The sequence below is a fragment of the Erythranthe guttata genome, chromosome 12 (genome assembly GCF_056151865.1).
Source record: "Erythranthe guttata isolate IM_541 chromosome 12, IM_541, whole genome shotgun sequence".
NCBI classification, from domain to species: Eukaryota; Viridiplantae; Streptophyta; class Magnoliopsida; order Lamiales; family Phrymaceae; genus Erythranthe; species Erythranthe guttata.
Genome location: NC_142544.1, coordinates 6616782 through 6688870, shown reverse-complemented (window position 1 = coordinate 6688870; position 72089 = coordinate 6616782). Strand labels below are relative to the sequence as shown.

Sequence of the window (72089 nt, the reverse complement as noted above, 5' to 3'; positions counted from 1 at the left end):
TACTAGCGCACTTTTTTTTACGGAGCGTTAAATGTGGGTCCCACTTTTAGGGAGAGAGTAAATTGAGTAGGTGACATGTGGACCCCATTGTTTAAGGAGTGTTTTTTGGTGTGAGTACTATAGATGCTCTAAAGACTCTCTAAAATCACAAGTGCCCCCTCATTGCCACATCTTTTGGAAATTTTTCTTAGGATTTGCATTGGAGATAATTTTTTAACAAAAATCTCTAAGTATCCTATGTGGCACTCTAAGTATTAGCGATTGAGTTTAGCATTGGAGAAGCTCTTAGACTGGATGGGATTCATTGCACCTAATAGTACAATATTTTGTTTGGTTTTTGGACTAAATGTGGATAAGTTGGCCCACCATTATAATCACCCAATTGAATTATTATTTGACAACTTATCACCAAAATAATACCATCACCTGGTACCGTGTGCAATACTAAAATTTCCCTTATAACTTGCAATAATTACAAAATTATTAGACATAAATAGCCATTTTCTTCTTAATCCCCCTTCGCGTCTCGAGCCCTAATCTTGCCAGGTGAGAAGAACTTCGTTCAAGAAGTGATATGTTTCTATAAGAAACATTTGTTGATAAGGTGGGCACTCTCATGAAATGTTATTTACTTGTAAAATTCAATTCTTGTACTCTATTTTGATTCTTGAAATCGACTTTTGTGATTTCAACGGAAAATAGAGGTGCCCATCACTTGATTTTTCATAGGTTGCTTTTTTTTTCTTTAATTTATTTTTTCATAAATGTTTTTCTTTATGTGATGAAGTTACTTCGCATTTCTGTTTCGTGATGCAATTCATTTGAGAGAAACAATGTGCTTTCGGACGTAAAATTTCTTATGAAGAATTGTTAAGGGTGATTGTATTTTGGATGCTAGTGTCTGTCGTATAGGGGATGGCTGAAGTTGTTAATATGTGATTATTTTTTATATACCTAATTGGGCCGACTCAATGGGCCCGCGATTCATCTGTTATTTGGGCCCACTACACGAAAGCCAAAAGCACCTTCACATAAGGTTTGGGCCCAACGAAGTAAACCCAACACAATCAACGACATATAAATAGAGGTTTTTACTCATTTGTAAAGGTACGTTCCATTATTCAATATTATCCTAGAGCTCATATTCTCTCTATTATCTCCACAATCCGTACAACTGACTTGAGCGTCGGAGGCGTTTCCACCATATCAACACTAGGCTTATTTCACGTGTGTTAACTTCGCAGGGACCTCATGAACCATCTAATTGACAAGCTAATGATCCGCTTTGCTCTCCCTACTTGTTTACCACACTATCCAGGTAATTTAATATTTAACATCACCATTTTGGCGATGTCTGTGGGAATGCATACCAGATCATGTAGCCTGCAAGATCCTCCAGAGTCATCCATAAAGAGAGAATATGACACAGCTAGCAACCTCCCAATCCGCGGAGGTTCTGGCTTGCCACCTCCTCCCCGTGCTCCGGAGCTCCCTCGCGATGTCCAAGTGAATCCCCCTCGGGATCCACCACTCACCGATCCGACACTCCCTGCTCCCCAAGCGGTTCAGATAACCGAGGAAGCACTCCAACGTATGATAGTAGAAGCCTCTACTCGCGCCGCCGCATAGGTGTTGGCCCAATACATAGCCACAATGGGAGAAAATGCTCCCCCGCGGTACCAGCACATGTTTCACCCTCGGTGCCACCAATGGCACAGCAACCGGTCCAGAATAACGACCACCGAATAAGTGTGTCCTCATCTACTTTGGACCCACGGTCCTGAATGCAGCTATCCACCAATCATAGGTGGACACAACCCTGACAGCAACGCCAGCGCTCACCCCAACGGGGTAATGTGTCTGCACAGAGAGCTCATCTCCTTAATGAAGGAGAAGACGAGATAAACAGTAGAGTGTCTCGACAAAACTCTTTCCCCCAAATGAACAACCCAATTGGCGGAAGAGCTCCAGTCCCAGCAAGACGCAGTCCTTTCACCGTGGACATCCTCAACGAGGTATTCCCTGAAGGAGTGATAATATCAGGCTTAGCTCAGTTCGAAGGAACCACCGACCCTCAAGAACACATATAGAAATTTCATGCCATGGCAGATTTGTATGGCCCGACAGATGCAATAATGTGCAAGATGTTCCCCACCACTCTCTCCAAGAGGTCCATGAATTGGTTCAACTTTTTACCTACAGGATCGATCGACACCTTCTCTCGACTATCGCAATGCTTCACCAACCAATTTGCCATCAATACGCAATACGCCAAAACCCAGCACACATTTTCTCTATCGTACAGAGAGACAACGAAGCACTCCGTAACTACATCAGGCGTTTTGTGGATGGTGTACATGAAGTTCCCAACGTAGGACAAGACATGCTCTCAGGGATCATGCAACAAAACTTGAAGTCGGGTAGGTTCAAAGAGTCTATCGCCGGAAGGCCTCCTGGCAACCTAGATGAGTTGTTCAATCGAGCTGAGAAGTACATACACATAGGAAGCCTCCACCCATGCCCCTCCCAAGAGAAAGAGGGAAGATAATCGCCAGGACATTAGGAGACGGTATGATCGACGTCCTCCACCCCCACATCAAGGCCAACCATCTTTTTTCCTATAATAGATTCCCTCCACTCAACACTCGCCTCACTGAAATCCTTCACTTAATAGAGCAAAAAGGTTTGGCAGAGCATCCACGGCCCATGCACCCTAATGATTAACGGGAGAAATCCAATCGACACTGCCGTTTTCATAAGGACAAAGGGCACAACACCGAGGAGTGCGTGAAACTTAAAATCAACAGCAGCGACGGGACGAGGGCGGTCATCGACGTGACAAAGACAAAAATGACAATCAACTCAATCGAAGGGTCATTGCTATTATTTCAGGAGGACCGGGAGGCGGTGACTCACACAATACAAGGCGCAACCTTGCCCGGTCGGCACGTATGAGTCAGGAACATGCATCTCCCTCCGCCTCTGTATATCAGATAAGAAGACCCGACACTAGCATCGTCTTCAATTCATCGGACTTAGAGGGTCCAATTGAGGCTCGCAACGATGTCTAGTGATCACGGCCTCAGTGGCCAACTTTTTAGTCAAGAAGATACTAGTCGACAACGGGAGCTCGGCCGACATCATGTACACTCACACGTTCAAGCAGCTGGGGATCGAAAACGCCAGATTATGCTCCATGAGTACTCCACTGAAAGGATTCACATGAGAAGATGTATACTCAAACGGTGAAGTAGAACTTCCCATATCAATTGGAGATAGGCCATGCCGAGTGATGGTGAAATTTCTGATAGTTAATGCACCATCTCCATACAACATCATCTTGGGAAGACCTATGATACAGGTTTTGGAGGGAGTTCCATCCTCCTTTCACCAGAAATTGAAGTTCCCTACTCCCTATGGGATGGGAGAGGTACTTGGGGATAGAAGACTCGCGCGAGAATGCTACGCGAGAGCCCTACGTGAACCATTTCAAGAAGCCTAAGCCATCCGGAAGGGGAGACGACACCCAAAAACCCGACAAAAGAAAATGGGTCAACCGGGTCATCGAGACCGATAGAGAAATTCTCATCAGCGTACCAGGCGACATCATCAAGCTAGTGGCCGTCGAAGAGCTTAAGCTCAAAGATCTCACACCTGGAGATAATTCCAAGCTCCTACGCATCGGATCTGATTTAGATCCAGAGATGGAACATCAGCTAACCAACTTCCTGCGACACAATGGAGACGTGTTCGCTTGGAAAACCCAAGATTTGTCGGGAATTCCCCCTAAGGTGGCTCTACACCGACTCAACGTCAACAAAAGGTTGAAAACGGTCAAGCAACGGAAGCGGACATTTGGTCCTAAATGCAACAAGCACATCAAAGCGGAAGTTGCAAAACCCCTAGAAGCACATCTCAAATGCATCAATCCAACTACAGCAAACTACGTACTTCGAGAAGTACCAAGATATTTGCGAAAATCATTTGAGTGGTAGAACATTGGCTCTCAAACTATTGAGACAAGGTTACCACTGGCCAAAGATGCATGAAGACGCGAAGAAATTAGTACAGAGGTGTAAACCGTGCCAAGAGCATGCCAACATCCCTCACATGTCTGCGGCGTTAATGCAACCGATTGATAGCCCCATCCATTTTGGTCGATGGGGAGTAGATTTAGTCGGCGCCTTCCCACCCGCCACCGGAGGGCGCAAGTTCCTCATTGTAGCCGTGGATTACTTCACCAAATGGGTGGAGGCCGAACCCTTAGCGCGCATCCGAGAAGAAGAAGTCATTCAATTCCTGAGGAAGAGTATCGTATGCCATTTCAGAATCCCACGTTCCATTATTTCAGAGAATGAGATCCAATTTTGTGGCGACAGAGTGAAAAATTGGTGCCTTGGCTTAGACATCAAACAATTCTTCACATCCGTAGCCAACCCACAAGCAAACGGCCAAACTGAGGTCACGAATCGCACCATACTCCAACACCTCAAAACAAGGCTTGGAAGTGCCAAGGGGAAGTGGGTGGAAGAATTTGCAAAGCCCTATGGGCATATAGAACAACCCCACGAGTAGCAACCGGAGAATCGCCCTTTAACTTGGCTTTCGGAGCATAGGCTATCGCACCCGTTAAATCAGTGAACCATCTTGGCGAGTCACCAACTATAATCTCGAAGCCAACCAAGAAGCTATGCGAGGTAGCTTCGACCTTGTAGATGAGCTATGAGAGATTCGAGCGTCCGAAAAGAAATTTACGAAACGCGCATGGCCAAGGCCTATAACTCTAAGGTCGGCCCTCGATCTTTCCAAGTGGGAGACCTAGTCTACGAAAAGCTGAAGCCTCTCCCCTCATTGGTAAACTCGACCCCAAATGGGAAGAACCATATAAAATAACACAAGTGGTCAACACTGGAGCATACCGCCTCGAGAACCTTAACGGACACCCGATACCCAGAACCTGGAATAAAGGGAACCTCAAAAGGTTCTACGCTTGAGGTATGTATGCCTCCACGTTACTTCAAAATATTTTCAGTTAGCATCCGCATTTTACTCATACAAAAGTCACTTAAAAACAACTATCGTTGCAGACTTCGCGACCTTCCATGCACTCGTTTGGAAAAAAATGACTCTAACCACTCGAAAAGTTCCTACTCCATAATGAGGTGCTTGAAACGTCCCACCCAAACACAGGAGGGGGGGGGGGGGGGGGGGGGGAGGGGGGCTGTTAATATTACCTACCTCAACATTCCATAACCACCTTTCATCATCTTCTTACAGATTAAGAATCAATTACAAGGGGATGTTTTCCGCCCATCACTTGCCCAAAGAGAGAAGATACTCCATGTTAAAGTAGGTGAACAAAAGCCCACTTGTGGTTGTGGTCTTTCCATTTATTCTTGTAATAAATAAATATTTTTCGTATTAATGAAAAAACACCTTGGCATTCTATATCTTTGTCCCTTTGTCACAAACATAGATATAGTCCTTACAGTTATTACAGGTACTAGTAATTGATCTTTAGGATCGTGAGATATTTACTTTAGTATTATAACTGTTAAACGTGTTCCTAGTCGAAGGTTACGCCACCAATGAGGATATCGGCCTTTCCCATTAAGAGACTAGCACTTAGTGCATGCGTACAGCATCTCATTAGTAAACGGTATTGTGATATCGACATGCATAAGTGGGTGCTGGTAAGTTGACGAGTTCACTGAAATTCCTCACCCTAGAAATCTCTAAGTGGTTCTCAATAATCCAGTAAAGATATCTATGCTATAGTTGTACACCATTAGTCCTTTTGACCTAGACATCATCGCGACATCACTAGAGGTCCTGTTGTATCGTGACATGTCCCTAAGTTCCACCGAGGACCACTCCAAGGGCCAGTGTTCGTGCAGTCCAAAATCTAGTGGGTGGTCTGTGCATTGTAGTCGGGGATTCGATCGCTAGAATAGTCTTGGATGTCCCGTGTGTTCTCATAGTTTGTACTATCTAAGTCTCTGGCCTGAGCTGACTAAGTGATGATTAGAGAATTCGATTCTCTAAGTCATGCACGTACCGATTACAACACTTAGAACGACCACACAGTCATTTAACTACTAAGGAGGTCTCGATGAACCAATGCCTCTAGTTCAATCGGGACATATGAATCAACGGGATCGTACTGTACGTTAACTATATCAAAAGGTTCTTGCAGGCACTTCATTTGTATCTAGGGAATCATGATGCGTAGTTGCTAGACGCCAATCTTGATTCGTTGGGTGATTAAGGTGAAACGATCTTCATCTTAATCGTAACTCTAAGGGACGAGGTTTGACCAAAAAGGGTTGTGGGCCCACAGCTACCTTTCACCTGAACCATCGAGGGTCACACTGCTCGTGCACATGAGATCTTTGGATAAACGGTCAGAGAAAAAAATGTTTTATCTTTGCATGATTGGAAGTCCATATGATTGTGTCCAACATTCGTAATTTGGAATTATGAATGAGAATAAGAAAAGGAAAAGAATAGGCGAACATGTTAGTAGACTTTCTAAATCGGGAAGTTTCCAAATTTAGAAAGTGCACTGAATTAGGGTCTCCACTTTTAGAAAGTTGGAAATCGAGCATTGGCACTCGTAATGACGAGGACATTATAATGATTCCGATAATGTAATCGTTGCAATTTTTTTATCATTGAATTGAGAGAAACGAGCGAGTAAAAAACTAACGAACTTAAGTTGTTAGGCCTGGTCAAACTTAAGCCTTTTAGGGATTTTATACAAGACATTATAAATACTTGATTTATTGGTCTTGCACACACACAAGACATCTCAGAAACCCTAGCCGCTCGCCCCTTTCTCTCTCAACCTAGCTCACTCACGGCTGCCGCCGTCGCCGCCGTTCCACCGCCGGAAATCGGCCTCCCTTGGCCGATTATTGTGGTAGTTCTTTTTCTTCTTTTCTTTTCTTCCGTCTATTCTAACTATTGCGTGTCTAGTGCCACGTTTTAAAGTATATGAGGTTAAATCCGAGAGGAGGAAGATTGAAGAATCGAAGAACTGAGGAGCAGCCCTGAGCCGACGACGCACGCGCTCCCACGCGCCGCCCGAAAACAGCGCGTGATCTTTACGCGCCGCCGTAGCTTGCACCGCCGCCGTGCGCCGCTGCTTCGCCGTCGCCACTCCCGGATTGCACGGATTCTTTTCCGTGGCAATCTTGCTTCGTTTCGTGCGCCAACCTCATGCTTCAAGAGGTAATTCTCGAATCCGGTATTCGTTGGGTTTTAATTTAATTAGATTAAATTATCAATGTTCGTTTTCGTAGTAATTTTCGTGAATTTGTATGTTCACATGAAATTCATGATTTACTGCGAGCAAGTTAAATGATTTACCGCGAGCATACTAATTGATTTACTGTCGATTAAATTAATTCGCATGATTGTCGTTTTTAATTTCGCTGCAAGCGCAAAGGTACGCAATTAATTGTTTAATTATTGTCGGGCATGTGATTATGTGATTTAAATTTGTTTAATTCGTATAAAATTTTTGTTTTCCGCTGCATACACGTGTCTGATTCCCAACTGTGTTATCAGAGCTCGTTGTGCAATTAATTGCGTTTTTATACACTATACTTATTTTCATGCATGCTCGATTTACTAAAGTTGTGCTTGTTGTATTATTTAATTGGGTATTTTCGAAAGTTTATATATTTTAAAATATTGTTTAGAATTTTTCAGCTTTAAAATTGTTTAAAATTGGAAAATCGGATATGAAATTTAATTAAAATTGTCAGTTATTAATTTGTTCGGATCGAACCGCTCGAACCGGCCGGTTCGATGGTTCTACTCGATCAAATTGACCGAATCCACGTGGATTCGGGTCGGTCAGACCGGTTCCCGGTCCGACTGATCCGGCCCACTGATTTGGGTCAACTGGACAGGTTAGAACCGGACCGTTTCGGTCCGAACCGGTTAGACCGGTCGCGCCGAACTGGTTCACTGAAAATAAAAATATTTGAGATTTCAAAAATTAAACTTAAAACAAATTGATTTTACTTTATGGAAAATTATTTTCAATTATCCCAATTAGATAATCGAATCAACAATCATATATTTTAGTAAATAGGTGTTAGATTAGTTAATTAATTTAAATTGTTAAATTAATTTTAGTTAATAGAACACACATATAATATTGATTATACTTCAACTTAATTACTTGTAGCTCAACATTATTTGATTGATTTATGCTAGTTGAGGTCCTGTAATTATTTTGAAAACCCGATATTTAATTAATGTAATTAACTATATAGTTAGGTCGTATGTTCCTCTTAGGACAATATGCGTTTCCATATACCTTTAGAGAAAATAGATGTAGGAATCACATAGACCAATCCGAACCTTATGATGAGATAAAACTTTTTATAAAAATCCCTCATTCTTAATCTAATAACGAATTATTTCAAGCTATAAAGAAAAACCAATTTGTTGAATTTTTCTTTCCTTCTGCCAACGATTGAATTATGTGTACCCCTTTACTGTAGTGCAGTAAGCCGTGTTTGCGGGGAGTGCTATGGTAAAGTAAGATGTAATTCAATTGACATAACGATGAAGGTAGCCACAAAAAAAAGTTATGCTAGATTAACGTGGTCGGCTAGATTAACTAGGGACTGCATTAGTTTGGCATAATTAAGTTCTATGAGCATCTTTGATTGGTAGGTTAGACTTGACACACGGAGATTTTGAATTCGCGAGATTAACTTAGGTCATTATCAAGTGTGAGGAAAATTAATTTAGGGTCATATAAAGGATATGATTGATTGTGATCTACGTTTGGGCAATATAATCGGGCTAGATTAACTACGGGTTATATTTGTCTATTGGACCTAAAGCCCATTAAAGAAAATTTGGTTTTCTCGTTTGTCTACTAGAGGGAAGTGGAACTCGATAAAATTAGTGGGAGAACAATTAAATAACATAAGTCCAAACATTTAATTGTAAAATTCATTTAACACGAATCTCTAATAATCATGTTCTCTAAACCTCTCAGATAACCATGTCTAAGAATCCCATAATGTCAAAAGTTGACATTATGGCCCTAATTTGCTAACCGTTGAGGGGCGTCTCTATGTCCTTAATGAGAGACCTTCTGCCACTATACCCGACACTGCGACCGATGCTGAAAAGGAAACTTATGAAGCATGGAAGAAAGACGACACTTATTCTAGGTGCTATATGATAGCCGCCATGGAGCCCGCGCTTGTGAGGAAATATGAGTCTCACAAACATGCTTTCGATATCAAGTCTCATCTCGATAGCATGGATAGTGAGAATATTAGGGCATCGAGGTACGCTGTTACAAAAGAGTTGATCACTGCGAGATTGCGCGAAGGGACTTTGGTCCACGAGCACTGTCTCAAAATGATCACTCTCCTTGAAAAGCTAGTGAATCTTGATGGCACCCTCCCTGCCGAGCTCTCGTTGGATTTGATCTTGTTGTCTCTTCCTAGTTCCTATGAATCGTTCGTATTGAACTTCAACATGAACAAACTATATCCTCCCTTGGATGTGTTAATGAACATGTTGGTCAGTTTCGAGTCCACCATTAAGAAAGAGAAGTCTGTTCTTGTTGCTGCTACTTCTGGAAAGAAGAGTTCTTCCCAAAAGAAAAGAAAGGAAAGAGTTCCCTTTCCAAACAACAAGCTCGAAGTGGGTGAAGGTAGCAGAGGCCCCAAGGCAAAGGCTAGCAAACAAGTTGATGATGCTTGCCATCATTGTGGAAAGAAAGGACATTGGTTCCGCAACTGCAAGGCTTACCTAAAGCAGAAACGTTCTAAAATATTATTTTAAAATATAATTCTTTCAAATAAACTCATCCCCATGTCTTTATTCTAAAATACCCTCCATAAAATAATTCTTATCAATTCCATCAATTATGCTGTAACTTCCTTAATATTACACATTGACCCCGGATTCAAACAAATATATCACATTAACTCCCATTTTAATAAATTTTTGAATTTTTTTTTTCAGAATTTTTTTTTTCCGCCGGATTCCGACGTTGACTGCCGGAGATAGCTGGTTTCCGGTGTTTACTCTTTCTTTTTTGTTTTTTTTAATTTTCTGAAGAAAAAAAATCGGCCAGTCTCCGGCGTTGACTTTTTTTTCGTTATTTTTTTGAAATTTTTTTTTCTTAGAAAAAAATATTTTAATCAATGTTACTGTCTTGGCTGCTAAATTACTATCTTAGACAGTAATATTACTGTTTGGGACAGTAATATTATGAATATTATTTTCCTAAACACTGACATAACTAATATTATTGTCACAAACATTAATATTATTGCATAAGACAGTAATATTACGGCCGGAGACAGTAATATTACAGTCGAAAAGAGCAAAAATGCAGGCCAAGACGATAAAATTAATTAATACACTAATATTATTGTCTCTGACAGTTAAATTACTGTTGGAGACATAAATTTAGCAGCCAAGACATTAATATTAATTAAAATAATTTTTTTAAGAAAAAACCAAATTTCAAAAATAAAAGAAAAAGGAAAAGTCAATGAATAGTTAAATTACTGTCTCCGACAGTTAAATAACTGCTGGAGACAGTAATTTAGCAACCAAGACAGTAATATTAATTAAAATATTTTTTTAAGAAAAAAAAAGGTCAATTAATAGTTAAATGACTGTCTCCGACAGTTAAATAATTATTGGAGACAATAATTTAGCAACGAAGACAATAATATTAATAAAAATATTTATAAAAAAAATCAATTAACAATTAAATTACTGTCTCCGACAGTTAAATAACTGATGGAGACAGTGATTTAGCAGCCAAGACAGTAGTATTAATTAAAATATTTAACAGTTAAATTACTTTCTCCGACAGTTAAATAACTGCTGGAGACAGTAGTTTAGCAGCTAAGACAGTAATATTAATTAAAAAACACAAAATAAAAAAAATCAAAAAAATCAACGCCGGAGACCCGGCGTTCAACGGCGGTAGACCTACTGGAAAAAAATTTTTATATATATATATATATATATATATATATATATATATATATATATATATATATATATATATATTTGAAGTAGGATGAGTTGGAAGAGCAGAGTGGATCACTGACTCACGAGCTTGATGACCTTGAGATACCTGCGATCATAGAGAACACATGAACTAGGCCCGGGGTTGATCCGACGGAAACCCCTCCGACGCTCAAGTCAGATGTGCTGATAGTATAAATGGTCCAGATAATACATGTTGTATTACTGCTCAGTTAATAGGACGTACATTAATGAATGAGTTACAACCTTTATTTATACCTCATTGATTGGGCTGAAGTTTAATTAGGTGAGATTGTCGGGCCAAAACCTTATTTGAAGGTGACTGGGCCTCGGTAGTAGTGGTCTTCAACATTTGGCAGGTGGCCCAGTAGGTAAAAGAATTGCAGGCCCATTGGGTTGGTCTTCTTCTCCGCCGCTCCTGCTTCTGTCTTCTTCCTCCCGTGTACTGCATTGACTCTGTTATGGCTAGAGATCAAAGAGCACGTTACATGTCTGACTTTGACTCTCCAGTACAGCTTTCACCGACTCTATTTGACTTATGTATCTATAAATACTGGCATGGAGGCTGGAAGAGGATAAGATACAGATTGAACCCTAGACTCGACCCAAATCTCTCAGTTCTTTCTATTTGTGAGTTCTGAAATTGGGGTTTTGGTGAGTGGGTAAGCTTGAGTGCTTGATTTGTTCTTTTCTTTGTGGAATTTTGGGTGAAACTAGGGTTTGTGTTGAGAGAGAAAGGAGATTTGTTATTCTTGTGGTACTCTGGTGGTGTATTGTGGAAAGTGTGAATTTCTGGTGTGAAAAATTGGAAGACTAAGCTGATATTCTTACTATATTTATCTTTCAACTTTATTCACCTTTATTACTATCATTCTGTTTTACTTGTGCATATATATATATATATATATATATATATATATATATATATATATATATATATATATATATATATATATATATATATATATATGTTCTTCTTAGTAGTAATTAATACTGCTTAAGGGAAACAAATATATATATCTAGGTTTATATGGAGCTTGGCATTATAATACCCTATAGTGGTATCAGAGCTATGGCTATAGCTTAGCACTACTTAATGCGGAGTATCAAAACCTAACATGGTTTTGCCAAGGTAACACCTCTTAACTTTAGTCTTCTTACATGTACTTTCACCTGTGGAGTTTGGGAGCCCTATGTGGCTATTGAGTTGGCCCTGTTTGGCTTGGCGGCCCTGTGTGGCATTATCTGGCCTTACTTGATTTCTTTTACTTCCGCAATTAGTCTTAGTTTGGATTTCTCTCAGCAACCCTTTTCTTGTCCGGACCACTTCAGTGTGGCAGGAATCTGGAGGGGGGGGGGGGGGGGGCAATCTAACAATTATTAGTTAATTTAATCCTCTGTCTGAGTGTTACTCTGTGACTCTGTGTGATTCTGTGTATTTTCTGTGCCTTTATCTGTGTGATATCATGAATGCTTATCCCTTGGCTCCTTTTGATGGAAAAGAGGATTTCCCTATTTGGCAACAGAAAATAAAAGGTGTTTTAGTCCAACAATTGTTTTTTAAAGTTGTTACTTTAGCATATGAAGATACCACTACTACAGTTAAGAAAGCAGAATTTGATGAACTTGCCTAATCTTTGATTATCTTGAACTTGAGTGATTATGTGATTAGAAAACTAGGAAAACAAGATAATGCTAAAGCCTTATGGGTTAAATTCGAAGAACTTTATACTGAAACCTCCTTGCCCAAAAAAATGTTTTTGTTAGAAAAAATCTTTAGATTCAAACTGGATTTAAACAAAAACATTGATCAAAACCTTGACATTTTTACAAAACTAGTTCAGGATATTAAGGTAACAGGAGACAAAAATATTGATGATTACTCTCCTATTGTTTTGTTAAATGCTATCCCTGATACTTACAGTGATGTAAAGTCTGCCATTAAGTATGGTAGAGATAAGATTTCTTTGGATACTGTGATAAATGGTTTAAAAAGCAAAGAACTGGATTTAAAAACTACCAAGAGTAGTAAATCTTTTGGTGAAATCAATTTTGTGAAAAGGAAGCCTAAAAACCAGTTTCAAAATAATTTTGAAAAATAAATTTCAAAACACGGCTTCTTCAAGTAACCAAAACCAGTCTTTACAAAAACCTAAAAAGGGCAAGGGGTGGAATTAGCTTAAAGCCAAAGGCAGAAAATGTTACAACTGTGGAAAAAGTGGTCATTATGCTAATTAATGTTCTGAGCCTAAAAAGGAACGAACTAATGAACAAGCTAATGTTGTGACTGATAATCTTGGTGATGTGTTCATGATTGGTGATGTGATGCATGATATGTGAACTCTGTGATCTCTTCTTTGTGTGATAATGATTGGATTTTTGACCTTGCATGCACCCATCAAATGACACCTCATAGACATATGTTTCTTCTTATGTGAAACTTGAAAATGGTAATGTGTCTATGGCTGATAATAGTGAAAGAACTATAGTTGGAATTGAAACTATTTGCCTAAAATTTGAATCTGGTTTTGAATTAATTCTTAAAAATGTTAGGCATGTTCCTAAACTAAGCAGTAATCTGTTATCTGTTGCTATTCTTGAAGATAGTGGTTTGCATGGTAATTAGGGAGATGGTTGTTAGAGAATCACGATGCATGATAAATTTGTTTCCAAAGCTGTTAGAATGCAAAACCTCTATGTGTGTTCTGCTGAACCTGTTTTGCATGCCAATATTGTTAATCATGACATGTCTATTATGTGGCATAAGAAGTTAGGTCATATGAGTGGTAAAGGTCTTGAAATTCTGCATAAGAATAATTATCTTAGTGATGATTGTGTGACTAATCTGCCTATATGTGACTCATGTATCCTTGGAAAACAAACTAAAGTTAAATTTCTTGTTTCCCCATTCCCTACTTCCTCTAAATGTTCAGACATACTTGAATATGTGCATGCTGATGTGTGGGGCCCCGCCCCAGTTCCTTCTCATGGTGGTAATAGATATTTTATCTCTATTGTTGATGATTGTTCTAGGAAAGTCTGTGTGTTTTTACTCAAGAATAAATCTGATGTGTGTGAAAGATTTAAAAATTGGAAAATCTTGATTGAAAACCAAACTGGAAAGAAAATCAAAACTTTGAGAACTGATAATGGAACTGAATTCTGTAATGCTGAATTTGATACTTTGTATTCTGAATCTAGCATTAAGAGACATAAAATTGTTGTTTATACACCCCAAAAAAATGGAATTGCAGAAAGAATGAACATAACTTTACTTGATAGAGTTAGATCTATGTTAAATTGTTCTGGCTTGAAAACACCTTTTTGGGGTGAGGCTGTTCTTACAGCTGCTTATTTGATAAATAGGTTTCCTTTTGTGCCCTTGAGTGCGGAACTGGCTGAATCTAAATGGTGTGGTAAACCTGTTGATTTATCAAATTTGAAAGTTTTTTGGCTGTTCTGTGTTTGTTCATCAAAAACTTGATAAACTTGACCCCAGATTTGTGAAATGTGTTTTCTTAGGATACCCTGAAGGGGTTAAGGGTTATAGGTGTTGTTTGTATGGTGATCAGGGTTTTAAAACTGTGATTAACAGAAATATTGTGTTTAATGAAAATGATAACTCTGAAGAGGAATTTGTTAAAAATGATATACCTGAAAACACTGTTTTTGATCAAACTGATAATCTTGATGTGCCCTTTGTGAATGATCTTGGTGATTACCAACTTGCTTGGGACAGAGATAGAAGAAACATTATTAGGCCTCATCATTTGAATGATTACCAACTTGCTTCACATGTGTTTCATTTGTTTGATTCTCTAGATGGTAATGAACCTAAGTCTTATATGGAAGCTTTGAATTCTAATGAGTCTGTTGATTGGTTAAATGCTATGAATGATGAAATGAAGTCCTTGCATGTTAACCATGCTTGGATTTATGTGCCTAAACCTCCTACATGCTCTTTAGTTGACTGTAAGTGGTTGTTTAAGGTCAAACATGAGTCTGACTCTGTTAGATACAAAGCTAGGCTAGTGGCTGAGGGGTTTACCCAAAAGGAAGGTATTGATTACACTAAAATATTTGCTCCTATTGTGAAATTCACTACAGTTAGAATCATGCTTGCTTTAATTGCTCACTTTGACTGGGAATTAAAACAAATGGATGTAAAAACTGCTTTTCTGCATGGTGAATTAGATGAGCAAATATATATGTGCTAGCCTGAGGGTTTTATTGACAAACAATATCCTGATTATGTATGTCTATTAAAGAAATCTTCGTATGGACTGAAACAGTCACCTAGGCAATGGAACAAGAAGTTTGATTCTTGCATGATGTCTTTAAAATTTAAAAGAAGCTCATATGATCCATGCTTGTATTTTAAAGAATCTGCAAAAATTCCTGTGTTCTTGCTTATTTATGTATATGACATGCTTCTTGCTAGTCCTTGCATTCAAACTGTTAATCATGTGATTAAATGCCTTAGTGATGATTTTGATATGAAACTTCTTTGTGATTCAAAAAGAATTCTTGGTATGGATATAATCAGAGATAGACCTGGCTGTTCTTTATTCTTGAATCAATCCTCCTATATTGAAAAAATCCTTGATAAATTTTCTATGTTGTCTGCGAAACCTGTATTCTGTTCCCCTTGCTTCACATTTTTTGCTAAGTAAGGAATAGCCTCCCAAGACTGAACCTGAAATTTCTGAAATGATAAATGTGCCATATGCCAATCCCATTGGTTCTATTATGTATTTGATGGTCAGTACCAGACCTGACATTGCATATTTTGTGAGTTGCTTGAGTAGATATATGTCTAATCCAGGTTTACCCCATTGGGAGGTATTAAAATGGCTGCTTAGATATTTGAAAGGTTTTGTTAATACTGGTTTTATGTTTTCTAAAGGCAAAGCTGAAATTGAACTATGTGGCTATGTGGACTCAAATTTTGCTAATGATTGGGACAATGTTAAGTGTATATTTTTACACTTTATCGTATCTTTTTAGTTGAGCTTTTGGTGTGATTTAACGATAATTGGTGCTTAAAAAGTTAATTTATCGTATTTTAGGTACAAATTGAAGAATTGGAAAAGTTTGGGGTCAAAACTGCAATTTTGGAGAAAATATGGGCCAGAAGTGAAATAATCAAAAATATGAAGAAATTGGCACGGGACGGCCGTCCCAAATTTACACTTAAAAATGGGACAACCGTGCCAACAGCTGAACTGGGGCAGAAGGTTTCGGCGATTCTCGCGCGGCCGTATGAGAATTGCACTGATTTTCGCGCGACCGCGCCAAAACACGCTGAAGACAATTTTGGACTTTTCATCACACAAGGAAACCTAAAATCATCTACCAAGTTGGGACATCTATTTAAGCCCAAACCAAGCACGAATTAAAGGACTTTTACACAACTTTAGAGACAACCTTGGAGCGAGAGGAGCGAGAGAACGAAGAATCGAAGACGGAGAATTGACAAATCTTCATCACAATTCTTCTTTTATCTATCTTTTCTTAATCTATGTCTTTTTATATTTTTATTATGTTTTTCGTAGAGAACATGAGTAGCTAAGTTTTTAATCGAGGATTTTGTTGGAACCCTATGTGGGGATGGTGAACCCATTTTCTTGAGATTATGCAACTATGATTTTATGATTATTTCCTATACTTGTTATGATCTGCATGAACTTGATCAATTTATGTGCTTTATCTGTGATTATTGGGATTGACTCGACAGAGCTATTTTGATAATTAGACGGTAAGTATAAGAACCTTCGAGTAGTTTTCACCGAATGAGTGTGTCAATTGCATGTGGTGTCGTAGACATACAGATATCACCTTAGGTAGCCATTTACGAGACTTGTTAGTTAATGATTTATTCATAATTTGTTTGCATAGACATATAGTGAACCGTTTATGAATAATAGACTCATAATACACGCGACAGCGGGTTATGAGTAAATTAGTGTCTCGGGTTAATAATCATGAATCATATATTTCATAATTGAGGGGTTTTGGGTGAGCAATTATTGCATAGGGGAAGATAAAATCCTAGGTCCGTCTTTACTGATATTTTCTCGTGTTTATATGCGTTCTTAATTAGTTTAATTGTTTGATTGATTTTATTTGACAAACTTGCGTAGGCTGGATAACAATCATAGTTTTTAGAATTTGGTACTTAGGATTAGATAATTTGAGTATTCCCTGTGGGATCGACATCCGACTCTCAGTCCACTTTTACTACTTGTTTGCGATACGTGCACTTGCGTGTTAGGTATTTAGCACCCAACAAGTTTTTGGCGCTGTTGCCGGGGAATACGGCTAAATTATTTATTTATCCTAATATTAAATTTGAGCAATTTTTCTTACTTCAGCCATTTTATTTATTTTACTTAATTATTTTATTTGCTTATTTTATTTCTATTATTTTGTTTTAGGTACTTTTTATGCGAAGAGGACACGACACGAACCTGATACCTCTTGATCCGGAAATTGAGCGAACGTTTAGGCAAGCCAGGAGAAATAAACGGTTAGCTCAAAACACTCCCGCAACAATGTAAGAAGAGATTAATCGTAGGGGAGATGACCAAGGGCGCATACCGAATGCGGTTGGGGAAATCGTCAATGAGCAAGAGCAACACTAGCTAATTAATCCACCACCGCGTCAACGAGCACTGCATGAGTACACCGTTCCAACACTCAATGGGTTCCAATCGAGCATCCTGCAGCCCCCCATTGAAGCCAACAATTTCGAGATTCGAGCGGGACTCCTCACTATGCTCCAAAACAATGGGTTATTCAGCGGATTAGCTCATGAAGATCCACACCTCCACTTGGTCAACTTTCTCGAAACGTGTGACTCGCACAAGATGAACGGAGTATCACCCGAAGCACTGCAACTCCGCCTGTTCAAGCATTCTTTACAAGGTGCAGCCCGGGAATGGCTACAAACTCGAGCGCCGCACTCCATCTCGTCTTGGCCCCAGCTAGCACAACTCTTCATGAACACATACAACTCCCCAACAAAAACTGAGAGAATCCGGAGAGAAATTCAAAACTTCATACAAGAAGTCGGTGAAGCGTTATTCGAGACGTGGGAGCGGTTCAAACAGTTAGTAAGGAGGTGCCCGAATCACGGACTGCAAGAGTGGCGCCAACTGCAAATATTTTACGATGGATTGCAAGACAACTCGAGAACCGTGCTCGACTTTGGAGCTGGAGGTATGTTCATGATTTTAACCTACGACGAAGCATACGAACTCTTGGAGCGAATCGCTAGAAATAAATACATGCGGGCATCGGACCGGTCGAATAGCGGAGCAGTCAAGACGGGGGGAATTTTGGAATTGGACGGGGTCACCGCAATCACTGCGCAATTAGAAAAGCTATCAAAACAAGTTGCAGCATTGCAAACACAGCAAGTCAATGCAGTCCAAGTTCCCGACCAGTGCGTAGAAGAAACGGAGTCTCTGAATTATGTGCATGACACCAACCGACAACAGAGGAACCTGTACTCCAACACGTATAACCCGGGATGGAAAGATCACCCTAACTTTGGGTGGGGAGGAAATCAGCAAGGGCACAGGCAAGCACCACCTCAAGGTCAACCGCCTAATTATTCACGACCAGCTCCCGGATTCCAAAATCCGCCTCAAGCTCCACCTCAAGGTGGAGACCTCGCGAATATCTTGGCCCAATTTATGACGTCTACCCAAGCATCCATCCGAAATTTGGAAACACAGATGGGTCAACTTGCAACCCAGCTAACCGCGAGGCCATCGGGAGCACTGCCGTCGAATACGGAAGATCCTCGAAAGAGCAACATCGAGCAGTGCAATGCTGTAAGTTTAAGGAATGGGAGACAATTGGAGGAAGCCCCACGAAAAGATAAGCGAAGTACGGTAATCGAGAAGACGAGTGTGATTGGGGAAAAAGAAGCAACTCACGAAGAATCACTATCATCAACAGTGAAATCACGAGCCCCTCCAATTCCATACCCTCAAACGTTTCTAAAGAAGAAGCTTGATGCCGAATACCAAGGGTTTTTGGACAAGTTGTAGGAGATTCACATAAACATCCCTTTTATCGAAGCCCTTCAGAAGATGCCAGAGTGGGTGAAATTCCTCAAGGATCTCGTGACAAAGAGGAAAAAATTGCAAGGGAACGAGATGATCCAACTCACGGAACAATACAGTGCAATTCTTACACGGCCCCTTCCACAAAAACTTGGCGACCCAGGTAAGTTTACTATTCCTTGTACTATAGGGGGTAAAAGTTTTATATCGCTCATTGATTTAGGCGCTAGCATTAATCTTATGCCTTATTCTACTTATAAAAATCTTGGGTTAGGTGAGATTGAACCGACGGCTATAACTCTTCAATTAGCCGATAGGTCTTTAGTTTACCCAAAAGGTATTTTAGAGAATGTGCTAGTAAAAGTGAACAAATTTATTTTCCCTGTGGATTTCGTTATACCTGATATAGATGAAGATAGAGAGATACCTCTTATTTTAGGAATGCCGTTTTTAGCCACATCGAAAACTCTAATTGATTGTGCTAGTGGTGATCTTACAATGACGGTGCATGATCAAACGATCAAATTTAACGTTTTTAGTGCTAATAAAAATCCATGTGATAATGATGATTGTTCTGCTATTGATCTTATGGATTTTACAAATCATGAAAATTTTGACGTTTTGATCTTGGACCATGGGAAAGTATCTTTGAGTGCAGGAGATGATGGCGGAAACGGGAGTCGGAAGGAGCGAGTTTATTTTGTGAACTCAATTTCAACTCTTCCGAGAGATAGTCTAAAGAGTTGGGGTTTTAAAGACGATGTTGGCAAGCCTCATGACATCAAGAAGAATAAGCGAACCAGTCGAAAGAAGAATTGGATCAACCCATTTATTCAAGACTACCTCCAAAAGGAAGTACGGAGATGGGTTCAAAAGCTAAGGAATTGAAGAGCAGGAACAAAGTCTGGCTGAAGACTATAAACTTAGCGCTTCTCGGGAGGCAACCCGAGATTTTCGTTTTATTTATTTATTCATTTATTTATTTATTTTTTCTTGTTTTATTTTATTTATTTATTTTATAAGCATGCGAGCTAACAACTTAAGCATATTTTTAATTTTCAGGTCAAGAAATTGCAGCTCTTGAGTTCACACTTCCGCACCAAAAAAGGCTTGAATCCCGCACGGCCGTGTGAAAAATCGGGGAAGCTACTGTCCGATTTTGTCTTGGGGCGCGGACACGCGATAAAAACGCTATAATCTCACACGGCCGTGCGAGAAACAGACAGCTACTGCCCAATTTTAGCAATTCGCACGGCCGTGCGGAAAACAGTTCAAAACTGACACGGCCGTGCCAGATGGATAGAAGCACAATAAAAGGCGAAAATTTCAGTAGCCCAGACGTGGCCAAGACGACTAATTGAGGTGTATTCTATCCTTAAACTTCGTGCTAATTACATTGAGGGCAATGTAAATTTTAAGTTTGGTGGTGGAAAAATGCATGCTTTTATGTGAAAAATTACTTGCTTTAATTTTTTAGTTTGCATGCCTTAGTTTTTTTATTTGAGTTATTTTATTTTATTTATTTCTTCTGAAAAATAAAATGTTTGAGATAAATGCTTCGATGAATCATGATGATGAAAGATGGTCGATGTTTAATGATGAAATTGCTTGCTTTATCTTGATTTTGATCGAATTTTGGTGAGCTTTTGATTCAAAGTGTCGTAAGAATGAGTCATTGTTAGGAATCTTGAATTATGCGTTGCTTTGGTTGAAATTTTTGTGTTTTAAAATTTGAGTTAATTTATGTTATATCATATGCTATTCGGTTTTAGAACTTGTCTTATGAATTTACAAAGTGAAATATTAAATTGTTGAGCAATTTGGGAAGTGATTTGGGCCATCTTTGAACCGTTTGAGCCTTTCAAGCCTACCTTTAAATTTTTAGCCAATGTGTATAAGGTAGAATAAGTGGAGATTTTTGAAAAATTAACCCCCCTTGGAGTTCGGTCGAATTTTTTTTATAAGGTCCTTCTTCTTGGAAAGAAAAAAGACAAATATATATGCTTCCATATAAAAAAAAAGAAAAAAAAAAGAGAGAAAAAGAAGAAGAAGAGACTAGAAGGGGAAGTAAGGACTAGTTGTTGAATTGTTTTGAAAGCTCGATTCATTGTCTTAAGAGCAAAAGTGGAGACTTTTGAACTCTTAAGAATCGAGTTATTAAAGTCCTTAGAGGTGAATTAAATGTTTCAAACGCATATCTTTCAGAATTTGGCGTAATCACCTCAATGCAAGAAGCATAGCCACCTATACCCATATCTCCTACCTCGAACCAAAAATCCCAACATTTGAAAGCCAAAAAGTCCCAATGATCCCAATAGCTCAATTATTTGATACTAGCCGAGTAAAGAAATTTGGTGAGTCTTTGGAGTTGACTATTATTATGTGAGTATAAATTTTCTCCATTTTTAATGTACAAATATGGGATACTTGAAGCGATAACATGGTTTGTGGTTTTTAGCAATGGTGAGTGAATACGTATCTTTGAATTACGAGCTTGTAATTTTTTGAGAATTGTCATGATAATTGCAAGTTCTGAAAAAAATGAAATTTGACCATTAATCTATGTGATGAGAGGCAGTTGTTGAGAGTTTTGCTGTGAAAGTTGCTAGTTTTTGCTTGAGGACAAACAAAAAGTCAATTTTGGGGGTGTGTTAAGTGTATATTTTTACACTTTATCGTATCTTTTTATTTGAGCTTTTGGTGTGATTTAACGATAATTGGTGCTTAAAAAATTGATTTATCGTATTTTAGGTACAAATTGAAGAATTGGAAAAGTTTGGGGTCAAAACTGCAATTTTGGAGAAAATATGGGCCAAAAGTGAAATAATCAAAAATCTGAAGAAATTGGCACGGGACGGCCGTCCCAAATTTACACTTAAAAATGGGACGGCCGTGCCAACAGCAGAACTAGGGCAGAAGGTTTCGGCGATTCTCGCGCGTCCGTGTGAGAATTGCACTGATTTTCGCGCGGCCGCGCCAAAACACGCTGAAGACAATTTTGAACTTTTCATCACACAAGGAAACCTAAAATCATCTACCAAGTTGGGACATCTATTTAAGCCCAAACCAAGCACGAATTAAAGGACTTTTACACAACTTTAGAGACGACCTTGGAGCGAGAGGAGCGAGAGAACGAAGAATCGAAGACGGAGAATTGACAAATCTTCATCACAATTCTTCTTTTATCTATCTTTTCTTAATCTATGTGTTTTTATATTTTTATTATGTTTTTCGTAGAGAACATGAGTAGCTAAGTTTTTAATCGAGGATTTTGTTGGAACCCTATGTGGGGATGGTGAACCCGTTTTCTTGAGATTATGCAATTATGATTTTATGATTATTTCCTATACTTGTTATGATCGTTAGTGCATGAACTTGATCAATTTATGTGCTTTATCTGTGATTATTGGGATTGACTCGACAGAGCTATTTTGATAATTAGACGGTAAGTATAAGAACCTTCGAGTAGTTTTCACCGAATGAGTGTGTCAATTGCATGTGGTGTCGTAGACATACAGATATCACCTTAGGTAGCCATTTACGAGACTTGTTAGTTAATGCTTTATTCATAATTGGTTTGCATAGACATATAGTGAACGTTTAGGAATAATAGACTTATAATACACGCGACAACGGGTTATGAGTAAATTAGTGTCTCGGGTTTATAATCATGAATCATTTATTTCATAATTGAGGGGTTTTGGGTGAGCAATTCTCGCATTGGGGGGAGATAAAATCCTAGGTCCGTTTTTATTGATATTTTCTCGTGTTTATTTGCGTTCTTAATTAGTTTAATTGTTTGATTGATTTTATTTGACAAACTTGCGTAGGCTAGATAAAAATCATAGTTGTTAGAATTTGGTACTTAGGATTAGATAATTTGAGTATTCCCTGTGGGATCGACATCCGACTCTCACGAGTCCACTTTTACTACTTGTTTGCGATACGTGCACTTGCGTGTTAGGTATTTAGCTCCTAACAGACAACATAAAATCTTCTACCTATTATTTATCTACCTTAAATGGTGCTTGTGTTAGTTGGAAATCTCAACTCCAAAACATTGTTGCTCTCGTTACTAATGAATCTTAATATATAGCTGCTATTGGAGCTATAAAAGAGGCCATCTGGCTTAAGGGGTTGTTATTGGAGATTGTTGTTATTAACACTAGAGTGGAAGTGTTTCTGATAGTCAATTTGGGACTCAACTGTGCAAAAACCCTGTTTTCATGATAGAACTGAACATATTGATGTGAAGTTCCATTTCATTCGTGATGTAGTTGAAAAAGACTTTATTGACCTTGGGAAAATTTCATCTGAGTTCAATCCAGCTGACATGGGAACAAAATCTCTGCCTTCTGAAAAATTATGTTCTTGTTTGAAAAACATGAATATTTTTTCCAAAACTTGACTTGATGTGTGCTTGTTTATAGTCTGTGTGACTTTATACTTGTGCTTTCTGTGTGATTGCTAGTTTAATCTATTTTGTGTGAATTAGATTATGCTTTCTATGTGATTGCATTACTGCATATTACTTTAAATGCATATGAGTTATATCTTGAGTGAACACAACATGATATACTTGTATGAACTGTGTGTTTCTACTTGTGTGTCAAAAATCAGCAATGATGACGTCCAAAATTTAAAAGAAATTTTCACTAATGATACACATTTGGTTCAAGGTGGAGAATTGTTGGTTTTTGGCCCAAATATGTATTGGGCCATAAAGCCCAATTACTCTATCTTGTATACACCACCATTGAGTTAAGCCCAAGTGTGAATAAGTGAGCACAAATCCATATCTGAGCCAAATCCATCCGTTGGATTCCTGGCTGAATCTGGACCATTTATTCCCTCACTTAAATACTCTCTTCTCTCTCTTCTTTACCCTCGTTCTGAAACCCTAGTTTGTTCCGCTTCTTCTCCGCCGCTCCTGCTTCTGTCTTTTTCCTCTCTTGTAGCATGGCTGAAGGTCAAAGAGCATGGTACATGGCTGACTTTGACTCTCCTTTACAGCCTTCACCAGCTCTATTTGACTTATGTATCTATAAATACTGGCACGGAGGTTGGAAGAGGATAAGATACATATTGAGCCCTAGACTCGACCTAAATCTCTCAGTTGTTTCTATTTGTGAGTTCTGAAATTGGGGTTTTGATGAGTGGGTAAGCTTGAGTGCTTGATCTTTTCTTTCCTTTGTGGAATTTTGGGTAAAACTAGGGTTTGTGTTTAGAGAGAAAAAATATATGTTCTACTTGTGGTATTTTGGTGGTGTATTGTGGAAAGTGTGAATCTCTGGTGTCAAAAATTGGAAGACTGAGCTGATATTCTTACTATCTTTATCTTTCAATTTTATTCACCTTTATTTCTATCTTTCTGTTTTACCTGTGCATATATATATATATATCTAGGTTTATATGGAGCTTGGCACTATGATACCCTACAGAAAATTTGTTGGAAGAGCCTATTTCAGCATGAGGTTTTTGTATTTGTTGTGTCAGAATAAATAAAATATATATGTGTTGTTTATTAAGATAAACTTTGTGTTTAGACCCTGGCGTTCTGTATATATTCTTTGGATAGTTTTAATTTAGAATATTATGCAATATTTAATTTTAATTTATACATGATCATAAAATAACTAATTAGAAAATCGATGATAGTTTATTTCATAATATTTTGTAGATTCGGACTCTTCGTCTTTTGAGCATCTTGTTGTGCATATTATGCAAAGTTATCCTTTTCACATTCTTAATGTGGAGAGGAAATACGAGGGAGGAGATTGTGAGTTGGATTTGCTTTGGAGCATCCATATCGGTGTTCGGGGCCATATTTTGGATCATCTTCAAATAAATACAAAAAGTAAATTAAATATGATTTATAAAAAAAATGAAGAAGAGAAGAATCAAACAAAATAAAAAGATTTTAATATTAATTGTTCATAGATCTTGAAAAAAAATAGCAGATCTGGTTTTCTTTTTTGGATAAGAAATAGTAGATCTAGTTTGAGCCCTCCTACAACCAGAAAAAGAGGAGAAACTAAAACAATACTGTAGAAATCAATTCATCAAACGAATGTAAAAAGAGATTTAAAACGAATTTAAAACAAACAAACCCTCACCCATCATGTATTTGGCATCATCTAGTCCACTCGATTAGGACGGATGGTTCAAGGTGGCGATTGACGGTCGAGCACGGCGAAAAGGGGCGGCGGCGCAAGGCAGGGGGGAGCAACGGTGGCGCAAAGAGGTAGGGGGAGGAGCAGCGGCGGTGGCTGGAGACGGTGGTGGAGGAGAAACAGCGGTGGGCTGGATATAGAGAGAGTGTGAACGATGATTTGTGGATGTGGGTGAAGAGAGAGAATGTTAGGGTTAGGTACTTTAAGTTGTCCAGGGGGATCTCACTAATTAAGATCAGAATTTGGATTTTTGACTAGGGCGGACAAATTCCTTGGACCTCCTCATATATATTTTCAAAACAAGGGGAGTATCACTCATTTACCCAAAGAAATATAAACAAAAATAATAATAATATTGTCGTTGACTCTAATTATACTATCAACGGCAGTACAATTACATAAATGTATTGTCAACGGCAGTACAATTATTTTAATGTACTGTCAGTGACAGTATAATTACGTTAATTTACTGTCATTGACAGTAGGTTAATGGTAGCACAATTACAGTCAACGTTTAGCGGCGGACGTAAAAAAAACCGAAAAAATAAACTTCAGAAACCGGCTGCAGAAATAAAAAAATCAAAAAGTCAACGCTGGGAACCGCGGCAGAAAATATAATTTCTGAAATAAAAAAGTTTTGATAAAAAAAAAAATCAAAATTGGATTTTTGTGGTTAAAATTGATTAAATTGGGGTTACAATTAAGAATTTGGTGTAAACGGTTGGGGGTAATTTTGTAATATACATTAATTTTTCCATTATTTATAATATATATTAAAGGGATGGCTTTATAGGGGAAAGACATATAAACCCTAAACCTAGAATAATAAAGATGATTGGTCAGGGACTTATGCACAAAAACCCCTAAAAATAAGTGCATACTATATTTTATGGGACAATATATTAAGATCAAACAAAACTATACAGATTAAAAGCATCTAAGAAACAAATAAATTATGCAAAATTAATATATATTAGTTAGCATTTGAAATAATATAGTTGTGAGTATTCGTACTACTGGAAAAAAAAAAGTAACATAAACAAAAAGAAAGATTAAATCTTTTAATATGAAATTTGATTTGAATTCTTAATTTATATTTTAAAATATTCTAAAAATAAGTGTAAATTATTTGTATGGTTATAATTTTTTAAATAATAAGGGCCCTTAAAACTAAATATTATCAACAAATACTAATATATACGGACTATTTTTTTACAATTAGACAGTCACTAAAATTCGTAAAAAATTGAGAGCTCTAGGTGATCGGCTTGGTCGTCTTCTCTTAGAATCTAGATGTTCTATAATTCATGTTGGCTGGTGTGATTACTGTTGACTGAGAGACTCTAAATGTTTGTTATTTAGTAACACAAAATTTGGAAATCATGATGAAGCCATCCAAAAAAACCACGTATTGGTGGGCCCAGTTACAAGGATAACTAGGGATTATATGTAGGGATTATATGACAAACACCTCTCATTGAAATTTTTCTTCTTGATAAATAATTTATTGGTAAATGATATTTGACATAAATTCAATGGGCCTGAAAAAACCAATATATGCCCCCATTAATTAATATAATTATTACAATTAAAAACACGGTAAATTAATGCCAAATCCCTTCCGAAATCACGTTACCGAAAAACCTCTCAATATTTCTCCCTCCAAATCACGATAGAAATCCACTCCAGCATAGCCCCTTGTCCCTCGTTTTCAGAATTCGCCTCCAAACAATTGATATTTCTTCGATATGTTAACACCAACATCGCTCATTAATGGAGACTCTTCTTTAGTCGAAACTATTGTGGTAAATTACACAAACATAAGGAAACGGATTAGCGACAAAAACCTAGAAAGATAATTCTACAGACCCATTTCCTTTGATGATTTTTGCAGTATGATTTTGCAGTGTGGTTTTTGCATTATTGCATTGTGGTTTTTGCAGATTGTGGTTTTGCATAGTGGTTTTTGCAATGGGGTTTATAACTAGTATTATTCTTTTGTCGAATTCAAGTGTTTTGTTTTTTGTATATTGTGTACAATTGTTCTGCAAATGTTGACTTGTATTGTGTAGTTTTTTTAGGTATGTGGTATAAAAAAAAGGACGAATCCCAAAAAAACATGCAAATCTGAATACCACTCTATATATTTCTGAAAACCACTCTGTATATTTCCGAAAACCACCCTGTAAATCCGTAACTCCGCCGCTTACCACTTTGTAATTTGAAAAGGTCGATCTACTGGCTGCTAACAACCACATAACAATAGAGGGGAAAAACATGTGCATTCGTATAAATTATTTACCACAGTGATTAAACCACGGTTAGTATGTAATTACACAGTTTGCGTAATAAACCCCGAAAATCGCTCTGTATTTTCTTGAGACGCCTTTCCTACTCATGGAATCAGATCATTAATTCTTATTGTAAAAATAACCATTACGTTGAAACAGTTCTCTGTAATCAAGGGATGGGAATCGTGGAATTATTTGAGGAAGTGTTGTTAAGATATAAAATGAAAAGATATTACATATCTTCTCTTTTACTTCCAACCCTAAAACATACTTTACTTTTTGTTAGGGGTATAATTGTGATAATTTATTATTTTTTATAAATAAATGTTTAATTGGATTCATCTTACAAAGTTGGAAAAAAATTGGACTCATTGTAATTACACTTGTGTGATGGGGGTTTTGTCAAATAATCCCTTATATGTATTACTTATGATTGGTGAACTTGAAATTTTTAAAGGGGACGTAGAGCATCTCCAAGGAATGATGCCTGTAATATACATCTTTTGTACATTTTTCATCCAAAATCACATCTCCAACAATAAAATGGGAAAAGGCAAAAAAAATTAGATTTTGACTTTGCATATTCAAAATTGAGAAATCAAAACTACAATTTAATAAATTGTGTAAAATTAAAGAATCATAAAAACTCCATAGTGCTATTTTTTATATTAAATTTACAGTGCACACTATATGTTTCCATATATAAATTATAATTATTATTAATAAAGTAAAGAATATTTTTTTTTTATAATATACATATACATAACATAAATTATCATTTGGAATAAATTTTCATTCCAAACAAGTTTCCCGAGTAGAAACTAAAACAAGATATATATGTACTTATATGAAATTAAAATTATAGTTGTTAAAATTAATTTAAAACTATTTTTTTTGTAAAATAATAAAATATGATAGTAGTGTAAAATATAAACAATGTTGTTGGAGTGTGATGTTAAAAGTGGTGTTGCATAACACTGTTCGCCTCTTAAATTATAGATATAGACAGTCGATTTTTAGACAACTGTTTGAGATGGCCTTATAATTCTATTTAAAATAAGAAAATATACCAGCAGGTCCACTACCAAATTACTATTTAGTATTGAGTCCATGATCAATTTTATTTTAATACCTTTATTTATTTTCTCATATTTAGGTGCCAGGAAGTCTAAGTTGTACCCTTGGAATCTATAAATAACCAAATGTCTGATAGACTAATTTTTTCATATGATCTTGATAACTTGATTCTTCCACTTAACATGGACACAATTTACAAAGTCGTACGTTGTCAAGACAATGTAGCATGTTGGTAAGCACCTTACGCCTACACTTGTATAATTATGGATTGGTTAAAAATTGAAATTAAATTGACAGAAAATATAAGTGAGAAAACAAATCTTACGATAATTGAGCTACATTATTGAGCTTAGCTTTAGATATACAGTATCAAATTGCTATAAGCAAAGTCAATTATTTTTATAATAATCGTTGATGCAGTACTAAATAAAATTAACTGTGACAATTGATGTTGAAGTTAGTAATCCATTATATACATTTGGACCCTTAAAACTGCATATACATCTTCTCAGCCGGGCTAAGGCCCAATTAATATTGTGCCATATTGAAATATGGCCCAAATTGAATATTATTGAAATTGTGAATCTTTAAGTTGTTTATTGTACTTGACTTTGATGTTGATGTCTAATTTTTTCTTCTTAATTCCCTCAAAAATCGTATTCATGTGGCAACCCTTCAGATTCAGGATGTTCAGATATACACATAAGAGCTCCTCATCCAACCGCACACTTGGCAAAACCTCATTGGTCAATCAAAAATAACACACTCACACCTTTTAGTGGTGATGATAGATTAGCCGCTGCCAAATGGATATTTCAGCTCAAGATTTCTAAATGATAGCGAACCCGGTTAACAACAATGCATGGGCCCATGTAAGTCACAAACTTCGTACCCGGAAAGTGAAATTGGCATACCAGAGTGTAATTGTTAGAGTATACTATATGATTAGATATTATAGGATATTAGGATTCTATTATGATTCGGTTACTTAGTGAAACTCTATTACCTCGTATTATTTCTTTATATATATATTCCATGTAAATCAACCCATAACAAAATGGGGGTTTCTATTCTATTACGTATTATTATTTCTCTCCAATTCTATTCTTTCTATATGGTATCAGAGCACCAGGTTTTTAACCTAGCCGCCTTTCTTCTCCATGTCGGTGAGAACCTAACCGACTTTCTTCTCCATGGCGGTGACCACCCAATTTTCTCCCTCCCTTGGTGGTGGTACTCTTAATATCTTTCATTTTCTATCAGATCCATGCCACCAGTCAAATTTTCTCCCTCCCCCAGTGGTGGTACTCTTTTCTTTTAAGTTATATTATTTTCCGACATCTTCATCTTCCTAGTCGGTTATTCTCAAATCTCTTTTTTTTTCTCTATCCTTCTTTTAGTTATTCTCCACACACCAGACCACCCCCCCCCCCCCCCCCATTTCGTATCTCTATCTCGATTAAAAAAAAAAGTTGCTTATTTTTCTCACCCGTTTATTATTATTATTATTATTATTATTATTATTATTATTATTATTATTATTATTATTATTATTATTATTATTATTATTATTATTATTATTATTATTATTATTATTATTATTATTATTATTATTATTATTATTATTATTATTATTATTATTATTATTATTATTATTATTATTATTATTATTATTATTATTATTATTATTATTATTATTATTATTATTATTATTATTATTATTATTATTATTATTATTATTATTATTATTATTATTATTATTATTATTATTATTATTATTATTATTATTATTATTATTATTATTATTATTATTATTATTATTATTATTATTATTATTATTATTATTATTATTATTATTATTATTATTATTATTATTATTATTATTATTATTATTTATCAATTGGGAAGATATTTTCACAGAGGAATTCTCTAGCGTAGTGTTTCGCGGTTTATGTCCAGTCTTCACTTTTGAAGTTTATTCGTTCCGACTGCGGGAGCGTGCTAGCAAGTGGTTGTCCAGTCTTCACGTTCGTCACGTTTCGACTGCGGGGGCGTGTTATAGTATATTATATTATTTGATATTATACGATATTAAGATTGTATTATGATTCGGTTACCTAGATTAGTGAGGGTTTAGTTACCTAGTGAAATTCTATTACCTCGTATTATTTCTTCATATATATTCCATGTACATCAACCCATAGCAAAATGGGAGTTTCTATTCTATTACGTATTATTATTTCTCTCCAATTCTAGTCTTCATATAGTAATGAATTTGGATTGATTAAAGAAAACTATTTGTGCATCGTATTTTTTGTTCTAAAATTTTTTATTTCTTTTATTATTTTTAAAGTTTCGAATTCTGATATTTTTTGTTCTTTGATTTTTCTTTTCTCTTCTCCGTTTTATTTATGTTAAAATTTGCAAAAGCCCACTTCTATTTACCTTGTTTTGTTATATGTGCATTGTATCTACATAATGGAGAACTTCTTTTAGTTGTTTGACTAAATTTTAAGCGATTGTGTATAAGAGCATCTTCAGTGCTAAACTCAAAAAAAACTTTAAAAATCCTATATGTCAAATATCAAATGTGAATCTTCAAATTTTATTTATCCTAATTGACAAGATTGAGATTTTCTATTGCAAAGTCTTCTCCAATGCAACACTCAAGACTCAAAAAAAAAAATAAAAAAATCTTAAGTGTAATTTATTATTGGGTTTTAAAATTAAAATTAAACTTCGTTTACTAAAAGAACATATTCCGCCAAAAGGAAGAAAAAAAATTACATTTCCGATTTCATTTTTGATACAAGTAGGGGTTATTCTGATTTATTTCAGAAGAGAGAAAAAGAAGTAAATAGGGTTTTTTGTGAAACATTTAATAGTTAAATATTATAGCGAACAAAATTTAAATTGTTATTTTCCTTTTCGTTAAACCATGAACATGTATTCTATACAAACTAACAATTTCTATATATTACGCGTATAATTCATTTATTTTGGGTTAGAGGAATCACATTAATTCAATTGATTAGAGTTTGATAAAATTATTGTTAAAACAAATTAAGTAATTAATTAGTGTTTTTACCTGTAAGTCGAATCTTTAGAGAAAAATATAACTCCAATAAAAAAGTGGAGAAGAAGATGGAAATAGAAGAGCAATGGTGAAATTCATTTACGGTTTGAAGATAATTTAATTATCTTAACATTTTTAATAAAAATTAAAAGAAAAAATTGTATTATATGATGAGTTGGCACTTTAGAGATCCTCAAGATGACACTCCAATTTCAGAGTGTCATCTTAAGAATCTCTAAAATCACAAGTGCTACCTCATTGCCATATTATTCGGATATTTTTCTTCAGATTTGCATTGGAGATGATTTTTTAACAAAAATCTCTAAATATCCTATGTGGCACTCTAAGTATTAAAGATTGAGTTTAGCATTGGACATCTCCAATGCAAAACTAAAAAACAAAAACTCTAAATGTCCTAGGTGTCAAGTACCAAATGTGAGCCCTAAAATTATATCTATCCTAAATGGCACAATTGAGATTCTCTACTGTAAAGTCAGTTAGAGTAGGTGACCGAAGAGCGAACTAATTGTTGTGTTTTCTCACGATACTCGTAAATAATCTATTTCGTATAAATGATAAATAACCCCTTTGGCATTCTATATCTTTGTCCCTTGCATAAGCATAGATATAGTCCTTACATTTACTTATTTACTATAAATTGATCTAGTAGAATCGTGAGATTATTTATTTAAGTATAGTAATTGTTAAACGTGGTTCGTAGTCAACGGGTTACGCCACTAATGAGGATATCGCCCTTTCCCATTCGAAACTAGCACTTAGTGTATGTGTACTGCGTCTCATCAGTCAACGGTGTTGTGACATCGGCATACATAAGTGGGTGCTCATAAGTAAGTTTATGAGTTCACTGAACTCCCTCAATCTACAGATCTCTAAGTGGTTCCCAATAATCGAGTAGAGTTTTCTATGATATAGTTGTACACTTTTAATACATAAGACCCAGACATCACCGTGACTTCATTAGAGGACCAGCTGTGTTGTGACCTGTCCCTAAGTTCCACCGAGGACCACCCCAAGGGCCAGTGTTCATGCAGTCCAAAATCTAGTGGGAGGTCTTTGCAGTGTAGTAGGGGATTCGATCGCTTGATCAGTCATGGATATCCTGTGTGTTCTTACGATTTAAAAGTCATTAAGTTTCTGGCCACAGCTGAAAGTGTCGTGATAAGAGAAATATGTTTCTCTAAGTCAAACACGAATTGGTTATATAACTAAAAACGTCAACACAGTTATTGAACTCATAAAGAGATATCGATGAACCAATGCCTCTAGTTCAATCGGAATATATCTATCGAAGGGATCGTACTGTACGTTAACTATATATCATACGATTCTTGTAGGCACTTCATTTGTATCTTGGAAATCATGACGTGTAGTGCTAGACGCCAATCTTGATTTGTTGCGTAGTTAAGTTGAAACTAGCTTCAACTTAATTGTAACTCTAGGGACGAGTTTAAAATACAATGGGTTGTGGGCCCACGACTAGCTTACACCTGAACCATCAAGGGTCACACTGCTTCTGTACTGGAGATCCTTAATGCAACGAGCTAAAATTAATTAGTTATTCTTAGTGTAATTGGAAGTCAATGTGATTAAGTCCAACATTCGTAATTGTTAATTACAGATGAAAATAAGTAGAGGAAAAGAATCCAACGGAAATTTAGTGAACTTTCTATTTTGGGATGTTTCCAAATTTGGCAAGTCCTAAATTAGGTTTCCAATTTCAGAAATTAGTAAATTGCAAAGTGGTACTCGTATCGACGAGAATTTGTGCTCGTCGTCAAAATATAATTGTTATATTTTTGTAAGCATTCGTTTGTTAAAAACGAGCCGAGAAAGAGAGTGGACTTAAGTTGTTGGGCCTAGCCCAACTTAAGGCCTGTTAGGGTTTTCACAAGGAGCATATAAATAGGATTTATATGTCTTGTGAAAGAAAAAAAAAACGTAAGAATAAAGCCCTAGTCTCTCTCCCTCCAACAGTTGTCCACCTTGCAGTCGAAACCTTACCTCCGCTACCAGCCGCCGCGCCGCCACCAGTCACCGCTGCATCGGCCTTTTCCCCCGTTCTTCTTCGTTGTACTTAGCCTACGTATCTAGTGTTGCGTGGATAGTGGATTGAATATACGAGGTGAAACCTAAGAGGAGGAAGATTCTTCTGCCGCCAACGCCGCCACTAGGGTCGTCTCCACGCGCCTACATGCGCCGCCACAAGCCGATGATGTGAGAAGACAATTTTAAAAAACTGCTCTCGACTTTTCTGCGCAGTCCAGCGAGAAAATTCGCCATAAATCAACCAGTGATCAGATAGACGTGAAATTTTGGAAGAAGCTTCCGGACTCATGATTCTACAACACATCTGAAGAAATTGGCGATTTAGTAAATAACAATGGAAAATTGAAGTCGGAGCAGGCCTGTAATTTCAGATCAGAAAACAGTTTGGATCGGTAGAAGTGGGCAGAGCAGCTAGCCATCTTCTCGAGTCTTCGTTCGATTCACGCTTCAGGGTAAAATATCCTTTTCCCTAATTAGTATATATATATATATATATATATATATATATATATATATATATATATATATATATATATATATATATATATATATATATATATATATATATATATATATATATATATATATATATATTGATTATTGAATCACATGAATCTATATGTTCGATTATGTGTTTACGTGAATCGTTCGTTGAGCATGTTTATTATTTGATTTAATTTCGCAAGCATGCCATGATGATTTAATTTATGTTATTCAAATTAATTATATATGCTAGCATGTTTGTCGGTGATTGGAAGCGAAAAGGTACGCAATTAATTGTAATTATTCTGCATGTGTTTGTTTATATAAATTAGTTTATATAAATAATTTTTTTTTTCCGTTGCGTACATGTCCGATCCCCAACAAAATCTTCTCCAATGCAACACTCAAGACTCAAAAAACCATTATTAGATGTAATTTATTATTGAGGTTTAAACTTAGAATTAAAACTATTAATTTGTAAAAAAAAAAAAAAACATATTATGCCAAAAAGAGATAAAAAAAATTCATTTCCATTTCCATTCCTGATTTAATACTAGTCGGGTTTATTCAAATTTATTTCAGGAGATAGAAAAAGAAGTAGATAGATTTTTTTGTGAACATTCATTAGTTAAATATTTTAACGAAAAAATTTTAAATTAACATTTTTCATTTTCGTTAAATCATGAACATGTATTGTATACAAACTAGCAATTTCTATAGATCACGCGTATGGTTCATTTATTTTAGGTCAGAGGAATCAAATTAATTCAATTGATTAAAGTTTGAGAGAATTATTGTTAAAAAAAACTTAAGTAATTAATTAGTATATTTACCTGAAGTCCAATCTTCAGAGAAACACTCTAATAAAATAGTGTAGAAGAAGGTGAAAAAACAGTAGAACTATGGTGAAATTCATTTACTTTTTGAAGATTATTTAATTATCTTAATTTTTTTTAATAGAAAGTAAAAGAAAAAAGTGTATTAAATGATGAATTGGCACTTTAGAGATCATCAAGATGACACTCCAATTTCGGAGTATCATCATAGAGCATCTCTAATGGAGCACCAGTTGGGTGTTTTTGTCAAACTCCCCAAAATATTGGGATTTGCATGTGCTCTAGTGGGTTCAGCTGTCTTCCTCAAACATGCGGACTAGGAGTCCTTAATTCATTCTCTACAGTTAAGACTTGTTTTAGACTTGTTTTGGGAAGTGAATGTGGGCCCATCTACATTATTTTAGCTGGCATCCATTGAATTGTGTGCCATGTAAAACAGTGTTAATCTTGTTTTTTTTAATAATATTTAATTCTTTTATTATTTGATTATATCATTTTTTAAGTAATATTTAATTCTATTTTATTGATTAATTATATTGTATATATTTGTTTGTTTTAAGTAATGTTTAATTCTATTTTATTATTTAATTATATTATATGTTTTTTTAGGGATTACAATATTAAACTTCATTGGCTTTAATATTATTAATAAAAAAAATGTTACATTTAGATTTTTCGATAAATTCAATAAATTCAATTACAATATAAAATGTAATACACGAAACATTTATTTGTTCTTTTTTATTATTGTTTAAGATATGTAGTAAATTGTTAGGGGGTATAAATATGTAGTACTAGCGCACTTTTTTTAGGGAGTGTTAAATGTGAGTCCCATTTTTAGGGAGAGAGTAAATTGAGTAGGTGACATGTGGACCCCATTGTTTAGGGAGTGTTGTTTGGTGTGAGTACTAGAGATGCTCTAAAGAGTCTCTAAAATCACAAGTGCCACCTCATTGCCACAGCTTTTGGAAATTTTTCTTGGGATTTGCATTGGAGATAATTTTTTAACAAAAATCTATAAATATCCGATGTGGCACTCTAAGTATCAGTCATTGAGTTTAGCATCAGAGATTCTTAGACTGGATGGGATTCATTACACCTAGTAGTACAATATTTGGTTTGGTTTGTGGACCAAATGTCGATAAGTTGGCCCACCATTATAATCACCCAATTGAATTATTATTTGACAACTTATCACCAAAATAATACCATCATCTGGTACCGTGTGCAATACTAAAAATTCCCTTCTAACTTGCAACGATTACAAAATTATTAGACATAAATAGCCATTTTCTTCTTAATCCCCCTTCGCGTCTCGAGCCCTAATCCTACCAGGTGAGAAGAACTTCGTTCAAGAAGTGATACGTTTCTATAAGAAACAATTTGTTGATAAGGTGGGTAATGTGATGAAATGTTATTTACTTGTAAAATTCAATTCTTGTACTCTATTTTGGTTCTTGAAATCGACCTTTGTGATTTCAACGGAAAACAGAGGTGCCCATCACTTGATTTTTCATAGGTTGCTTTTTTTTTCTTTAATTTATTTTTTCGTAAATGTTTTTCTTTATGTGATGAAGTTACTTCAAATTTATGTTTCCTGATGCAATTCATTTGAAAGAAAAAAATGTGCTTTCGGACATAAAATTTCTTATGAAGAATTGTAAAGGGTGATTGTATGTTGGATGCTAGTGTCTTTCGTATAGGGGATGGCTGAAGTGTTTACTATGTGGTTATTTTTTATATACCTAACTGAGCCGACCCAATGGGCCCACCATTCATCTATTATTTGGGCCCACTACACGAAAGCCCAAAATACCTTCACATAAGGCTTGGGCCCAACGAAGTAAACCCAACCCAATCAACGACATATAAATAGAGGTTTTTACTCATTTGTAAAGGTACGTTCCATTATTCAATATTATCCTAGAGCTCATATTCTCTCTACTATCTCCAAGATCCGTACATCTGACTTGAGCGTCGGAGGGGTTTCCACCGAATCAACTCCCGGCTTAGTTAACGTGTGTTAATTTCGTAGAGACCTCAGGACCATCTAATTGACAAGCTAGTGATCCGCTTTGCTCGCCCTACTCATTTACCACACTATCTAGGTGATCTAATATTTAGCATCATCATTTTGGTGCCGTCTGTGGGAATGCATACTAGATCACGTAGCCTGCAAGATCCTCCCGACTCATCCACTCGGAGAGAAAATGACACAGCTAACAACCTCCCAATCCGCGGAAGTTCTAGCTTGCCACATCCTCCCCGTGCTCCGGAGCTCCATCGCGATGTCGAAGTGAATCCCCCTCAGGATCCAGCACTCGCCGATCCGACACTCCCTGCTCCCCGAGCGGTTCAGATAACCGAGGAAGCACTCCAACGTGTGATAGCAGAAGCCTCTACTCGCGCCGTAGCATAGGTGGTGGCCCTATACATCGCCATGATGGGAGCAAATGCTCCCCCGCGGTACCAGCACATGCTTCACCCGCGGTGCCACCAATGGCACATCAACCGGTCCAGAATAACGACCACCGAATAAGTGTGTCCTGATCCACTTCGGACCCACGGTCCCGAATGCAGCTATCCACCAATCACAGGGGGGCATAGCCCAGACAGCAACGCCAGCGCTCACCCCAACGGGGTAATGCGTCTCCACGGAGAGCTCATCCCCTTAATGAAGGAGAATACGAGATAAACAGTAGAGTGTCTCGACAAAACTCTTTCCCCCAAATGAACAACCCAATTGGTGGAAGAGCTCCAGTCCCCGCAAGACGCAGTCTTTTCACCATGGACATCCTCAACGAGGTATTGCCTGAAGGAGTGAAAATATCAGGCTTACCTCAGTTCGAAGGAACCATCGACCCACAAGAACACATATAGAAATTCCATGCATGGCAGATTTGTATGTCCCGACAGATGTAGCAATGTGCAAGATGTTCGGCACCACTCTCTCCAAGAGGACCATGAATTGGTTCAACTCTTTACCAATAGGATCGATCGACACCTTCTCTCGACTATCGCAACGCTTCACCAACCAATTCGCCATCAACAAGCAATACGCCAAAACCCAACACACCTTTTCTCTATCGTACAGAGAGACAACGAAGCACTCCGCAACTACATCAGGCATTTTGTGGAAGGTGTTCATGAAGTTCCCAACGTAGGACAAGACATGCTCTCAGGGATCATGCAACAAAACCTGAAGTCGGGTAGGTTCAACCAGTCTATCGACGGAAGGCCTCCTGGAAACCTAGATGAGTTTTTCAATCGAGCTGAGAAGTACATACGCATAGGAAGCCTCCACCCATGCCCCTCCCAAGAGGAAGAGGGAAGATGATCGCCAGGAAATTATGAGACGGGATGATCGACGTCCTCCACTCCCACATCAAGGCCAACCATCTTTCTCCTATAATCTATTCACTCCACTCAACACTCGCCTCACTGAAATCCTTCACATAATAGAGCAAAAAGGTTTGGCAGAGCATTCACGCCCCATGCACCCTAACGTTAAACGGGAGAAATATAATCGACACTGCCGTTTTCATAAGGACAAAGGGCACAACACCGAGGAGTGCGAGCAACTTAAAATAGCCATTGAGAGGCTAATTAAACAAGGAAAATTAGGTGAATAGATCAACAAATCCAAAGGCAAAGGATGAGATAACCCCCCACGTCGAGATAACCATCGAGATCGATCAACAGTAGTGACGGGATGAGGGCGGTCATCGACGTGACGAAGACAACAACGACAATCAACCCAATCGAAGGGTCATTGCTGTTATTTCAGGAGGACCGGGAGGCGGTGACTCACACAATTCAAGGCGCAACCTTGCCCGGTCGGCACGCATGAGTCAGGAACATGCATCTCCCTCCGCCTCTGTATATCAGATAGGAAGACCCGACACTAGCATCGTCTTCAATTCGTCAGACTTAGAGGGTCCAACTGAGGCTTGCAACGACGCTCTAGTGATCACGGCCTCAGTGGCCAACTTTTTAGTCAAGAAGATACAAGTTGACAATGGGGGCTCGACCGACATCATGTACACTCACGCGTTCAAGCAGCTGGGGATCGACAACGCCAGATTCTGCCCCGTGAGTACTCCACTAAAAGGATTCACAGGAGAAGATGAATACTCAAATGGTGATGTAGAACTTCCCATATCACTCGGAGATAGGCCATGCCGAGTGACGAAGATGGTGAAATTCCTGATAGTTAATGCACCATCTCCATACAACATCATCTTGGGAAGACCTATGATATATGTTTTGGAGGGAGTCCATCCTCCTTTCACCATAAATTTAAGTTCCCTACTCCCTATGGGATGGGAGAGGTACTTGGGGATAGAAGACTCGCGCGAGAATGCTACGCGAGAGCCCTACATGAACCATCTAAGAAGCCTAAGCCATCTGGAAGGGGAGACGACACCCAAAAACACGACAAACGAAAATGGGTCAACCCGGTCATCAAGGCCGATAGAGAAATCCTCATCAGCGTACCAGACGACATCATCAAGCTAGCGGCCGTCGAAGAGCTTAAGCTCATAGCTCTGACACCTGGAGATAATTCGAAGCTCCTACGCATCAGATCCGATTTAGATCTAGAGATGGAACATCAGCTAACCGACTTTGTGCGACACAATGGAGACGTGTTCGCTTGGAAAGCCCAAGATTTGTCGGGAATCCCCCCTAAGGTGGCTCTACACCCACTCAATGTCGACAAAAGGTTGAAAATAGTCAAGCAACAGAAGCGGACATTTGATCCTAAATGCAACAAGCACATCAAAGCGGAAGTTGCAAAACCTCTAGAAGCAGGTCACATCTGACCAGTTCAGTATCCTGAATGGTTATCCAACGTAGTACATGTTCCCAAGCCCGGGGGCAGGTGGAGGTTGTGCGTGGGTGGACTTCACCAATCTAAATAAAGGTTGCCCCAAGGACCCTATTCCTCTGCCTAGGATTGACCAGCTCATTGACTTGACCTCGGGATGCGAACTCCTCAGCTTCCTTGATGCGTATCAAGGATACAATCTAATCTTGCTTGCCCCAGAAAATCAAGAGAAGGTCAGCTTTATCACAGGCCAAGGCATCTACTGTTACCAAGTCATGCCTTTCGGCCTAAAAATGAGTGGGCTACTTACCAACGTCTAGTGAACACAATGTTCGCAGACCTAATCAGTAAGAATATGGAGGTATACATTGACGACATGATCGCAAAAAGTGTCAAGGTCTCGGACCACCTAGCCGAATTAGGACAGTGCTTTGCCATCCTGCGAAAATATAAGATGAAACCCAACCCCCTAAAATGTTTGTTCGGCGTTCGAGGAGGAAAATTCTTGGGATACATGATATCACAACGAGGAATTGAAGCTAATCCCTCAAAAATCAAAGCCATCACCTCCATGGCTCCACCAACATCAATCAAAAAGGTCCAACAACTTAACAGATGTTTGGCATCTTTGAATCGATTCATTTCTCGGTCGACAGATAGAGGTCTCCCCTTCTTCAAGATTCTAAGGGGTGGAAACAAGTTTGAGCGGGATAAAGCATGTCAAAAAGCTTTTATCGAATTAAAGGCGTAGCCCTTACTCATGAAACCTCAACCCGAAGACACCATCCTCCTTTACTTAGCGACCTCAGCTGATGCCATCAGCGCGGTTCTCATCTGAAATGGAGTGAAAGGTCACTAGCTGATATACTACATAAGGCGCGCCCTTCAAGGAGCTGAACAGCGCTATACCAACATGGAGAAGCTCGCCCTCGCCCTAATCAATGCTACATGGAAACTCCGACCTTATTTTCAATCACATCAAGTGGTGGTTCTCACCAACTACCCCCTGAAGCAGATACTGAGGAGTCCCGAGACATCCGGACGGTTAGCCAAATGGGCCATAGAACTGAGTGAATACGGGGTAGAATTCAAACCTCGCCCTGCCATCAAGGCGCAAGTATTGGCCGATTTCGTAGTAGAAATGACCTTTACAGAAGAAAACACCTCCATACCCGCTTGGTCCGTCAGCGTTGATGGATCGTCCACAACCACATGAGGTGGCATGGGTATCGTATTAACGAGCCCCAATGGAGATGAATTCGAATATGCTCAATGATTCTAATTAACACCATCAAACAATGTAGCTGAATATTAATATTACCTGCCTCAACATTCCATAACCACCTTTCATCATCTTCTTACAGATTAAGAATCAATTACGAGGGGATGCTTTATAACCATCACTTGCCCAAAGAGAGAAGATACTCCTTGTTAGAGTAGGTGACCAACAAGCCAACTTGTGGCTATGGTCTTTCCATTTATTCTTGTAATAAATAAACTTTTTTCGTATTAATGATAAAAAACACCTTGGCATTTTATATCTTTGTCCCTTTGTCACAAACATAGATATAGTCCTTACAGTTATTACAAGTACTAGTAATTGATCTTTAGAATCGTGAGATATTTACTTTAGTATTATAACTGTTAAAAGTGTTTATAGACAAAGGGTTACGCTACCAATGAGAATATCGGCCTTTCCCATTAAGAGACTAGCACTTAGTGTATGTGTACTGCATCTCATCAGTAAACGGTATTGTGATATCGACATGCATAAGTGGGTGCTCGTAAGTTGACGAGTTCACTGAACTCACTAACCCTAGAAATCTCTAAGTGGTTCTCAATAATCGAGTAGAGATATCTATGGTATAGTTGTACACCATTAGTCCTTATGACCTAGAAATCACCGTGACTTCACTAGAGGACCAGCTGTATCGTGACCTGTCCCTGAGTTCCACCAAGGACCACTCCAAGGGCCAGTGTTAGTGCAGTCCGAAATCTAGTGGGAGGTATGTGCATTGTAGTCGGGGATTCGATCGCTAGAAGAGTCTTGGATGTCCCGTGTGTTCTCATAGTTTGTAATCTCTAAGTCTCTGGCCAGAGCTGACTAAGTGATGATTAGAGAATTCGATTCTCTAAGTCATGCACGTACCGATTACAACACTTAGAACGACCACACAATTATTGAACTACTAAGGAGGTCTCGATGAACCAATGCCTCTAGTTCCATCGGGACATATGAATCGAAGGGATCGTACTGTACGTTAACTATATCAAAAGGTTCTTGAAGGCACTTCATTTGTATCTAGGGAATCATGACGCGTAGTGGCTAGACGCCAATCTTGATTCGTTGGGTGATTAAGGTGAAACAAGCTTCATCTTAATCGTAACTCTAAGGGACGAGTTTTGACCACAAAGGGTTGTAGGCCCACGGCTAGCTTACACCTGAACCATCGAGGGTCACACTGCTCGAGAACACGAGATCTTTGAATAAACGGTCAGAGATAAAAATGTTTTATCTTTAAATGATTGGAAGTTAATATGATTGGGTCCAACATTCGTAATTTGGATTATGAATGAGAATAAGAAAAGGAAAAGAATAGGCGAACATCTTAGTGGACTTTCTAAATCGCGAAGTTTCCAAATTTAGAAGGTGCACTGAATTAGGGTCTCCACTTTTAGAAAGTTGGATATAGAGCATTGGCACTCGTAATGACGAGGACATTATACTGATTCCGAAAATGTAATCGTTACAATTTTCCGATCATTGAATTGAGAGAAACGAGCGAGTAATGAACTAACGAACTTAAGCTGTTGGGCCCGGTCCAACTTAAGCCCGTTAGGGCTTTATATAAGACACTATGGGCCCCTTTGGTTGGGCATATTAGGCTTGATGGGACTAATTGTCCCGATTAATTCATTGTTTGGTTGTCGTGTTAGACCTCGTCTTGATTATGGGGCCCACGAATTTTATCAGCCAATTAGCTGACTATTTGTCAAGCCAAAATCGGCTTGACAATTTATCATTAGTTAATCCCATCATCTGGCCATATGTGTAAGTACGATAAAGCCCTTGCAAAAATTAACTAATTACCAAATTATTATATATAAATACTCATCTTCTTCACAAAATCCTTACCACCGAGCCCTAATCTACCAGCAGGCCCTTATTATATCTTTGTTTCTGGTATAACAAATAAGTGGTTAACTAATAAAGATGCAAACTCACCCGTCGGTAATTCATATAAAAAAGAAGAGATAAAATATTTCTTCAGAGAATTGTAAGCGTCGAGAGAGACAAACAGATGAAAGGGTCGGCAGAGAGAAACAGAGAGAAGAGACTCTTTCTGGAAAATCTGGGAAATTTCGTAACGAAGGGCGTTCTAATAAATCTTATTATACTCCCCTTCTTGTAGTAGAAGAATAGTGTGTTCGAAAAGTGGCGTAAAATTGGAGATTGAGGTGCACAATTTTTTTTTCAATTTCACCTGTTTGACTTTCAAATTGTTGTATGGTTTGCAATTTGCACCCGCAAATCAGTTCAGGCCAATTGAATCGAAACCCCCGTTTCCATGGATGCTCGAATTCCGTCGCGAAGTACTACTCCCATAGCTCATGAGGAGAAATTGTAATACAACGACAAACAATGAACAAACTTTGCGGGAGAAAAAAATAAATCAGTGAGAACATAGGGTTTGGAGAGAGGTTTATCGGTGCACAGTATTTAAAAGGGGGAGATTCTTTGGTAAAGAAGAAGATATAATATATTATATTTTATGGGCAATGCAGTAATTTTACTAATTAACACACATTAATCCGTAATATCAACCAAACAAAACATGAAATTTTTTGTTCAGGGATTATTAGTCTCATGTGTATAACTCCAACCAAAAGAAGTATTAATCACTGTGAATCAACAATTTAGTCCCAGTATTACATATCCCATCAACAGCTATCTATCCAAACTACCGAACCAAAAGGGCACTATAAATACTTGATTTATAGGTCTTGCACACACACAACAAATCTCATAAACCCTAGCCGCCCGCCCCTCTCTCTCTCGGCCTAGCTCACTCACGGTCGTCGCCGTCGCCGCCTTTCCACCGCCGGAAATCGGCCTACCTTGGCCGATTATTGTGGTAGTTCTTTTTCTTATTTTCTTTTCTTCCGTCTATTCTAAATATTTCATGTCTAGTGCCACATTTTAGTAGATCGAAGTATACGAGGTGAAATCCGAGAGGAGGAAGATCGAAGAATCGAAGAACCGAGGAGCAGCCCCGAGCCGAGGACGCACGCGCTCCCACGCGCTGCCCGAAGACAGCGCGTGATCCTCACGCGCCGCCGTAGCTTGCACCGCCGCCGCCGCTGCTTTGCCGACGCTGCTTCCGGATTGCACGGATTGGTTTTCCATGGCAATCTTGCTTCGTTTCGTGCGCCAACCTCACGTTTCAAGAGGTAATCCTCGAATCCGGTATTCGTTAGGTTTTAATTTAATTAGATTAAACTATCAATGTTCGTTTTCGTAGTACTTTTCGTGAATTTGTATGTTTTGTATGTTCACCTGAAATTCATGATTTACTGCGAGCACGTTAAATGATTTACTGCGAACATGCTAATTGATTTACTGTCGATTAAATCAATTCGCATGATTGTCGTTTTTAATTTCGCTGCAAGCGCAAAGGTACTCAATTAATTGTTTAATTATTGTCGGGCATGTGATTATGTGATTTAAATTTGTTTAGTTCGCATAAAATTTTTGTTTTCCAATGCTTACACGTGTCCGATTCCCAACACTCCGCACTGTCTCACGAAGGGTAACCCCACTTCTACTAAGTGATATCACATGCACATATATTCTATATCTATACTAACATAGTAATGCCATCCCATTTGACAGACATGATTATGCAGCAAATCACCGCAACTCACGAGTTGCTTTTATATCTCGGAATGCGAGAAAGTGAATCAATCCCCATATTGGGTACGTGACATGTACTACACATCACCCCAACTTATGAAATTACTAAGTCTTCAGTACAAGTACTTAGAAATTTTCTACTATATTTTTCAGGCATAGAGACACCAAAGACAATTGACACACCACCAGTACAGCAAGCACGGACGAGTACAATGATTACGTGGAAGAAGAACCAATTATTATAGCTGCGTAGAATAGTTTTCATTATTTCGAATCATTAGATTTTTACAAGTTTATTTTCCTTCGCCTCACGTAGGCTTATGACAATTCGCACTTACTCTCAATGTTGTAATTTCTATACTACTTAACCGTTACGACGGGCTCATATTATTACAACCCTACGAACACTTAGAGAAATTAAGATAATCTATATAGCCTGGCCAGCTGGACTATCTGAGTCTCTCTATGTTATTTTAATGGGTCATCTATTTAAAACGTGGCCGTGGTCCTAACATATTTACGACCCATGCAATCTAAAAAAAGGGCACGACCATTAACAAAAATCTTGGGAGACAGATATCCTCCTCAATCACATCGCATACAATGGTAAATGTAAACAGATACCAGCAAGGCGTAATGTTGGTAATCAGGCACGTGTCGCAGCGGAAAACAAAAATTTAATATGAAAAATGATTTTATTCATATAAACACATACCAGAAAATAACAATTAATTGCGTACATTAATGCTTCTAGCTAAAATTAAAGTACAACATACGTATAATTAATTCGATAGCTAAATCACATAGCATGCTCGCAGTAAATCACGAATTCATACAAAAACAATCACGTATAGCAATTCACGAAAACTCATACTGCTAATATTAACATTTAATTTAATCTAATTAAATTAAAACCTAATTAGAAACGGATCCGAAAATTACCTCTTGAAGCGTGAGGCAAATTCTCGGATTGAAGCAAAATGCCATGGAAACCAATCCGTGCAATCGGGAGCAGCGGCGACGACGGATGCACAGGCAGCGGCGGCGCGTGTGGATCACGCGCTGTCTTCAGGCAGCACGTGAGAGGGCGTACGGCGTCTGTTTGGCGGGTGCTTCTCGGCGATTTTGCTCCTTTGTCTTCCTCCTCTCAAATTTCACCTGGTATACAAAGGTTATTGGCGCGTCGGCACCGATTTCGGCGACGGGGCGACGACGGCGGCGGAGAGTGGCTGTGGACGTGTAAGAAAGCGGCATCCTCTATCTCACTAAAAAAAAACACAAAACAATCAACACACCGCAGAGACATTCTCTATCTCACTATTAATGTTAAACTTTTGTTATGTGATTAGAATGTATAAACGATGAGGAGAGAATCAAGTTCAATTTTTTTTTATACGTTTTAAGTATTTACAAATAATATTTAGATATATATTACACTAAATCTAAAAATCAATTTATTTCCGATATATCTCCGATTAATCATCGGCGCACCGATTTATCGTGTGGCGGTCCCTAACCGCTTCGGACCCGATAATCGATATTTAGAACCTTGCTCAAGAGTATGGTTTCTTCAGCCAATATTTTCGGCATTCTTGGTATGTTTTTTTCTCCTATCTTTCATTTTCTTTATTTAAATTTTAGTGATATATTCTAACTTTTTTTTTTCTTCCATTTCTTTTGTAGGCACCATAGTGTCGTTTTTTGGGTACTTGTTAAGTGTATATTTTTACACTTAATTATATCTTTTAATTGGATCTTTTGGTGTATTTTATTGCTAATTGGTGCTTAATGTTTTGATTATTTGTGTTTCAGGCACAAATTGAAGCATTGAATAAATAGAGGGTCAAAACTGCAATTTAGAAGAAAATGGGGGCAAAAAGTGAAAACCATCAAAGTCAGAGGCCTGATGGACAAGAACTCTAATTGAAGAAGGAAACTGCCTCTTTCTCCAATCCCCCCATAAAAAGCCATCTCAAGCACACAATTAAAGGTCCTCTTTTTACCCAATTTCAAGAGCAAAGAATCAATAACAAAGAATTCGAAAACTCCAAGCATAGTTTTATCTTCCATGAATTATTTTAATTTCATTTTTACTTTAATCATAAGTAGCTAACTCTTTTAATTCTAGGATTTTATTTCGAACCCTATGTGGGATATATGAACCATTTTTCATGATTTTATGCAAGTTTTAATTCCGAATTATTTCTTCTACTTGCTTTATTAAGTGCATGAAACTGACCACTTTATGTGCTTTTATGTTATTTTTAATCGCGTGAATCGAAAGATCGGGTTAATAATTAGAACTTTGGTAGAAGAGCCTTTGTAGTATTAACATAGGAATATAGTTAAACTCTTAGGTAGTCATTATTGTGATTTGTGTTTCATGTAGTATTCTAGATTTATTTGTGTAGGAATACAATAATTGAATCTAGAATATTAGAATCATAATATACGCGGAAGCGGGTTATGATTAATCTGGCATCTCAGGTTAGTAATCCGATTTAATAACTTGCATAATTGAAGGAATTGGGGAATTAATAATCACATAGGGGGAAGAATAAAATCCTAGGCTTGTTTATCTTGACTAATCTTCGTGTTTCATTATTTTCTTGCTTTTGCTTGTTTAATTTATTTTAATTTAATTTAGTTTAATTACTAATCAACATTCGACTGTGTAGGGTGGCCTTCAGCATAATTGGTAGAATTTAGCGTCTAGAATTAGATAATTAAATATTCTTTGTGGGGTCCATATTCGGATTTAATTGTCCACTATATTACTTGTACGATACGTGCACTTGCGTGTAGGTATTACTACCCAACAAATTTTTGGCGCCGCTGCCGGGGAATATTTTAATTATTTATTTTATTCTAGCTCTAAATTTGAACAATTTTCACGATTCACCCAAAGTTAATTTTTATTTTATTTTAGGTACCGTTTTATGAGCATGAGACTCAATCTCGATAGAGAACCGTTTGACCCAGAAATCGAACGCACTTTTCGAGCCGCTAGGAGACTTCAACGTGCAAATAATATAATGGAGGACGAAGAACGCAAAGACGTAGAGGGTTATTTACTCTATGCAAACTGAATTTGAATCCAAGACCAACCCCCACGGCTTCCACTACAACCAGCAGTTAGGCCGCGGGCACTTCAAGGCTACATAGTCCCAATTATTGATGGATTCCGCCCAAGCATCCAGTATCCACCCATCGATGCTGACAATTTCGAGATTAAACAAGGACTCTTGACGATGCTCCAAAATGACGGGTTATTAAGTGGATTGGCATGTGAAGACCCACATCTGTACATTGTCAATTTTCTCGATACTTGTAACTCCCGTCGTCAAAACGACATTTCCCACGAAGCGCTCCAATTAATTCTATTCAAACACTCCCTCCAAGGAAGAGCTCGTCAGTGGTTGATGTACCAAGCCCCCCACTCTATCTCGTTATGGTCTCAATCCCTAAAGTTTTTCATGAAAGTTTACAGCTCACCAGAGAACCCAAAAGAGCTTGAGGAAAAAGAAGCAATTCAAGAAGAACCGCCATCGATAGGATTACACGGGCCCCACCAATTCCATATCCTCAAACGTTTTTAAGGAAAATCATAAACGATAAATCTATGCTTGAGTCTTCGTTGATCTTTGTTCCTCGCGTTTTGTGGTGTAAAATTTCGTCCTTATGGTGTAGGGACTTGTTGCTTTTATAGGCTTTTCTTGATAAGGAAGTAGTAGAAACCTAATAGGAATCAATTTCCGCCACTTTCCTCCATCAGGATTTGTTCTTCGATTTTCGCCATGTTGGAGTCCGAACTTTGGAATATTGCGTAAATAAGAATTGTAGCCCTTGAAATTAGCTTTCCAATGCTGCCAAAATCAGCTGATTTGGAGTTCGTATGAGAGAGATATGCTCGAAATGGTGGACACTGCCAAAGTTGTGGCGAGATTCCTTCTTCCAATTTCATTTATTTCCTTATTTGCAACTTTTTCCTTTCTTTTTGATATTTTTTCCTTCATGGAAACCTAATTCTCGTTTTCACCTATAAAACACAAAATCAATCAATTAAAAGCACAAATATAATTAAATCTAAACAAAAGATCCACGTAAAGTAAACGTATTGAGCGTAAAATTTACACTCAACAATAGTCGTCCCTTGCAAATCACATTTTCATTCTTTTGTATAATGCAATCGAATTAGGGGTGGTAAACGAGCCGAGCCGACTCGTGAGCTCGACGAGCCGGCTCGTAAAAACCTCGAACTCGGACTCGAGGTTTTCGAGCTCGAGCTCGAGCTCGCGAGCTCAAGCTTTCTGACGAGCCGAGCTCGAGCCGGATTTTAGTTGTTCATCAGCTCGCGAGCCGGATTTATTATTATTTTTTTATTTTTTTTATTTTTTATATGTTATTTTTATTTAAATAATGTATAATAATATAAAATATTATAGAAATAAATACAAATATTAAAAAAAATATATAATCACAATTTAGTTTTTATTTTTTATTTTTTTAAAATAATTTTTAATAATAAAATAATAACTAAAATATTAAAAAAAAAAAAAAAAAAAAAAAAAAAAAAAGAGATTGGGCTCGAGCTCGAGCTCGACAAAATTAACACGAGCTCGAGCTCGAGCCAAAAAAAGAACAACTCGACGAGCTCGAGCTCGAGCCAGCCAAAAGAGGCGAGCTCGGCTCGAGCTCGGCTCGTTCACACCCCTAAATCGAATTTCCGAAAACAAAAGTAAAACCTTCAATATCCAAAACAGGAATAGAAATAAGGTTTCTAATGAGAGATGAAACAAATAAACAATCATTCAAAACAATAGGATAACTAGAATCCAAAACATTTAAGTAAATAGTCCCAATGGCTTCAGCAACAACTCTTGTTCCATTCCCCATCCTGAGGTAGGTCTCACCCGCTCTAAGCTTTCTACTTCTTGTCATTAACTACAAATCATTACATAGGTGTGAGCCACGGCCCGTATCTAATACCCAAGAAGAAGATTTGACAGACAAATTTACGTCAATGAAATACTTACCCTTTTCAGAACGTTTCTGCTTTAAGTAAGCCTTGCAGTTGCAGTGCCAATGCCCTTTTTTTCCACAGTAATGGCAAGCATCATCAGCCTGCTTGCAGACTTTTGCTTTAGGTCCCTCACTACCTTCACCCACTTCGAACTTGTTGTTTGGGAAGGGAACTCTTTCCTTTCTCTTCTTTTGGGAAAAACTCTTCTTTCCAGAAGTAGCAGCAACGAGAACATATTTCTCTTTCTTGATGGTGGACTCGAAACTCACTAACATGTTCATTAATTCATCCAAGGGAGGATCAAGTTTGTTCATGTTGAAGTTCACTATGAACGATTCAAAGGAACTGGGAAGGGATAACAAGATCAAATCCAACGAGAGCTCGGCAGGGAGGGTGACGTCAAGGTTCACTAGCTTCTCAAGGAGAGTGATCATCTTGAGACAGTGCTCGTGGACCGAAGCCCCTTCGCTCATTCTCGCAGTGGTCAACTCCTTGGTAGCAGCGTACCTCGACGCCCTCATATTCTCACTATACATGCTATCGAGATGAGCCTTGATGTCGAAAGCATGTTTGTGAGACTCATATTTCCTCGCAAGCGCGGGCTACATGGCGGCTATCATGTAACACCTAGCATGAGTGTCGTCCTTTTTCCATGCTTCATAAGTTTCCTTGTAAGCATCGGCCGCAGTGTCGGGTATAGTGGCAGGAAGTCTCTCATTAAGGACATAGAGACGCCCCTCAACGGTGGGCACAAATTGTGAGACTACGTAACCAATCTAGGTAGTTAGGGCCATTGAGTTTTTGGTCGAGGATTGACATTATGAGATTCTTAGACATGATTATCTGAGAGGTTAGAGAAGAGGATTATTAGAGATTCGTATTAAATGATTTTAATATTAAATATTTGGACTTTTGTTATTTAATTGTTCTCCTACTAATTTTACCGAGTTCCACTTCCCTCTAGTAGACAAACGAGAAAACCGATTTTTCTTTCATGGACTTTAGGTCCAATAGACAAATATAACCCGTAGTTAATCTAGCCCGATTATATTTGCCCAAAGGTAGATCACAATCAATCATATCATTTATATGACCCTAAAGTAATTTTGCTCACAATTGATAATGACATAAGTTAATCTCGCGAATTCAAAATCTTCGTGTGTCAAGTCTAACCTACCAATCAAAGATGCTCATAGAACTTAATTATACTAAACTAATGCAATCCCTAGTTAGTCTAGCCGACCACGTTAATCCAGCATAAGCTTTTCTATAGCTACCTTCATTGTTATGTAAATTGAATTACAGCTTACCTTACTATGGTACTCCCCGCTCACACAACTTACTGCACTATTGCAAGGGGCTACACATAATTCAACCGTTGGCAGAAGGAAAGAAAAATTCAACAGGTTGGATTTTAGAAAGAAAAAAAATTATCTCATCAGAAGGTTTGGATTGGTCAATGTAATTCCTACATCTGTGTTCTCTAAAGGTATATGAATACGCTTATTGTCCTAAGAGGAACAAACGACCTAACTATATAATTAATTACATTAATTAATTATCGGGGTTTTCAAAATAATTATAGGACCCCAACTAGCATAAATGAACCAAATAATATTAAGGTACCAATAATTAAGATGAAGTATAATCGATATTATATGTATGTTTTATTAATTAAGATCAATTTAACAATTTTAATTAATTAATTAATCTAACACCTACTTACTAAAATAGATGATTGTTAAATCAATTATCTAATTGGGTTTAACTGAAAATAATTTTCCAAAAATTAAAATCAATTTGTTTTAAATTTAATTTTCGAAATGTGATTTTTTTTTTTTTTTCACTGAACCGGGTCTGCCCGACCGGTTCGGACCCAAACAGTCCGGTTTAGACTGGTCCAGCTGGCTGAATCAGTGGGTCGGATCAGTCAGACCGAGAACCGGTCTAACCGACCCAAATCCACATCGATTCGGTCTGTTGGATCGAACGAAGCCATCGAACCGGCCGGTCCGACCGGTTCGATCCGAACAATATTAAAAACAACAATTTTAATTAAATTTCAGATCCGATTTTCCAATTTTAAACGATTTTAAAGCTGGAAAAAATTCTAAACAATATTTTCAAAATATTTTACACTTTCGAAAACACCCAATTAAATAATACAACAATCAAAATTTTAATAAATCAAACATGCACTAAAATTAAGCATAACACATTAAACGCAATTAATTACACAACGAGCTTTGATACCTCTGTTGGGAACCAGGCACGTGTACGCAGCGGAAAACAAAACTTTTATATGAAAAACGATTCTATTCATATAAACACATACCCGAAAATCACAATTAATTGCATACCTTAATGCTTCCAGCGAAAATTAAAGTACAACATGCGTATAATTAATTCGATAATTAAATCACATAGCATGCTCACAGTAAATCACAAATTCATACAAAAACAATCACGTATAGCAATTCACGAAAACACATACTGCGAATATTAACATTTAATTTCATCTACATAAATTAAAACTTAATTAAAATGGATCCAAAAATTACCTCTTGAAGCGTGAGGCGAATTCTCTGATTGAATCAAACTGCCACGGAAACTAATCCGTGCAGTCGGGAGCAGCGACGGCACGTGTGGATCACGCGCTATGTTCGGGCGGCGCGTGAGAGCGCGTAAGGCGTCTGTCCGGCGGGTGCTTCTCGGCTATTTTACTCATTTGTCTTCCTCCTCTCAGATTTCGCCTCGTATACAAAAATTATCGGGCCGTGGGCGCCGATTCCGCCGACGGGGCGACGGCGGTGGAGAGTGGTCGTGGACGTGTGAGAAAGCGGCTAGGGTTTTGTGGTGTGTGTATTGGGAATCGGACACATGTACGCAGCGGAAAACAAAAAAATTATGCGAATTAAACGAAATTAAAACACATAAACACATGCTGAAAACAATTAATTGCGTACCTTTGCGCTTCTAGCGAAATTGAAAACAACATACATGCTTAATAACTTAATCGAAATTAATTCAACTACAATGCTCGCGTTTAAATCAAATAATCATGCTCGCAGTAATTTAAACAATTTCATGTAGTCACATAAAATCATACAAGTTTGCTTACTAACGAACATGCATATTTAATTTAAATAAAAACTAATCGAATAAACACGGATTCAAATTATTACCTCTTGTAGCGTGAGGTAGGCGCTTGAGTCGAAGCAAGATTGCCACATAAACCAATCTGTGCAATCCAGGGCAGCAACGGCGATGCAGCGGCTGCGATGATCCGAGCTACGGCGGCGCCTATGGTTCACGCGCTGTCTGCGGGCGGCGCGTGCGTCGTCGGCTCGGTGGCTGCTCATCGATTCTTCGATTCTTCGATCTTCCTCCACTCGGATTTCACCTCGTATACTTTGATTTACTAAAACATGGCACTAGACACGCAATAGTTAGAATAAACGGAAAGAAACGAAAAGAGAAAAGAGCTACCAATGTGAATCGACCAAGAGATGGCCGATTACGGCGAAATTCCGGCGACGGCGGCGGTGGTGGCCGCGGGGGGGAAAGTGGCCGAGAGAGAGGGAGCGGCTAGGGTTAGGGTTTCGAGTTGTGTGTTTGTGCAAGACCTATAAATCAAATATTTATAGTGTCTTGCATAAAACCCTAACGGGCTTAAGTTGGACCGGGCCCAACAACTTAAGTTCGTTAGTTCTTTTACTCGCTCGTTTCTCTCAATTCAATGATCGGAAAATCGTAAAAATTACATTTTCGGAATCATTATAATGTCCTCGTCATTACGAATGCCAATTCTCAATTTCCAACTTTCTAAAAGTGGAAACCCTAATTCAGTGCAGTTTCTAAATTTGAAAACTTCCCGATTTAGAAAGTCCACTAAGATGTTCGCATATTCTTTTGCTTTTCTTATTCTCATTCGTAATTCCAAATTACGAATATTGGATCCAATCATGCAAAGAAAAACGTTTACCTTTGACCGTTCAGTCAAAGATGTCATGTGCACGAGCAGTGTGACCCTCGATGGTTCAGGTGTAAGCTAGCCGTGGGCCCACAACCCTTTGTGGTCAAAACTCGTCCCTTAGAGTTACGAGTAAGATGAAGCTCGTTTCACCTTAATCACCCAACGAATCAAGATTGGCGTCTAGCAACTACGCGTCATGATTCCCTAGATACAAATGAAGTGCCTGCAAAAACCTTTTGATATAGTTAGCGTACTGTACGATCCCTTCAATTCATATGTCCCGATTGAACTAGAGGCATTGGATCATCGAGACCTCTTTATTTGTTCAATGACGGTGCTATCATTCTAAGTGATGTAATCGTTACGTGCATGACTTAGATAATCGAATTCTCTAATCATCACTTAGTCAGCTCTGGCCAAAGACTTAGAGAGATTATAAACTATAAGAACACACAGGATATCCAAGACTATTCTAGCGATCGAATCCCCGACTACAATGCACAGACCTCCCACTAGATTTCGGACTGCACGAACACTGGCCCTTGGGGCGGTCCTCGGTGGAACTCAGGGACAAGTCACGATACAACTGGTCCTCTAGTGAAGTCACGGTGATGTCTAGGTCATAAGGACTAATGGTGTACAACTATACCATAGACATCTCTACTCGATTATTGGGAACCACTTAGAGATTTCTAGGGTGAGGGAGTTCAGTGAACTCGTCAACTTACGAGCACCCACTTATGCATGCCGATATCATAATACTGTTTACTGATAAGATGCAGTACACATACACTAAGTGCGCCGATATCCTCATTGGCGGCGTAACCCTTCGACTAGAAACACGTTTAATAGTTATAACACTTAAGTAAATATCTCACGATCCTAAAAGATCAATTACAAGTATTTGTAATAACTGTAAGGACTATATCTATGTTTGAACAAGGGACAAAAGATATAGAATACCAAGGTGTTTTATCATTAATACGAAAAATGACTATTTATTACAAGAATAAATGGAAAGACCACAGCGACAATTTGTCTTGTTGCATGGTCACCTACTCTAACACATAACTCTTGACTATGTGAAAATAAAGAAATCAAAATATCAAAACTTGAAATGTCAAACGAGGAAGAAAATTCAAAAGAAATAGTAGTGGACATACCCATCTACATCAAAGATAATAATAAACTAAGTATTCCACCCACAAGAGGGGTTAACTATCCTACCGAACTATCCCCTAGAACTCTAAGCTTCCCCACCATGAGAGGAAGACGCCCACGTAGTAGGATTATCCGCAACCATGTCATCCACAAGCTCAGTTCCCGTCTCATTGACATCCCCCACCTCTTCTCCCTTGTCGAGAATACCGGGCTTCATCCCTCGAATGACCCTCTCACTAATGCCACCCATCTCGCGAAGATATTTGCGACAGGTGCGAACTAATGGCGTGTAGACTGCAGCGAAAGCACGTTCGTCAATCATAACACGACAAGCTGCACTACCTCGGAAGCTACGTTCGGTTTCCTCCATGACAGACTCCCTATAAGCAGCACCTCCCGACGTCACGAGAAACCTCTTTCCCGTCGCTTTCTCGTCTCATACTTAGTTTTCAGCAAATCATAGCACTTGTCAAACTTTTCAACCTCATCCTTATAGGCCTTCGCCTCACCTCTACTACCTTAAAGCTCCTTTGTCATCTGAGCAAACTCATCCGTCCTCTGAGCGAGATCGGACTGCACTATCTCCAACTGGCCTCGAAGATCCTCTTCACGCGCATGCCAACGAGCTCGCTCCTTCATAGCTTCCGCTTTCTCATCTTGCTCCATGAGGAACCTCCAAGTAGCTAACGCCTATATCAACACAATAAAAATTGGTTACACAAGCAAAAGAGGGACATAAGAATAAAACACTGTCTTAAAACAAAAACTCACCCGGCATAGGTCTCCGCCAGCCAACTCAAGCATGTGAGAAGAACCCTTACCAGACATCCGAGCACGATCATAATCTCGAACGAAACCCTCGGTACTCATCATCGCCAAACCACGGTCCGACACATCCCAATAGGATTCTTTCCCCTCGCGATTCACGCCAAAAGTAAACAATTGCTTCCCTGCCCCACCATGGAACGCATAAGGTACCTCCGGATCTACCGGAGGACGCTTCGGTGCAGCTACGTAATCGGTATCAACTGTCTTTCCCTTACCAATGTCGTTCATGGGATCGCACATCTCCAATTCACGATCATAACCACGGTCGTCTTCACTCACTCGAGGAGTTGCCACATGAATCATCTCTCGAGGCATGCCACCAGAGGACCCTCCCAAACTCAAGGGAGCCTTTTTCAAAGACCTCTTTGAACAGCCATTCGCCTTAACTCAAAGCGCCGCAAAGTCAATACAATCACCTTCGAAAATAAAGACAAAAGATAAATAAAACTGAAGAATAGCACATCAACCAAATTAGAATTAAAAAAATAAAAAAAATAAAATAAAAAAGAGACGAAGAAGAAGAACATTTCGAAAAAACAAAAGGATATGTGTCGCTGACCATCCGTGATCAAATGCTTCGGATTATATTCAACATCACACAACCCAGACTCTCTGATCCTGTTAGCCATATTCTCGGTACTTTTGAAATTCTCACACGTGGGGTTCCAAATTAAGGGGACGTCAAAAGAGGGGGCCTTCACATAAAAGAAACGAGACTTCCAATTTCCCCATGACAACTTCACACTCTTAAAAAACTTGTACGGAACCCATGAATGAGCACTAAATAAGGGTAAATTATTCGGCCGATGCGACGTAAATAAGGCCTTGAACAAATTGACATTACTAGGCAACCCCACTTCCGACACCCTATTGTGAAACTCCTCAAACGTAAGAAGCACAGTCGGAGACAGCTGGCTATACCCTATCTTAAACTCATCACATATTTTCAACAAATTCGGATGCGGAGTGATATGAGAAGTGCACATCAAATACGCCAAATAAACCGTATGAAATTCTACAGGTGGCGAATACAAACGCTCGCCCTTCTGAGGCAAAAGCATCTCGATATTCCTTGGCACTCCAACCAACCGACGAATAGACCACAAATGCTCTTCAGTCAATGTACTATCAACATCAACTAAATCAAGATTGAGTGGCTTAGTCTTCTTTTGCCTCCTCGTATCCATCTCAACATCATCAAGAGGAATATCATCTTCCTCCTCCACTTCAACCATCGCTCCCACTTCACCATTCGATCCCGCATGCTCAGTCGACGAACTCGATTGATTTGACTCCTCACGATCACTCCCAAAATCCACAATTATAACGACATCTACTAGAACCAAACTCATCAATAGAGGGGCAAATATTAATATTTGGCCCCATATCACCACTCCAAGCAGCTAGCGTCTTTCGCCACCCGCGATCAACCCTCCGAGAAATACTGTCAACTTCAAATTGTGAATCAAGCTTGTCAAACGCGCTCAAACGGACGTCGGAGGAGGCTCCACGCGCCTGCAACGCGCCCCCACCACTGGTGACGTGGGTGCACGTCCTCCCTGTCGCGCCACACGTGCGCTGATCGGCGGTGCACCGGACGCGCACGCACTAACCCCCAGACTGCGCTCCACTCTCCCCAACCACCGACGCGCGCGCGCGTCCACCAATTATCGCTCGCGATGCGTGTGTGGGTTCCTTGATCGATGGGTCAGATGCGCTTCACCCATCACCGTCACTCGCGCCCCCCAGCTGGCTTTGCTCCTCGGACAGCACGCGAGCCGGCGGCTCCCCCCCTCCTCATTGGCTCGCATCGAAACTCGCTCCCAGACCCAAGCCACCGGTGGAAACTGCTCGCCCTAAGCCGTCCACTGCTGAGCCAATGTTAACAACCACCATACATCTCCCCTCGGTCCGCGGAACATCCGCCGGAAAACCAATTTCCTCATCGGACACTACCAGGTTCTCGCGCTCCATGCCCACTGTACCAAAAGGCATCTCGCCCCTTTTAACCGGATCTCGAAATTTGATCCTCAAGGGTTTCGATTTACCCGAGTTAACCATGATAAATATATTTTTCCGTCTAAAATACTCAACCAGGGATAAATTCTACTCTACCGCAAAATACACAAGGAAGAGAAGAATACCCAAAAATTAAAAATACTACCCAAACTTATTCCGCACAAGAGTAAGACTTTATCTCTCACCACTGCAAAAGGATTCTATTTATTTGGCACTGCTATAATATTTAACGCCCTTAAATATATTCCTTCCTGCCAAATAAATATAATTACCCCCTTTTATGACGGAATAATTCTACGACAAAGGAACAAAACAGATTCCGACACATTTAACTCTCGACACGATCCGACACCCTTTCGACAAGTCTCCCGCCTCGACCCGAGAGTTGGGGGCTTAATGATATACCTAATTGGGCCGACCCAATGGGCCCACATTTCATCTATTATTTTGGCTCACTACACGAAAGCCCAAAATACCAACGACATACAAATAGAGGTTTTTACTCATTTATAAAGGTGCGTTCTATTATTCAATATTATCCTCGAGCTCATATTCTCTCTACTATCTCCATGATCCGTACATCTGACTTGAGCACGGGAGGGGTTTCCGCGGGATCAATCCCCGGCTTAGTTCACGTGTGTTAATTTCGAAGGGACCTCAAGACCATCTAATTGACAAGCTACTGATCCGCTTTGCTCTCCCTACTCGTTTACCACACTATCTAGGTGATCTAATATTTAGCATCATCAATTTTAAAGAAATATTGGGTTTTGCTTTGACTTTTTGGATTTTCTTTCTTTTTCTTTTTTTTTTGGGTTTTTTTGTTGTTAAATATGACGAATGAAGAAAACGAAGTAACTTTTTCTAGTTGAAGAAATGAATTAATGAGATTTTGTTGTCTATTCTTAGACATTATCTATAGACTTGTATGGGAAATATGGAGAGCATGATTTTTTTTATCACTACTATTAATTTCTATATTTCTTGATTTATATATATATATATATATATATATATATATATATATATATATATATATATATATATATATATATATATATATACTGAATTGTGGTCAGTATTGTTCTATTTCGAAACGTGCAGTTGTTGTCTTGCTGGAGCTTTCGAATTGTGACGACAGTTAGTAAGAAGAAAATCACAAATTTAGAAGATGTCCCAATTAGGACATGTTTATGTGGTCGCATGTCATTTCCAGGTGAAGCCATGGGCCATAAGTTAAGGGGTCGGTCCAATTTGATGGGTCTAATTAGTATCTAGGGTTCTTGCACCAAGATTCCTTCATTGTCGAAACAGCCTGCTAGTAACATTCGTCCTCCTCTTGGCACTAAATTGACTCTCCTAATTGGGACCAACAAATTAATCCTCACTTGCTGCTACGTTTCGCCATCTTTAATTCATTTATTTTTTTGTGGGTGGGTAAAGTTGTCCTCCCAGAATGAAGAAAATTCAGAGGCGACGGCGCCGCGGCGAAGTTTCTTCCGGTTTGTTTCATTGGGTCGCAGTGCACACAGTGGAATTTCCTCATTTTCTCAATAAAAATCGATTTTGTCTGTATTAAACTCCGTCGAATTTGCTAGATTTCAAATGGCTAACGGAGACGAAGGTATTTCGGTGGGCTGGACAATGCAGAGGAACATGATTGGTGGTGGTGGAGATAGCTAGTCCAGAAAATATTTTCTTGAAAAAATGCAGTCAAGTCCCTCGACTATAGCATAAATAACAATTTGGTCTTTATTTCTTTTTTTTAGCAGTTTATTGATAAACATTTATATTAAACAAAGGACAAACTTGTCAAAAAGATGCAAGAGCTGGAATAAAGGTAATAACTAAAACAGATCAACATGCCACATCATTAAAGGTGGCAGATTTTTAATGGAGGGACTGTTTTGGTTTATTTTGAAGTTCAAGGCGGTGTTTTATACCTTGGGTATAGTTCAGGTAGGTAAAGTGAACTTTATCCTAACATTTATGGGTTAGAGTTTACCAATAAATCAGCTAATGGTCCCCAATTGTATTTCAAATCTTTTTATTTTTGCAGTTTATTCCTCGGTTAGAATCCATGATGAGATGGAATCGGACGAAGCGATTGTATATCGGACGACCTTAACAAAAGTGTTTTATAATTTATACTAGTAATTTAATCCGTGCGATGCACGAGATAGAAATAAAATTATTGCAAAACATAATTTAAATTAAATTATAAAATTGAGGTTTTAAAATTATAATAATGTAAACTTAAATTACATCGATAGTAAAAAGTAAAAAAATGCTCCGTCTAAAGATGCTTGGTCTTCAAATAAAAATTAGAATAAACGCCTCTTGTTCTTGCTATTTTTCCACAAAAAGAAACATGTGGGCACGGCATTATAATCAGTTCATCGATATTGTCCTTGCATCAGCATCTGCCCTTTCGCCACTCCCGCATGTTCCCCTTAAACACACCCCTATTTTGTCCTTCAATTTCTTGGAGTCGAGTATAGCTTCCTTGAATAGAATCCTAAAAACAATATTACTAAATAAAAGTAATAATAACATATTTCTCAAACATATAAAAGAAAAAAAATTAAACATCAATTGATAAAAAAAAAAATAAAAAAAAATAAAAAAATAAAAAAAAATAAAAAAATTCCTTACTCATAGACATCAGATACATTGGAATTTTTCAGCATGAGCAAGATTAATTAATTAATAAGAGGGTAAAATTTATCGTCAAATAACAGTCTCGAAAAGCTCATCCACTATTGCAAAAACAAATAGACGTACTATGCGACTATCATCAGATGCCTCTCAGAGATAACAATCAAAACAACTAACTTGCATCAATAACCAACTGTTTTTCATTTCGACATTAGTTGTAAATTCAAAATGTTTGCATAAAACTACAACAAAAAATGAGTAAATTAACAAAACAATAGTGATTACCATATAGTGAGAATTTAGGAAAAATACAATGAGTTTTTCAAAGGATTGTAATGTTTTTGACAAACTCAGATATTACAAAGTAAAGTGATTTTAAGATCCCAAAATTTTTTTTCTCATTATTCAACTTAATTCTTATAGATGTTATTTATTATACACACATTTGGTGTAATAGGATTTACCCTACAAATATCACAATTATGAAAAGTGAGACTATTATATATTTTTCATGAATGAAATATTTATAATAATGTACTAATATATTGTAGCTTTAGCTTAATAATATAGAGTTATTAGAACAATGACACCTTTAAATTATTGGCTACTCATTAAGAAACATTTCAAATGATATTATTGTCTCATCTTCTTCATCATAAGTTTGCAACAAATATCACATGCACGCCTACTAAAAGGTGGACAATCAATTCAATTTTAAAATTTCAAGGTAGAAATATAATGATCAGAGCTTTGCAAAACAAAAAAATATATTTCAATAACATTGGTCCACTACTGGCTATTGAAAATAGTCGTTTGTGTCAAATTATTTAAACTGATCCTAAAATTTTTATGAACTAAATTCAAATATTTAGGCATAAAAATGGACAATAGAAATATTCAAACTGGTCGAGGGATATAAGGAGAACTTGAAATTAAAGCACACACACTTTATTACACAAAGAACAAAAGATAATCTGATGAGGAAATTTTATGTTCGCTCATCAAAATAGCGGAAACCATACAACAAAAGAACACCACCGTAAGCCAATCAAATCAAAAGCAAAAACAAAATAGTATCCCATCACTTCTACAAAAGAGAACACCAACGCATGGAGTATAATATTATTATGATATAAACAGAAATGGAAACATCTACTACATAGTTTACTCTGAATTAAACTTCCAATCCACACAAATAATGTACAAACAATTCAAAAAAGTAATTCGGGAAATATAACTTTTAAGATTATGGCTAACTTCTTCTATTATATTATTGAGTTTGCTAATTTTTCTGTAAAGTGACAATTCAAACGAAAATGAAACATATTGAAAGAAAGAAGAGGAAATTAAATGAAAAATTATTATAGCAAGGCAATAAAAAATATCAAATACTTCCCAATAAAATCTGCTAATCTTTGGTAAATCTTCTCATGTTTGGTAAATCTGTTAACTTTCAGCATAAAAAAAGGAAAAAAAATCGAATTTAACAAATACAATAAACCTAAGAATTAATATTAAATTTTTCTTGAGAGATATTTATACCTTTTATAATTTATCGTATGTATGATTTATATTACATACAATAATTAATATATATATATATATATATATATATATATATATATATATATATATATCTATATATGGACCCTTTGAGAAAACCCCTCCATTACTTCTTTTTAATAGGGAGAGGTCCAAAATATTTTACTCTATTTGATAAAAATTCACACTCATTTTCAACCATCATTTTTCCAATTATGTTCCCATCCACCACATCATCACTCTCCAGTCTCCACGCTACCATATCTCCTTCTTAATTATTATTATTATATTATTATTATTTTTAATTATTTTTATAATTTTTTTATTTTTATTTTAAATTTTATTTTTTATTTTTTTTTTAACTTTTTTTTTTCTTTTTTCCTGCCAGGTGTATTAATCGACTATGCTCTATAGTTGATTAAGGAAATTTCTTTAATTTTATTTTTGATTTTTGATGTTTTTCTCAATGTTATTAGAACCGGACCAGACCGGCCGGTCCGACCGGTTCGACCGCGACCTGCCGGAAAACCGGTCCGGTCTAACCCCCTAACCCACATAAATTCAAAACCGGGGTCAACTACCAGAAACCCAGTCTGACCGGGTGGAACCCGGGACCCGGCGAACCGGCCGCTGACCCGGGTTCTACTCCTAAACGCTGTGTTTTATATATATATATATATATATATATATATATATATATATATATATATATATATATATATATATATATATATATATATATATATATATATATTTTTAATACTCTATCAAAACGACGTCGTTTTGATTATTAGGTTTAAAAAAAAATTGAATTGAAATACACGTTAACCGTCAACAGACTTGTTTGACAAGTCTGTACAGAAGAATCTTCTGTCTTCACTATTCCCGCACCCAGCCACCGCCGACCAATCCTCCAGCCGCCAGCCACCGCCGGCCGCCGCAAACAACCAGCCACCGCCGCCCCCGCAACTTGCCGGTACCCTCTTTCGTGTGGATGAATCCTGCAATTTTTAAATTCTTTTGTTTAATCATGTGATAATAATTTTGTTTAGATTTCAATTCTTTAAAAAAAATTTGTTTAGATGTGAATTTAAAATTTCTATTTACACTTGTAGTTTTTTCACCATTTAATATCGTATATATCAAATTATGTTATTTTCTAATACCATATCTATTGTACAAGAAATAATTTTAATGCAAAAGACATTAACGATTTGATCTGCGTTCATTAATTAATTGAAATATTTTTTGAGTATCGTATTCAACCGTGAAAATATTAACTTGTCTTTTATTTTTACCTTAATTTATTAGGAGACTATGGCTGAGCTTGAGAGTAATACAATTTCGTCACAAGCAGAAGCTTCCTCAGCTACTTCAATTAGGAAAAAAACGGACGCGGCATGGAATTATGTTTCCGAGGGAATAAGTGCAGAAGGAAAAAAAGTGCTGATTTGTTTGTTCTGCAACAAAAAAAATGAGGATGGAGGTATTAACAGAATGAAACAACATCTTGCCGGAACTACAGAAAATACTTTTTCTTGCAATAAGGTTGACCCAGAAGTGCGGCTCGAAATAAAAAGGTCATTGGATTCTAATGCAAAGAAAAGTAAGAAGAAGAAAGGGGTGTTTGACGACTCATCAAGTGAAGGTGATGACATTCCTACACAAAAGGTACCGTCAAAGGGGAAGATAAAAGCCTCTAATGGGATTGAAGCATTTTGTCAGACAGATCTTAAGGTAACTCATTCTTCTCAACGTTCTATTAGAGCATGCATGCAAAGTAACGAAAGGTGGAAAGAGACTGACTTGGCCATTGAGTTATGGTTTTATGATGCATGTATCACATTTAATGCTTGCAATTCACCTTACTTTCAAGGTGCCATTGATAAAATAGCTAACATGGGTCTTAGTTATAAACATCCTTCTTTTCATGCTTTGCGGGTTAAGTTACTGAGTGATGCTAAAATGCATGTTAAGTTGATCATAAATTCTATGAGAAGATCTTGGGAGGACACATGTTGCACTATAATGGCAGATGGATAGACAGACATTAGACAGAGGTCTTTGATTAACTTTTAAGTTTACTGTCCAAAAGGAATTTCATTTGTCAAATCTGTTGATGCTTCTGATATTTGTTAAACTGCTGAAGAATTATATAAGTTGTTTTATGTGATTGTGGAATGGGTTGGTCCTCGTAATGTTGTACACATGGTAACAGACAATGAAGCTAATTATAAAGCTGCGGGTGGTAAGCTTGCGGAGAAATATCCTTTTATTTTTTGGTCGCCATGCGCAGCTCACTGTGTGAATTTGATATTTAAAGATGTTGGAGAGCTGGAAACCGTCCAAAGTTTGGCTATTCTTGCTTCAAAGGTGACTGTCTTTGTCTACAATCACAAGGTGACATTGAATTGGCTAAGAAAAAGAAAAGGATGGCGGGAAATTATCCGTCCTGGTGCGACCCGTTTTGCTACTACCTTTATCGCTTTACAAAGCTTACATGCGCATAAGGATGATTTGCAGGGTTTGGTCCTTAGCGGTGAGTTTAAGAAATATTCGAAAGTGCAAAGAGCTAAAGAAGTAAAACAAATTGTATTGGATGAGAAATTTTGGGATAATTGTTTGATGATCGTGAAGATTATGACACCATTGATACGCTTGTTGCGGTTGTGCGATACTGATGAGAAACCATCCCTGGCTTATATATATGAGGGCATGCACATGGCACATTTGGGAATTATGAATATTTTTTAAAATAAGAAAAGACTCTACACGCCCTACACTGATATTATAGACAGGAGATGGGATCTTATGTTGACAAAAGATCTCCATGCAACAGCATATTATTTGAACCCTGCTTTTCAATACGATCAATCTTCTTACTGCAAAAAGCCTGAGATTATGCGGGGAGTGCTCAATGTGTTGGATAAGGTGGAAGGCGAGGAGGGACTAGCAATACTGGATGAGTTAAGAATTTTTCGAGAGCGTGAGAAGGGCTTTTCTCGTCCAAAGGCAATTGCTTGTTGTAAAACCACTAGACCAGGTAAATATTAATTTATGATGCTATGTTTTTTACTTTTTATGTTTAAAGTTTTACAATTATTGCATTCGTACTTGTTTTAATTTATATATACACTAATTTTGATAAATGATATGAGATGAATGGTGGCGATTATTTGGTTTTGATGTGCCAACTTTGCAAAAATTGGATATAAAAATCCTTGGTCAAATTGCTTCCTCTTCTGGTTGCGAGCGTTATTGGAATGTATTTGAGCGCATCCACACAACGAAAAGAAATAGGCTTGAGCATCAAAGATTGAATGATCTTGTCTATGTTCACTATAATTTGCGGTTGAAGAATAGGTGAGTTTTGCAATATTTCAATAAATTATTTTTGTATTTTATTCCTCAACTTTATACCATTGCTTATAATTTGCTAGGTTGGCGAATTCTAAGAGATCCTATGATCCAGTTGATTATGAATCACTTGAAAAAACTGAATTTTGGATTGTGGAAAAGGAAGCACAAGGAGAGCTTGACTTTGATGAGCTTGAGAACATGTTGCTAGAAGAATTCCCAAAAGATATGGAAGAATCAAGTGCACAAGGTTTTTTTTTTTTCTAATGTTATTTATTTTTGATGATGATGATCTGAAATAGTTTAAAATTATATTTGAATTAGTTATTTAAAACAATAGTGTTCATAATTTATTGGCTTGAAGCGAATTTTTATGTATGCATGTAGATATTGGAGAGCGTGACTTGGATGAATATCAAATAGAAGATGGAGATGGAAATCGAGATAGAGATGAAGATGGATATGAGGGCGAGGATGACCTTGATAAGTGAGGGTGATTATTATGAGATGATTTTATTTTATTTTAAAATTTATGTTCAATAAATGTTCTTGGATGTTTGTGACTATGTTTTTTAAGTAAATTAACTAGTTTATATGTTTTAGTTTTATATTTTTAATTTTAATTATGTGATGAGGATGATTTTGATGAGATACATTATTATTATGGATAATTTTGTGGATTGAAGTGAAGTTTTTCATATGTTGTTTAATGTTTTAAATTTTTATTTGGATGTAATTATGTGTATATAAAATTAAAAAATAAATAGAATAAATAAAAAAGTAAAAAACCCGGGTTGACCCCGATTGAACCGGTCCAACCATGACCCGAATGCCTCGCCGGTTTAATGTCCGGTCCGGTTCTAATAACATTGGTTTTTCTTTTTCTCTGCCAGCTATATTAATTGACTATGATATTAATCGACTATAGAGCATTGTCGACTAAGGAAATTTATTTAATTTTTTTTTATTTTTGATTTTTTTCCTTTTCTCTGCCAGGTATATTAATCGACTATGATATTAATCAATTGTGGGGCGTAGTTGATTAACGAACTGACTATTAAAAATAAAAAAACACAACTACATAAAAACGAAAATCAACATTTTTTTAACAAAACAAATAATATACATACATTGTAATTGATTTATACAAATTGTAATCAATACACAAAAATCCAAAAACAAATTAAAATATGAAATCGAGTAACTTTAATCGACTACCAAAGTAGTCCATTAACACTTTAATCGACTACCAAAGCATAGTCGATTAACTTAATCGACTACCCAAAACGTAGTTGACAACCAAAACGTAGTCGCTTAACCTCCACGGAATCTACCGAAAAAATCCTAGATCTGCTCCCATCGACACTAGTCACCAATACTACCAAGGCATGTGCTAACAATTTAAACACATTACTGCAAGGCAGAACTTAACATGTGAAAATAATTTGTATGTCCAAGGAAATATATGCAATAATTTGGGCAGTGGTTATTTATTCATAAAATTTAATAAAACATTTACATAATGATCAAACCCAAAAATACAAGCAGTGATGCACCCAATAATCTCACATGCAAATGAAATGAACAAACACAGTCGGCTAGAAGTAAAAGTCAATTATATGCAATTTTGAGTATTTATGTATTCATTTTCCTACATTTTCACTGATTAAAATAATAAATAATTTGGACTCGAAATAATTCTTGATATCAACAAATTCAACGGATTTATTATTATTTTAATTTAGAAAATATATTATTTCAATACCAAATCAGAAACCATTGAAAAACTAACCGAATATCAAAATCAGGGTTTTTGATCCTCCATTGATGATCTGCCAAAAACACTATTGAAAGAGCATTGCCAAAAATTGAAATTTCATTTGAATCTACAGAAACAGAGCGCAGGATTTGGAAGAAGTTGAGGGAGAGGAAGGCAGACGAAGTCTATGGTTTCAACTGGACCACAACCTCTAAATGAGAACCGATTAGGGTTTAAGATTCATTGAGGGCAGTATTGTAATCTTATGTTTAAAAATTATCTAGAAAATAACCTAAGGGGGTTTTCTCAAATTATTATTTGAAAGGGGAGCTACCTCACATAATTTTCCCACATGGGGGTCTTGCTATATATATATATATATATATATATATATATATATTATAGATAAGTGCGTATTTGTTGAGATTAAAATATCTCACCTAATTCTAGGGATATATTTTCAAATGTGATAATCTTGTTCTTAAAGCTATTAAGTGATGGATGATATTGGGTTGGGGACAAAAAAAATCAATTCAAGGTTTTTAAATAATTGACCAATTTACCCTAAAAATGAGCGGGATTTTCTTTTTATTTTATGAATTAGTAAAATTAATCTTACTTTTATTAATAAGATAAGATATATAGTTTATATATTTATTACTTAAATATTAAACATTAATTTTGTGATCACAATGGAACACAGTTAATTTGGAAGAAAATATATAATACAGTGTATACATAATCAAGAAAAGTATATATTATAAAAAACAATTGAGATAAATTTATAAATACTACCTTATAAAAGGTTTTTGTTCTACCATACATCCTAGTGAGAATATTATAGAATTCCACATCTAATTATGCAATTGTTTTAATACAATATTACAATAGAAATGTAACGAGTAAAAAAAATATTAATGAAAAACAAGTGATATATAAGATTTACATTCATTAAAGCTAATTAATAAAATCCTAAACGATCTTTGCAAGTTATTAGAAAAATTTAGAAACAAAACTGAAAGGAGTAAAAAAAAGAATTAGTATCTCTTATTATAGGAAATGTTTTATATTTTCAAATCTCGGTTCTAAATTTCAGTAATTGAGTTTGGATGAGTACGCTGCATTTGATTCCTATAATATTTACAGAATGCCACCGGCGCTACTTAATTCACTTTATTTTTTACTGTTTTTTTCATCAAAGTAAATAATCTTATACGGTTGTAACTTGTATGTTGAGGCATATGATAAAAATAATAAATATAGTATATATTTTATTATTAACTTAATCGGTCGTGTCTGATTCGACTGGTTAAGCTATAGTAGGCTCAAACTCGGCTCATAAATAAATCGGGATTAAAAAAATGGTTCAAACTCTTATTGGATATTATTATGTGGTTTATTGTTCTTTATTTTTTTGAAATGAAATTTAGTAGTTATTAGTTTCACTTTTATCGTCGTGGATATTCTTATTTTTGTAAAATTACGAAATTCCCAGAAAATTTCCGCTAAGTTTTGAAATTTTAAACCATATGTGATTTCCGGATTTTTTCCGAAATTCCAAAATTTTCGGGCCTTTTGGAATTGGAATATATTTTTAGATTGGGCAAATAGCTAAGAAGGACATGACAAGGGAATTAAATACACATTGAGTCATACAAAAAACAGTATTTTAAATAGACCCATCCCCATATCTTTAGTCTAAAATACCCTCCATAATATTTTTTTTCTATCAATTACATCCATTATACTCTAACTTCCTCAATATTACACATTGACCCTGGATTTAAATAAATATATCACATTAACCCCCATTTTAATAATTTTTTGAAAAAATAATTTTTTTCCAGAAAATAAATTTTTTTTCTGAATTTTTTTTTTCCGGCCAAATTCCTGCATTGACCGTGCGATTCTACAGCGTTGACCTTTTTTTTATAATTTTTTTTTGCGGCCGGTGAACCGCCGTTAACCGTCGTTTTTCGGCGTTGATTTTTTTTAATTTGTTTTCTTAAAAAATATTTTAATTAATATTACTGTATTGGCTGCCAAAAATATACTGTTAAGGACATTAATATTATAAATATTACTTTCCCGAACAGTAATATTAATTAAAAAAAAATTAAGAAAAAACAAAATTTCAAAAAAAAAAAAAGAAGTCAATTAACAGTTAAGTTACTGTCTCCGACAGTTAAATTACTGTTGGAGACAGTAATTTTTAATTTAGCAGCCAAGACAGTAATATTAATTAAAATATTTTTTTTAAGAAAAAAAAAGTCAATTAAAAATTAAATTACTGTCTTCGACACTTAAATTACTGTTGGAGACAGTAATTTAGCAACAAAGACAGTAATATTAATTAAAATATTTTTTTTAAGAAAAAACAAAAAGTCAACGACGGTTGACCTACCGGAAAAAAAAAAGTTAGGGCGGTCTCCGGCAGTCAATGTCGGCTGACCGGCGATCTCCAGTGATAGCGGGTCAAAATTCGAGTCAAAACTGGAATTATGGTCAAAATTGGTTAATTGGTGAAATTGGGCTAAATTGGGGTGTAAATGATGAAATTGGAGTTGAATTGGGTTTCAAGGAATTATGGGTAATTTTGGTATATATAAAATGACTTTCCTTATTTACAAATAAGTTTGAATGAGTTGAAAATATTTTAAAGGGTAAAATTCATTTTGCACCCCTGTACTACGTGAAAGGTATCATTTACCCCCTAATGTATAGAAAACATCAAACAACCCCCTATTTTTAACGGTCAATAGTCATTTTTTTAACGGTGTTAAATTTTGAGTGTGCAATGACTCTTTTACCCTTTTTTATGTTTGATATAATTCCTAATATTTTCAAGGCATATTTTTTTGTGGATTGTTGACGATTTCTAGTCTTCGTTCAAATTAGGTCTTTTTGTCGGTTTTAGAATTTGATTTTATTTTTGGTTTTCTTTTTCGAGGTTTTTTCCATTATAATATGAAAAGGTTTGTTTTTTAATTTGCAATTCTTTCATATGGTTTTATTCCAATTTTAGGGTTTCTTTTAGATTTCAGGGCTTTTAGTTTTCCTTTTTGTGGGTTTTACATTCATAATCTGCAAAGCTTAATTCTTATTTATTCGACTATTCAGATTTTTTATAAGAAAAATGGCTGAAAATGTTAAAAAAATGATTGAATAAAGTGAAAAAAAAGCCCTGAAAAAAGTGAAAAATTCGGTGAACATTTGCCAAAACGAAGAATCCTATATATAGAAATTTTTTGGGGTATTTTCGTAAAAAAACAAAAGCCAACATTTCTTTGCAATAGTCGGTCAAAGGGTTGACTAACAAAATTAGAAAAAAAAACTAACGGTAGGGGGGTGTTTGATGTTTTCTACACTTCATGGGGGTAATGGATACATTTCGCATAGTACAGTGGTGCAAAATGAATTTTACCCTATTTTAAAGACAAAAAAGTTGGATGTCCCTTTTTTAATTAAGTCCCCTTGTCATGTGCCTCGTTTCCATTAACTCATTCTATTAGAATGGATCTCCACCTATATAAGTATAGAATAAGGGGAAAAATAAAATTGCTAACTCAAATAGTTTTGTTATATGTTTAAACTAGGGTTGTCATGGATCCGTTCTAACCACCAACCAACCCATTTTCGACCCATAATTTGTGATGGATAATCAACCATCAACCAACCCATTTAAATTTGGTCGATAATGACAACCAGCCCATGTATAGTTGGGTCGACAATGGTTTCTAATATGCGAAAAAGTTGGTTACTCGCGTAATATCGGCCAACCAATTTTATTTAATAATTTATTATTTATTAATTTTAGACCAAAATCCTAAAAGCAATAAATCTAACCTAATTATCTAATTTGAACTACTTTAATTTTAAGACATATAACCTAAATATTTAGACGATTATTATTTATTGAACTATTTATGTTTAATTGGAATACTTATGGCCCGTAATGTTTAAATTTTTTTATTTGAATATTGTTGGACTACTCATATTTAATTTATAAAAGATATAGCGTTGTAACAACTAATAAAATATAAAAAAAAATAGATGGATGATCCATCAACCAAACCATCAAACGACCCATTAAATTGGTTTTTAACCATCACCCAACCCATGTAAATTGGGTCGACAACAGTTTTCAATATTTACCAAAGTTGGTTGGATGGGTTGGGTTGGTTTTATGGCTGGTTTTTAACCAAACCATCCAACGCACAATCCTAGTTTAAACTCCTATAATATGTTTTCATCTCTTTTATTTTCATCTACGACTACATTTTAGAGAACAACAAATTGCTGATTGAACAACTTATGTTGATCAAAGTAATTTCAACATTACAAAAGTAGTTAGATATGGTGTAATTACATTTAACAATCTTACATTAAAAAAAAGGGTTAATATGCTAAGAGTCCCTTAAATGAAACCTAATTTGAACTAAATGACAACCTTAAATTCAATTTTTTAATTAAATCCCTATTTTGAAATAATATATGACCCACATCCCTAATTTTTATTTTATCCCTAGTTTGCCCTTATACCCTAAATATAATATCCCACGTTTATTCAACTAATCATTTTTTTTAGTTTTCTCTCTCGCATCTGCCGCTCCCTCTCCCTCTCGCTCTCGCCTCTTCCTCTCAGATTTTTTTTTTTGTTTTCGCCTCTTCTTCTCCCTCTCCCTCTCGCCTCTTTATCTTCCGGCAAGGCGTTGTGGTGGTCGAGGCGACGGCGAGGGGTTGTGGTGGTCGAGGCGGTGTTGGGGGTTTGTGGTGGTCGAGGCGGTGTTGGAGGGCTGCGGTGGTCGGCGGTGTTGGGGGGCTGCGGTGGTCGGCGGTGGTCGGCGGTGTTGGGGGTTGTGGTGGTCGGCGGTGTTGGGGGCTGCGGTGGTC

The 72089-nt window shown here is 36.9% G+C and overlaps 3 protein-coding genes across 3 annotated transcripts; 2 read left to right on the top strand and 1 right to left on the bottom strand.

The window, feature by feature from the left end:
- The first annotated feature begins 38976 nt into the window (after window positions 1-38976).
- On the top strand, window positions 38977-40278 carry LOC148766333 (uncharacterized). The gene is made up of 3 exons (XM_088827239.1): window positions 38977-39461; window positions 39545-39942; window positions 40013-40278. Exons 1-3 carry the CDS (start codon window positions 38977-38979, stop codon window positions 40276-40278), a joined length of 1149 nt encoding a protein of 382 aa, XP_088683365.1.
- Window positions 40279-45941: 5663 nt separating this feature from the next.
- On the bottom strand, window positions 45942-50469 carry LOC148766332 (uncharacterized). The gene is made up of 3 exons (XM_088827238.1): window positions 50033-50469; window positions 48369-48457; window positions 45942-46130 (listed from the first exon to the last, which is right to left on the bottom strand). The coding sequence occupies exons 1-3, from the start codon at window positions 50430-50432 to the stop codon at window positions 45942-45944; spliced, it is 678 nt and encodes a 225-aa protein (XP_088683364.1). The 5' UTR covers window positions 50433-50469.
- Window positions 50470-64288: 13819 nt separating this feature from the next.
- LOC105977286 (uncharacterized) lies at window positions 64289-65134 on the top strand. The gene is made up of 2 exons (XM_088827237.1): window positions 64289-64746; window positions 64846-65134. Exons 1-2 carry the CDS (start codon window positions 64289-64291, stop codon window positions 65132-65134), a joined length of 747 nt encoding a protein of 248 aa, XP_088683363.1.
- The last annotated feature ends 6955 nt before the right edge of the window (window positions 65135-72089 follow it).

Bases quoted from the DNA above. Each gene is read 5' to 3' on its own strand.
- LOC148766332 (XM_088827238.1), bottom strand. From the start codon at position 50,432: ATGTATAGTGAGAATATGAGGGCGTCGAGGTACGCTGCTACCAAGGAG. The intron at 48,458-50,032 runs GTAGTGAGGGAC...AAAACGTTTGAG, and splicing joins CAAGTTCGAAGTGGGTGAAG to GATATGGAATTGGTGGGGCC. The intron at 46,131-48,368 runs GTGAGCTGTAAA...TTAGTGAGATAG, and splicing joins AAGCTCTTTTGGGTTCTCTG to AGGATGCCGCTTTCTTACAC.
- LOC105977286 (XM_088827237.1), top strand. From the start codon at position 64,289: ATGGTAACAGACAATGAAGCTAATTATAAAGCTGCGGGTGGTAAGCTT. The intron at 64,747-64,845 runs GTTGTGCGATAC...AAATAAGAAAAG, and splicing joins CCATTGATACGCTTGTTGCG to ACTCTACACGCCCTACACTG.
- LOC148766333 (XM_088827239.1), top strand. From the start codon at position 38,977: ATGAGTCAGGAACATGCATCTCCCTCCGCCTCTGTATATCAGATAGGA. The intron at 39,462-39,544 runs GTACTTGGGGAT...GCCATCTGGAAG, and splicing joins CTCCCTATGGGATGGGAGAG to GGGAGACGACACCCAAAAAC. The intron at 39,943-40,012 runs GTCACATCTGAC...GCCCGGGGGCAG, and splicing joins TGCAAAACCTCTAGAAGCAG to GTGGAGGTTGTGCGTGGGTG.